This window comes from Grammomys surdaster, unplaced genomic scaffold, assembly GCF_004785775.1.
Source record: "Grammomys surdaster isolate TR1022 unplaced genomic scaffold, NIH_TR_1.0 796, whole genome shotgun sequence".
In the NCBI taxonomy this organism is placed as follows: Eukaryota; Metazoa; Chordata; class Mammalia; order Rodentia; family Muridae; genus Grammomys; species Grammomys surdaster.
This window is the reverse complement of record NW_021605215.1, coordinates 155,909-210,375: the sequence shown is the minus strand read 5'-3', so window position 1 is coordinate 210,375 and position 54,467 is coordinate 155,909. Positions and strand designations below refer to the sequence as shown.

Here is a 54,467-nt window from a genome sequence, read left to right as displayed (position 1 = left end):
CTGTGAGCCTGTGAGCCTGTGAGCCTGTGAGCCTGTGAGCCTGTGAGCCTGTGAGCCTGTGAGCCTGTGAGCCTGTGAGCCTGTGAGCCTGTGAGCCTGTAATCTTAGGTGTGTCAGCACTCCTGTGACACTAGCTGTTTCAGGACAGGATTTGTGTCCTGAGAGCTTTGCCACAGGGTTATCTCTAGAGTGCAAAAGGAGACTGGAAGGATCCTGTCCTCATTTGCTATGTGGTTCCTGTGCTCTATGGTTTACTGGCAGGTCCCTCTTTGGCTAGTTATTGGAGTAAAATTGTTCTTCTCATCTATTAACTTAGGAGTGACAGCACTCCTAGGATACCAGCTCTCTTTGGATGTGATTTGGGACTGAAAAGCTATGTTACAGGATTAACTCATGGGCACTGAGGGAGACTGAAAGGATATCTTTTGTGCTTTCTTCTCTCCCATTCTAGCATGTTGTTCAACCTGATTTATAATTTTTCATATCTTCTACCCTAAGGCCTGTTTACATGTCTCAGTTCTCTCTTGTGTTATTCATCTTGATGTATAAAATTTTGAACTTTCTATTCTGAGACTTGTTTCTATGTTTTAAAGTTTTCTTATCACTGATAATTTAACATCTTTTTTTTTGTTCCAATGTAGCTGTGTTTTCACCTTTCAATTTTCTCTTCCTGCACTTCATTCTGATCTATAAATGTCTCGAAATTTTCCTTCAAGGATTGTCTTATTTCCCTATATTTTTCCTTTTCTTCTTTACTTTTAATTGTAATTTTTTTCTGATTTTCTTAAGGCCCTTTGTTTTAGAAGGTATGGAGAATCATTATTGCTATCAAGATATGAGTTAGCCACTTGGAAATATTCTCCATTTTTAAGCTATCTGAAATAGCATTTTTAAAGTCCAAAGGGACTGAATCATTGTGGTCTTTATTATATTTGTTTATTTCTCATTAAAATTTTAATTTATTATATTTATATATCTAACTATGTTTTATATTTAACCACTTTTGTATTTCACATAAGAGTGTGATTTTTTTAAAACAGATTTTACCTGACCAGAGGCCGTGTTCTTTGTCTGTGTCTGGGTTCTGCTTCTCCTGCTATGAATAGCTCCATTCCTGTTTTTCAGATCACAGAGAAAAGGGACTTCCATCTTCCATCTGCAACTTGAGATAGAATCACCTTACCACTTCCACTTTCTGGGAAATTTTATGGTATTAGTTCCTTAGGTTGGAATGTGTCTGACCAGCAAGAGGCCCTAGAATTTGGATCTAGCAAGCTGGCTTTGCACTTTAGGTAGACATTTTGGCCAGAGACAGCAGCTCCATTAGACTACTGCCTAACTAGGATTTGCTTTTCTCTCTCTCTCTCTCTCTCTCTCTGTCTCTCTCTCTCTCATTTATTATTATTATTATTATTATTATTATTATTATTATTTTACCTTACTTATCAGATGCCTGGGAATTTTCACTTTGTACCTTGTGCCATTACTGATGCTATGGTGTGCTTAAAGACCAGAGCTTAGCATGGAGGTCCTTTGAGAAATCGAACAGTTTACAGGTATAAATGCAGACACTTAAACCAACCTTTGTACTGAAGTCAGGAAGCACTGTGATTAAATTAGGGAAAGGCTGGAAGAAGCCCAGGAGGAAGGTGACCCCATAGGAAGTCCAGCAGTCTCAACTAATCCAGCCCCTGAGGTTGTTCAGACACTGAGCCACCAACCAGGAAGCAAGAGCTGATCTGAGGCCCTGGACACATATATAGCAGACGACTGACAGGTCTGGCCTCAAGGGGAGAAGATGTGCCTAACCCTTGAGAGACTTGAAGCCCCAGGGTATGGGGTGGCCCGGTGGTAGTGGAGAGAACATCCTCTTGGAGGTGCGAGGGGGGGAGAAGAATGGCATCAGGCACTGTAGGAAGGAGGACCTGGAGGGAGTCAATGACTAGACTGTAAAATAAATACAAGTAATAATAATGCCAATAATAATAATGATAAAGGAAAGTGCTTGATTTGCAAGTACAGTGTAGAGCTTAAGACCCCATTTTAAATAACATAAAAATTTCATCTGTTATGTTTTTGCTTTGAAACTCAGCAATAGGGAGTCAGGAGAAGGCTGATCTCTAGAACTCTTTAGCCAACATAGCCTAGCCTATTCATCTTGTCTCAGAACATATGGTGGATGATATATAAGGATCTAAAAGGGCACCACAGGATTGTTCTCTGTCCACCTCATGAGTCTAAACATATCTGTACACATGCACACACACACACACACACACAGAAACATGTACTTCCACAGGCATACATATGCACACTAGTACAAACATGCATACCAACACCAAACAAAACAATTATTTTTAGGTATGGGGTGGATAATTCTAATTCATTATTCAGTAGGCTATGGCAAGAGGACTTTACAAATTAGATAATTCTGGTTTCAGTAGCAATAATTTTTGACTCATAAAAACTACTGAGACTTGTTATTACAAAGTAACACTCTCTTTATTCTCTGATTACATAAATATGAACTTCCAAGTCTAGCTATTTAACATGTATAATGTCAACTACAGTTACTTTGTTTTAACTCCTATATATTATTTTAACAACCAGATATTTCTGAATAAACTTTGATTAGAAATCCATTTTAGCTACTTCACATTATTATTTATCATTATACTCAGAAATATATATATATATATATCTTACAATTTACATACTTCGAGCAACTTAGTCAGAACTCACTTAATTATTCTGTCTTCATACACACACCCTTACTTATTAAGATATTTTCTGTGTTTATATCCTCTTGGTCACATGTTTTAACATTTTCTTTTATAATATTAAGAAATGTATTTTGCATTTTTGTGAGAAATTTTTACCTGGGGATATAGATTTTTTAATGAAGTAACAATAGTGGGAAATGAATTACTTTCAAAGGGACTAAAATTGTAGCATTTGAAGTCATCATTACTGGAGTTCATTTAGTATCATAGAATCTATAACAGTTCTCTCTTAGTCCCCCTTATCTCTGGATATTGCCATTCACCAAATATAATTTCCTGAGATAAAATATGCTAGATATCAGAGGTCAGTAGCTCAATAGCTCTAAAGTACAAATGAAAAAACTTTTCTGTTTCACAGTGTGTTATTTGATACAATGTTATTGGTAAATATTTTCCCCAGCAGCATCTTGGACACCTTTAGCTATTAATATATGAAGACAAATTATGATAATTATTCGTAGAGTATATAGTTCTATAATATGTAATTTAGCACAGATAGTTTCATTGTCCATTGCAACATAATAATATTTTTATTGAATGATAGAAAATATTGTTTAGTGTATCACTATCTGTTAAGTGCATCAGTAAAGTGATACATTTTTAAAATTAATTTAAATGTTAAGATGTGACATTGTATGCAATGTCTGTGAAATGGAGATAAACAAACATGATAATAACAGGGAGCAGTATAATCATGCCCCAGGAGTCAGGATGTAAACCGTCTTTATTTTACTTTATCCCTTGTGTTTAATGAAGTGAACTCATCTGGCAGAGATAGGTTAATAAGGACTTCGGATATTACACACTGGAAATATTGAAACTATAGGTGTTAGACTTTAAAAACTGATGTAACATCTCTGACCCTGGTGGACACCAAAACATATGAATTCTCCTTGAGATGAGTCTCTCTAGCAAAGAAGAAATGACTCAGTCTCTTTTCTTCACAGGAATATACTTTCTGTCTTCAATATCAAGGTAATTTTTGAGTCCTGTTGCTGTTTAGACTATATAATGTAAAGTTCGTTAGTTAAGGTTGAAAAGGTGAGATTGTATGATTCATTAAATAATTCATGCTTAGATTCATGTTGATCCCTTTATATTTATTATAAACTCTTGGCATAAAATATCATTTTCAAGGTTGATCCCTTGTTATAATTCTTATTACTATTATTCTGAAAGATGAGTTTAGTCTTTAGCATCTCTCAGATATTTAAAATTGTCATGATAGGGATAGTCCCTTCCTACTACATTTCTAAAATCACTCAATAACTTTTTTCCTTCAAATTAATGAATGAAACTTTGTATGGTAATCTATGGTTTTAATAAATAATAAAATTTGAGTAAAGCTTATGTGAGAATATCAATTTCTGAACAGAGATCTAAGAGATTTTCTATTTGTGCGTATTGAGTACAACACAATACACATTCTAGACAAGAACTGCTATCTTCAAAGTTAATCATTGTAACTGATTCTCAGCATAAAATATTCTTACAGGTTATTTTCCAAGTTTTTGAAATATTATTTAATAAATTTGCATGTATGTGAGTAATACAATGGGACTATGAAACATATACATACATGACAAATTGATTAATTCAAAGTAGTATACCTGTTCATTCCATAAGTCTGGTATTCAATCACATAATATATGCTAAGCCTATTTTATCCTTGTTTACTGTAAGGGACTGTTCTGGAAAGAAGCATTCATATTATCTAAACAACTTTCTTTAAAAAGTTCACATAATCCTACAATCTAGAAAATGATGACTTTTAAAGACTATAATACTGTAGTTAGTTTAATATTTTTCATTTTCTTTATGTTTATCTTTTTATTTCATCCATTTATTTTAAGAGCAAAATGCAACAAATTAGCTTATCAGAATACCTTAATATGTAACAGAGAATCTTTTAGTTAACATTTCCCAGTTTGTATTTAAATTAACTTGTAAAGGACAAGGGTTTTATTTCTTTGGCTCTTGTAATAAAGATGAACTCTAATTCCAATTCTAATCTTTACATAAGCCTATCTAGGTAGTAGATACAATCTACCTATTGTACCTTAATTTAGAGTGAATTGAGTATGTTTATAAAGAAATGTTTTGTTTAGGAGGAAAATACCAAAGCTGTAAGAGCAAGTCAGGGGTCTTAGTCTAATATGACAATACTGGATGGTTCAGATATATGAATAATATTTAGTCAGAAAATTCAACACTTCAGTCAGAAAAACATTGTGACCCAAATTTTTCCAGAAACTGCTTATTTTATAACAAGAAAAATCTTCCTCTTTCCAAAATATTTTCATGGGTAAATATAGTAATTAAATTAAATTAAATAATTCATCCACAATGTGATGAGTTATTCTCATTTTACACAGTATCAACCCTTTATGAAGAACTACAAACATCAAAGTAATACTGAGAATGAAAAAATATTTCCAGGAAAGAGTATGTAATTTGTTAACCAATACCAAATGGTTAGCCCTGAAAGCATACAAAAGAGTAACATTACATTTACTGATAGGATCATATTATTAATATATATGTTTATATATATGGTGCAAAATAATTGCTAAAAAAAGGCTATGATTTAAAAATGACAAAGTAGGAGTATATCAAAGGGTTTGAAATGAGAAAAGTAAGGTAAATATTATGTAACTATATTGTAATCTCAGAAAATGTAAACAGGCGGTTTGATATTTGGCAACATTTTTATAAGAAAGTTTACATATTGTTTGCTCATATTTTTGTTGGTATAATCCCTGCTTTAAAGCCATATATTATAATACATTTAGTTTTATAGACTTTTGACAATACACAAAACCATATTGCTTTTTGTTTTTAAATCAGTAACAGATGTAATAGGAAATTCTGTGGAACAAAAAACAACCAAAATAAACTATTTGAATGCTATCCATTTGCTATACTAGGCATGGTTATTATATAAGCTACATATTTTATCAAAATTAAACATATTACAAAGTGATCTAGATGGCTTATTAGAACATAGTCTACTGGCCCTAATATTAAGAGTTTATTAGGAATAAATATGATTCAGCCAAATAACTTATAATTCTAACATCTTTCAATACTTGATTGTTGTTACATTTTATTTCACTCTGTATTTAAAATAGATTGCCAAAGACATGGGAGGTAAAAACCAGACAGATGTTTCTCACTTCTTTCTTCTGGGACTAACAGATGATCCAACTATGAAGCCTATGATCTTTTGTCTCTTCTTGTTCATGTACTTGGTCACCATCTTGGGAAATCTGCTTATTATTCTTGCTGTAAGTTTTTATTCCCATTTGCAAACACCTATGTACTTTTTTATTTCAAATTTATCCTTTAATGATATCTGTTTAACCACAACTGTCATCCCAAATATGTTACTGACTATCCAAACACAGGATCAGAGCATCAGTTATGTAGGCTGCCTTACTCAGCTTTGCTTTGTCTTGCTTTTTGCTGGGTTTGAAAGCTGTCTTCTTGCAGCAATGGCGTATGACCGATATGTAGCCATTTGTTTTCCACTGAGTTATACAGTCATCATGAATTTTCACTCATTTGCTATACTAATTCTCTTCTCTGTTTTCATTAGCGTTTTGAACATGGTACTTCTTGGTCTTATGGTATTAAGACTATCCTTCTGCACAAATCTAGAAATTCCCTTATTCTTCTGTGAACTTTCTCAGGTCATGAAGCTAGCCTGCTCTGACACCCTCATTAATGATATTCTCATATATCTTGCAACATTTATATTTGGTGGGATCCCAATATCTGGTATTATTTTCTCTTATGTCCAAATTGCCTCTTCAGTTTTGAGAATACCATCAGTAAAAGGAAGATATAAAGTCTTTTCCACTTGTGGTTCTCACTTGTCAGTGACTTCTTTGTCCTATGGTTCAGGATTATGGGTTTATATAACCTCTTCAATTGCTATTTTACCCAAGAAGACTTCAGTCGCCTGCATTATGTACACTGTAGTCCCACAAATGTTGAACCCATTTATCTTTAGCCTTAGAAATAAAGACATGAAAGAAACTATGAAAAAAATCATCAGTAGAGTATCTTCTTTTTAATAGGAATAATTTCCTTAAACTTCTATTTGGTTAAGGAATATGTATATTCCTATATATAAATATAATATAAAATAAATGAATTCAAATAACTTAAAAAACGTACTGAAAGCAATTCAACTCAAAAACAGAGTTTCCTCTGAAAAAATGGAGTTTCGTAAGAATTTAAATTTCTATTGTTTTGATATGAACAATTTTTCAGTTATATGCACTTGGATGGAAAATTATCAACATTGATGAATTTAGAAATCACAGCATAATTTTTGTAATTTATGATATGTAGCTTTTTTGAGATTCATTTTGTTTTTAATTATGTTTATATATTTTGTATCTATATGTGAGTATGTATATAGGAATATGAGCACCAGCGGTGGGCAAAAGAAGATGTCAGAACTAAGAAAGAATTATGAATAATTGTGTGTCAGCTGATATAGGTGCTGACAACTGAACTCCAGATTTGTATAAAAGCATTAAGAGCTCATAACTTTGAGATATATCTCTTTAGCATATATTTTTGACATAATATTCTTTAGATATTGTTCAGAAGCTAGTTCCGTTTTTCATCACCTACTATCTTTCTGAATATTCATAAATGAAAAGTTCCAGGACTAAATATTTGACTAACAAAGGATTTTCTAAGGCAGAGGGAGAACAGTAAGTATAATTTGGCCATTTACTTGTACACATTTGCTCATTTTCAAATAAAGAAAAATTTAGGGAAACTTTTTCAGAACTGACCCTGAATACAATGTTACTTATGATAGAAGGCAACACTGGTACATAAAAAACCTGAGTATAACCACTTCTCAAATATAGAAGAAAACATGTGAATTAGAAAGACACTTCACATATGGTGTGATCCTATTCATTCCCCTAATGTTTTCACTACAGTTTTTCAAAACAGATTGATAGACATGTACCTATGACTAGTGACATGGGATAAAGTAGGAGGTATCAGATGACTATGGTGTCAACACTGAAGAATGGAAAAGAAAGTCAATCATCTGGTTCCCTTGCCAGAGTGACGAGCCCTAAAATTTAATATTGGGATACTACATATTGACTTGGATAAAGCTGTTGAGTTCTATCATATGAATAATATGATAATTTAATCTGTTAAATCACCATAGTACTGACGTTTCAAAATCCACAGCTTTTCATTATTCAGATTACTCCTTGAGGAATACCAATGATCATTAAATAAGTATTCATGGGATTGTTTGGTCATTAAGAGTTCAAGAATATTTCTTAATTCTGATGCACATTTATTTCACTACTGTTTCAACTCCAAAATCTGGTTTACATTTTATTTATTTATTTATTTATTTATTTATTTATTTATTTATTTACTTAGTGTATGTGGGTATACTGTTGCTCTCTTCCGACATACCAGAAGATGGCATTGGATGCTCATTGCAGATAGTTGTGAACCACCATGTGGTTGCTGAGAATTGATCTCAGGACCTCTGGAAATGCAATCAGTGCTCTTAACTGCTAAGCCATCTCTCCAGCCATCCATTTTAATTATACTTCTTTTTTATATACATAGAGAATACTCTACTAATACTAGTATAACATAGATATTTTGAGTCAGTGAAAAATTCTTTATGCACTTAGGTAGATTTATTAACTGCAAAAAGAAACATGCTAAAAATGAGATGCTGAAGATTAATACTATGTCAGTTTAGTAATACATTGTTATTGCCTATTCTATTTAAGTGTTACCAATAGTTTTTGTGTGCATATCAAAAGTAATATTTTCATTGCTAACAATCTGTTTCATGACAATAAACTTTGTATTTTTCATCTGTGAAAATCTGTGTATTGTGATATGTATAAAGATATTTTTATTTATCTATATTTGAAAACTCATCAACACAGTAGTAATAGATTACCCATAACAACTTTCTTTTTTCAAGTATTAATATTTTGTTCTATAATCACTCAACCTTTATAAAAATTTTCAGATTCATTCTTTGTCTCAATAAATATTTTTTGAAAAATTTCATCCTGTGCATAGTGTCTTTTGATTAGATCAATTTCATATTTCCTCTTTTCTTTTCAGCTCCTCTCAAGATGCTTCAAAGCATCTTCCTCCCCAACTATATGCTCTTTTGTTTAAATTAATAATTCACTGAATCTAATTAGTTTTTCTGTATATCTGTGAATGAGGAGATAGTTTTCAGACAATGAGCCATTTATTAGTAGGCATATTCCTAAGAATAATTATTATCTATCCATAAAGCATCATCATCTACCAGTTGTTTTTTAGCTAAGAGTGGGGCCTGTGGAATTCCTTCCTCCTTCATCAATTTTAAAATCTAGACTGCTTTGATCTAATACAGATGCAGGTAATTCAGTGGCTGTAACTAATTATATTTATTAATTATTTATTACCTTATGATCTGTAGAGAATTCTGTTTTGGATCTACCCATTATTGGCATCTTGTGTCAATTATTTATATGTATCTCAATGTTTTAACAAATTTTCCCATGATAAATAAAGTTCCTAATGTGAGCATTTTGTATGGATATATTTATATAAATTAGTTTTCTGTATAGTTACTGGGGATAAAAATGGGTAAATCATGCAGAAGGTTATGGTAAAATAATGTAGAAAGCTTTTATATACTTTTCACCAGCGAAATATCATTAAAAGTTCTAATAAACTAGGTGAAAAATTTTGTTGCTCATAATTGTCACTAAATTGATATTAGTTGTTTTAATTACAGCCATTCTAAATATATGCATTTATATTTATATTTCAAAAATTATAATTACATTGAAATAGTATATGGTACTTCAATAAAATGTTTAATTTGTGCTCATGTTAAAAAGATGTACCCACAAAATAGAAAATGTTTATTTCTGACTTTTTAATCAAAATTCATGTTTCTATACATGTGTTAATTTATCTCTGATATTTCAACTTGATTCCCTTGATCAAGTGGTCTATTTTTATGCCAATACATTACAGGTATTATAACTAGAATGCTGTAATGCACCTTGTAAAATGGAATAGTGAATCTTCCATAAATTCTTTTATTGTTCAGGATTATTTAAGCTATCCTGGTTTTTATTTTTTGTTTGTTTGTTTGTTTGTTTGTTTTTGTTTCTACATGCAGTTGAGAATTTTCCTTTAATGTCTGTGAAGAATTGTGTTGGATTTTGTGTGGGCATTAATGTAAATTTGTAGAATATTTCTGGTAGTTTATTTTACTATGCTTATGCTACAAATCCCTGAGAATGGGAAAAATTTATATCTTCTGACATCTTTTTAAAAATTTCTCTCTTAAAAGACATCACATATTCAGTAACACAAGCTTTTCATTTGTTTTTAGAGCTACCTCTATATATTTATATGAAATGAATTTATAGTTAAAGTAATTATTCTTTGATATCTGTCTAGTTTACTTGTCATTTGTATATAGTAAAGTTACTGATTTTTGTGAGTTAAATTTTTATTACCTTTAATTTTTTTTTACCATCCAGTCATTATGCCCCTCTCGACAATTTCTCATCCCATTCCTTCTTCTCAGTCTCCATGAAAATGTCTCCACCTTCCTCGTCCCACCCCAACCTGCCAGGCCTCCTTACTTCCTGGGCCCTCAAGTCTCTCAAGGGTTAAGTGGTGCTTCTTTCACTGAGGTGAGAACATATATACATGTTGGCAGCCTCTCAGGCTATTGCATCCTACCTGGCTAGTAGCTCAGTGTCTGAGAGATCTTGGAAGTCCAGATTAGTTGAGACTACTGGTCTTCCTATGGGGTCCACCTCCTCCACAACTTTTTCAAGCCTTTCACTAATTCAACCACACGGAACATGACTTTAGTTCGTGGTGTAAATATCTACATCTGTCTCACTCAGCTGGTTGTGGATCCTCTTGGAAGGCAGCCATTTTAGACTACTGTCCATAAGCACACCATATCACCAGTAATAGCATCAGGTCTTGAGATGGACCCCAATTCGGGCTGTTCACTGGACCTACTTTCCTTCAGTCTGTTTTGCATTTTTGTCCCTGAAGTTCTTTTATACAAACAATTCTAGGTCAGAGTTTTTACTGTGGGATGGCAACCTCATCCCAGCTCCTACCTCCCAAAGTTCTCTGTTTCTGTTCATTCTGCTGTCCCTCAGGGCTTCTGTTTTCCCCTGCCAAATACCTGATCATGTTCCCTTTTTTCCCTCTCTCACTCATTTCCCTCCTCTTGCTTCCCCCCATGATGGTTTTCCTCTCCAACCCAAGTGGCATTGAAGCATCCTTACTTGGGCCCTTCTGCGTGTTAAATCTATTGAATTGTGTGGATTGAATCTTGGGTATTCTATACTATTTGGATATTATTACTGAGGACATACCATGAATGCCCTTCGGGGTTTGAGTAGCCTCACTTAGGATGATATTTTCTAGTTCCACCCATTTGCCTGCAAAACTTACCATGTCTTCATTCTTAGTAACTGAATAGTATTCCTTTGTGTAAATGGGCCACATTTTCTGTATCCATTCTTCTGTTGTGGGACATCTGGATTGTTTCCATCTTCTGACTATCACAAATAAGGCTGCTATGAACATAGTGGAGCACATGCCCCTGTGGCATAGTAGAGAAAATAAAGCATCTTCAATAAATGGTGATGGATGAACTGGCAGTTGGTATGTAGAAAAATGAAAATAGACCCATATTGATCACCTTCCAAAAAACTAAATTCCAAGTGTATTACTGAACATAACATAAAATCAGATACACTGAATCTAATAGAAGAGAAAATAGGAAAGAGCCTTGAACTCATTGGCATGGGGTGGTGATGGTGTTCCTAAACAGAATTCCAATGGTTCAAGCTCTAAGATCAAGAGTTGATAAATGGGTCCCCATGAAACTGAAAAGCTTGTGTAAGGCAAAAAACAATAGGACAAATTGGCCACCTACAGATAGAAAAAAAATCTTCATTAACCTTATATCTGATTAGAGGCTAATATCCAAAATATACAAATATTTCAATACACTAACTTCCAGAAAGCCAAAAAACTAAATAAAAAACATGATATATAGAACTAATCAGAGAATTTGCAACAACGGATTCTTGAATGGTGGAGAGGCACTTAAAGAAATGTTCAGCATCCTTAGTGATTAGAGAAATGCAAATCTCTGGTACTCTGTTGGTGATACGTATATCTGTAATTCCTGACTTCTTGTCTAGTTTTTCCCTTTTGAGGTTTGCCTCCATTTGTGTTTTGTTTATTGTTTCTACTTCCCTGTTTGAGTCTTGGACTGCTTTGTTCAATTCCTTCACCTTTGTGATTGTGTTTTCCTGTATATCTTTAATGGATTTATCTGCTTCCTCTTTAAATGCTTCTAACTGTTTACCTGTGTTTTCCTGTATTTCTTTCAGTGAGTTATTTATATCCTCCTTAAAAGACTCTATTATCTTCATGAGATAGGATTTTAGGTCAGCTTCCTGATTTTCAGGTGTATTGGTGTATTCATGGCTTGCTGTGGTGAAAGAGTTGAGTTTTGTTCATGCCAACATATATTGGCTTCTGATACTTATGGTCTTGTGCTTGCCTTTCACCATCTGGTTATCCCTAGTGTTTGGTGCTCTGGGTGACTCTGTCTGGGGTCTGCCTCTTTTGTCCCTATGTTGCTTCAGGTCTCCAGGTAGGCCTGTGGCCCTGGCTGTAGCAGACCATCTGTGTAGCCTTCCAACTAGAGGCTCTTCAGAGGGGAAGAAAAGCTGCTGATCTGTTGCCCTGGCTGCTGTAGATCTCCTGGGAGGCCTTCAAACTGTTGGGTCTTTGGAGGAGTAGTCAGGATGTTGTCTTCTGTGAAATGTTCTCCAGGGTCCCTGTGGACTGTGGTTTCTGTTTCCCTGTGTGAAGTACAACTCCAGGGAAGCTTCGTGTCTGTCATGTCAATTACCCTGTATACCACAGAGTCCCCAGGGGGTCTTCAGACTGTGGTGTTGTTGCCCAGTTGCCCTGTGAACAGAGGAGCTCCTACCTTTAAGCTCTGGTGTCTTCAGGGGAGGACACAAGTTGGTGATAAGTTGCTCAGTTACCCTGTCTACAGCAGATCTGCCATGCCTCAAGCTATGTTGTCAGTTGCCTGACTGCTCTGAGTGCAGAGGATTTTCTGGGATGGTTCAGGATATGGTGACAACTGCTCTTAGTGCAGCAGGTCCTCTAGGATGGCTCTTTATGAGAGCAGACCAGCTAGGAGTCTGTCCTACTAGAAAGGACAGGGCAGAAGGGACAGAAGGGGAGTGATATTCAAGGAGCAGGGGGTTTGGTGGGTGATGGGTTCTGAGTCCACCAGACTCCCAGCGAGTATCTCTGGATCTTTGGTAGAGAGTTTCGTACCAACTGCTCTGAGTGCAGTGGATCCTCTAGGATAGGTCAAGATATGGTTTCTTCATGGGAGCAGACCACCTAGAGTCTGCACCAGCAGAAAGGACCAGGCCAATATTTAATTTCTTGTACCATTAGTTTCATGCTCTTGTAATGTGATCCTCCAGATGTAGCTAAGTTTATGTATGGGAAATTATTTCATTGTATTAAAATCTGGACACATTTATAGTTTAAAATACTTGGTGGATATATGAATTTTCCTGCCTGTACAGATTATTTTTGGAATGTTATAAAAAGCCAAACACCATATTATAATTACTAGGTATGTGTAGAAACTTTGTGTCTTTGACTCAATATCCCAGCATAAAAATAAAAGTGATTTGCTTGTAATCAAACAAATCACTTCAAATAAGAATGTGACCTAAACTAAAGACAATGATACTTATATTTCCTATTGTACTTTTCTTTTTCATTAATTAAATCACATTGGAAAAATTTCATCCCCCTAAAGCACTGGAAATGTTTTATTGTAGATATGGAAGAAATAACAAATGGGGACATGACATATATATATGAATATACAAAATGTGCTGAAATTAGTATGGAGAAACTCCATGAAGAAAAATGAAGAAATATTGATCTCAATATTAATTTGGTTGGTATATGTGATTACATGCAGTGAGTAAAAGAACATTTTGATAAATTAATGACAAACATGAACTCTCCTTAGTACCTTAAAAGGAAGTAGGATTACCTGGATGCTACCAAAAGTAATGTTTAACATCTTCTCTTGTTATTAAAGATATATGTTCTGGGTATGTAAAAGAGAAACACTTGTTTCCATAAAGAGGCTGTGGTGCTGCCTCAGCATACAACCCACTTGTGTGTCAAGAATCTCACAAGCTTACCTTCTACACGTTTCATAAGCTTGAAAGCTCCGTGTTGAATGCACACTTTTACTACCATAGTCATTTCAAGAAACTATATCTTTAAAGAAGATAAATGCAAAAGAAATATTCACAGTGGCCATTCCCTGACTCAGATACTGACAATTATTCTTTTACTCTCTTGCAACTTATTCACACAGGTTGTCACTAGCTGTGGCCATCAGCAAAGGAATCACTTTCTGCTGTGCTGATGTGAGCAGTTCCATCTCAAGTTGATGAGGTATGAAAGATGGATACATTCCTGGCTTATTACAAAGTAGTAGTACCCCTGACAAAGATAAAGTAGAAATACTTTATGGGGGACAGTTTATTATTCTTCTGGGTGCCTATGAATTTGAGTTATCCATGGACAACTTTGCCCTCCAGGAAGAATTATTTAACAGGAAAAGAGATGCTATGTGGGGAGTCTATTAGATGTACATCAGCAGAATTGCGAAGGACATCAGGAGGCTGGGTAGAGGCTCAGCTTTCTTCCTCATTTTTAGTTCATTTTGAGAATGTCCATTTCCAGAGTCAGGTGTGGACAAGTTCTCTAGGTCCACTCCTGACTTGTATCCACAGCAGACATAGTGTGAATATAGTGTATTCACATCCTGAAACCTGCAAATTTAAATGCCGAGGGACTGGTGAACATTTGTCAAATTTCTGTACGGTGTCAGTCAGCTTTTTCAAGAATGACTGGACACAAATGCATCCATATTCTAGGTCATAGAGTCTAATATGTACACAAATTCTTTTGAAAGAAGTGGAAATTAGTGGCTAAATATGATCTGAATAAAAGAGTAACCATAAATACAGGGTGTAAAACATACTCAAGATAGTACAAGCAGGAGATATTTTGCTGACCATGGATTTCTGTTTCAGGGCGATGCTTCATCAGTGCCATTTTTAAATTCTTTATTTTCTCCACTTCTTCTGAATATTGAGATGGCACACTGCAAGATCCAGGTAAATTTTCTGTATTTTAGGAAAAGCCTCTACCCACTCTAAAATGTACACATCATAACCATAAAGTATCAGGATACCATACTGGGTTGAATGTCCACTTATAGATTGATAGAACCCATGTTTTTGTGCCACTATGGAACTCTTATGTTCCTTCTTGCAATTGTTCCCAGCACAGTGAAAACTGGATTTTGTTCCTTGTTGGTTCAGTGTAAGTAACCTCGACACCAGTACATATTTTTGTAGCAATTCTTGTTGGGCAGTTTATTTACAGATGAATTGCTTCATTACTTGTGGTTGTAGGATGGAAGCTGTTATCTGGGGAATTATTTTTCTACCTATGGTATAAGTCTGCCCTCCTGATTTTAATTATCCTCTTGATAAGTTTTTATTTTTCTTTCTTTTGAATTATATGAGGGAGCTCTGGGAAGATAAAACATATATTTGTGGGAGATAATGGCTGGAAACCATGGGATTATGTCTTCACAGAGGGCAGCATTTTTGGGTGCCTCATCTGCAATTGGTATTTTGAATTTAGTAAAATTGCCTCTTTGTATGACCATGTCAGTGCCCATTGCTTGGCATAGCTTGGAAACATAGGCATCTTCTAGGAATTGATGTATTTATTCTCTGGCTTTAATTTCTTTAGAGTTGGAGGCAAGCAGTACCTCTTCTTTGTATATTATTGTCTTATATCTCTTCCTGTAATGAATTATTCCCATTCCTGTAGTCTTCGGTACTTATCTGTCAGTACTACCATATCTGAGTTGTTTTGTGGCTTCTTCTCTAAGTGCATCAGTAAAGAAAAATATATTTTATTTATTTTTTCTCCCAAAGCACTGGCTGGACTTTTCTCTTGTTCAAGCAAGTAAGTAATGTGATAACATAGCTGACATCTTCAATATGGAGAGGGTCTGACATTTGACTCTGGACACATTGCAACAGGTCTGTCAGAAATCTGGCCACTAGAATCTGTCTGACCTGATCATCCAGCCACAATTATGAAGCACAGCAACAAGGTTGATGCCACTGGAAGCCATTTGAGGAATGGGATCAGGTAGTTTTTCAACTGGTTAAACTTGAAAATTAAATCAGGTAGGGAGGAAGGATGAATGCAACAGAAGAAATGGAATCTGGTGGTAGCCAGTAGAGAGCCAGCATTGCATCAGGGTAGATTCCATTTAGGAGGACTCCCTGGGGACTCATGCTGTTGTTAGTTGGAGTGGGTAAGATAAATAACACTGAAGGGGTAGAATTAGATTGTAGCCAGTGGAAAAGCAACATCAAGAGAAAAGCTTCAATCTTCAAATTAGGTACTTGGAATGATTATTTGTGGTTTTCCATGCTTTTGTTAATAACCCCTATAAACTCATTGGTTTAGTATATTGAAATTTGGTTTAATCGGTATTTGGCCTTTATTTAGTTCCCTATCTGGGTTGAAGAGATTTTTTTTGCTTCTTCCTGGGAAAAGTTAACACAAATCTTCCCATTTATATCTATAGTGACTATTTTACTCAGAGAAGCCTCTTGGAAACAACCTTAGGGGCATATTGAGAGGTTTGTATTCTATGATAATCTAAATCATCATGTCAGATGAGCAGTCAAGATTTACCATTATTATTATTATTATTATTATTATTATTATTATTATTATTATTTTGGTTTTCTTCGAGACAGGGTTTATCTGTATAGCCCTGGCTGTCCTGGAAATCACTCTGTAGACCAGGCCAGCCTCGAACTCAGAAATCTACCTGCCTCTGCCTTCCAAGTGCTAGGATTAAAGGGATGCACCACCACTTCCCCACAATTTACCCTTACTTTTATACCTTACAGATTTCTATGCTTTATTCTTTTATTTACAAAGGCAAATATACACTCACTTGACTTTTATCAATGCTATCTATAAAGGACTTACATATAAATGTGTAACTTTTGTAAATGCTTGTGTCTTAACTACAGAATATGCATGTGATTCTTCTAAACTCCTTTTTATCCTATCCACTACTAGTTTTTTTTTTCCCCTCTAATGGCAGGAATTCTACTCAAGTTACTGTGCAAGCACATGGTCCACATATACAATATACTGAGTCAAAAAGAATTTGCTCAAGTCATCTCTTACTGCATATTCAATATGAAAATATGGACATCTGTCTTGGCCTTTTAGGCTTTACCTGATCAGGGTGGCATACCCAAAGAAACTCATCAGGGAAACTCCTGTAAACAGATCATGCTTTACTCAAGTCTTCATAGTTGATGTTAGAAAAGTTTTAAAAAGCCAGTTTCTCATTTTTACCTTCCTTGCAGCATCAATCTAGGATATACCTAAGAACTTCTCTGGGGAATAATGCCAGTTACTGAATGCTACAGAGGAGGACTCAATCCATGACTGACACTGTGGAACAGGTTTTCCAATCTGTGGGGCATAATGGAAATATGATTATCTTACTGTTGGTTTGTATAAATCAGAATAACAAATATCAACATTTACAATACAATCAAACAAACAAGAACAACTACCTACACAGAATACAATGAGAAATACAAGAAAGAAAAAAAAACAATCAAAAGTGCTTTCCAATTTCAAATGAAAAACATGTACTATATTTTTAAAATTTCTTAAAATAGAGATATTGTCGAGGCAAGTACTCTATGACTTTAAATCATATGAAGAAAAATTTACATTAATTTTGTGTGCAGTTTATATGAGTTAATGCCTACTATTCTGTAAAGTGATGGAATGATAGCAGCTTGTAAAAATTAATGGTAGTTTTAAAAATATGTTCTTGACAGTCTTGATCAAAAGCAAGCTATATGTGTTAAGTATTGAAATATCATTTTTACCACAAATTATAATAATATATTTTATGAAAACTTTAAAGATCAAATTAACTCTTTTAATATGCTTCAGTGCTATGTATCAATACATTTCTATTCCTGTGTCTAAGTCCATGTTTCATTCTAGGACATAGCCAAACAAATTGTTTTCAGATAACCAAATGAATTATTCAAACAGGAGATATTTAAAGAGCTCTACAAAATAAATAAAACTGAGAATATAGTCTTAGAATACATATCATTTGTAAATTTTACAACTTTAAAATAATAGAAAGGCAAGTGTTTGCTCTCATTAAGAATCGTCCCCCACACTGATTTAACTCAGAAAACCAAGTCCAAATTAAATGTCACACCAGAGAAAACATACTACCCTACTTATTTGCTTCCTCAAGGCTACTACCATGTCACTATTCCTCAAGCTATATATAAATGGATTCAACATTTGAGGGACCAATGTACACATCACATAAGCAACTGCAGTATTTGTGACTGAGGTAGTGAATGCAGAGCTGATGTAAACACCCAATGCTGTCCCATAGAACAAGGAAATAACTAAGAGGTGAGACCCACAGGTAGAAATTGCTTTATACTTTCCTTTCACTGAGGTCATTCTCAAAACAGAAGAAGCAATTTGAGTATAAGAGAAAATTATTCCAGAGATTGGAATGCCATTAAGTATGATTGTTGCAAGATATATCAGAATGTAGTTGACCAGGGTGTCAGAACAAGCTAGCTTGATGACTTGAGCAAGTTCACAGAAAAATAAGGGAATTTCTAGGTTTGTGCAGAAGGACAACCGTAACACTGTCAGACCAAGTAATCCACTGTTCACAAGACTAATGATTAGAGATAATAGAATTAGCAAACCACAGGTTTGAGGATTCATGATCATTGTGTAGTTCAGGGGATGACATATGGCAATGTAGCGGTCATATGCCATTACTGAAAGAAGACAGCTTTCCAAACTACCAAAAAGCAAGGTAAAGCAGATTTGTGTGAGACAGCCAGTATATGTGATGCTCTGATCCTGTGCATGAATGTTCACCAATGTCTTTGGAATGATGGTTGTACTTAAGCAGATGTCATTAAAAGATAGATTCGAGAGAAATAAGTACATGGGTGTGTGGAGATAGGAGTCAGAACTGACAGTTAGAATGATGAGCAGATTTCCCAATAGTGTGATCAAGTACATGGAAGTAAACATGCTGAAGATGAGGGGCTTCAGTGCTAGATCCTCTGTTACTCCCATGAGAAAGAATTCTGAAACTTCTGTTCGGTTTTTAGATTCCATTTTATGGGTGAATCTGATAGAAATATGGAGAGAAATCACATGTAATGGCAAAGAGCAGCGCATATGAAAATGTTAGAAATATAAGTCCATTCTCTATTATATTCCTTATAAACTATTAATATTATGTTGTTTATTCAATGATTAAAAACATATTCCAGATATTATTGATATATAATCAATGTTGAGAAAATATTCATTCATGAAAAATCTTTCTCCTTGGTTTTAAAATGTCATTAATGTTTATAATGATTTCCCTTTCTAGTTGCTCTCTCTCTATTCTCCTTCACACTTGTTTTTATTTTGTTTCATTTATTAATTTTCTTAAATTAACTTGATTTTGTGAATTGTTCTCTGCACTAGGTTTCAACATTATAGAATAATACAGATTTTAAATGAAAAAATATCCAATAACATATTATTAAGAAGGAAAGGTAAAATGTCATAAAATCTTAATTTTAAAATATTTATCAAATATTGGAATGCTTCTCAGAAATGATGCTGTCGTGCCTATCTATTCTTTCATGTATTCATCCCATTTACCCTGTAACACATTTAGAAAATCTAAGACTTTCTTGTTAATATGACAGAAATAGACAGTGTTTGGAAGAGGTGGAGTCATAATATTTCTTATATGAGTGCACAGTTGGTTTTTTAATCAATATCACACACAATCAATATTCTTGATTTATAACTAAGAATTGCAAATTATATATGTAATTTTAAAGATTATACTGAGAAAACTATAGCCTTTTCATTTAAGACAGCCCAGGTTCATCATTAAATTGAGTTTGACAGTAGAAATATTTCTTCCAGTTTGATCTGAACAATGATTAGAAAATTAAATATACATACATACATACACACACACACACACACACACACACACACACACACACACACACACAGACACATTAGACTACCCATAAACATGCAACTATCACTTTTAGAAATTAAGTTTAGGAGAAATTAGTAATGTTACTACCAGATTATCTGTTAGGCTACATGAAAATCTTCCCATAAGTTAAGGGAATATATGGCATTTCAGTTTTAAGAAGAATGCAGGAAGATAAAGGATGGAATAAAGAGTATACTATAGATCTTTAAATAGGAGATTAAAGTATTGAAATTCTATAGTCTTTAGGAAATATAAACCTTCTAGATAATAGTTAAATATTATATTAACCACACAATCAAGTCTACTTAAATGACAACCACTGTGCTAATATAGTGTCCACCATATAGCCGTGGATGCTAGCTTTATGGAGAAACAAAGAGATTACAAGATATACTATGTAATATAACATTTGACTTATAAAATCTCAATATACTCCATAGTCAAGAATATTGCTTGTGAATGAAGGAAATCATTGCTGGGAGAAACCTACCTGTGCAGTAGGGAATTCATGCTTGTAATTGTTTCTTACTTTATCAGTTAAAATTATAAAATGTTAATCAATTATATTTAAATTATTCTGAAACATACAATGAGAATACAACATAAGAAAAACTGAATAAAATAAAATGACATATGTCAATTCTAATTGTTTATTATTCTCACACTGTCATTTTGTAAAGGTTTTATTTTTGTTTTTATTTTATTTCTTACCAGGAATGCAAGTCACTATAAAGTCATCAGAATTAAGTAATGTATTTGGAGATGTGAGGACAGTAGACAAAAATGGAACATTGCTATGTAGATTATTGTAAACAGAGATATGTTCAAAAGCAGAAAATATCTTTAAGAATTATGGTCTAAGTTTACAATTAACATATAGAAATTAACATGAATTTAAACATAAGTAAATAACAGATGATACCTAATGTAGGTAGGTAATCATACCTAATGTTACTACCTACACTTTAACTAATGGACTTCATGTGATGTGCTGACAGCAAAACACAACTATACTTATTGACTTACTTGGATATTGAAGTTGGAAGATTTGTCATCATAAAAGGTAGATAGTCTGAGTCCTTTCTCCTTTTTCAGGTAGGAGCCTTTCTAGGAGGACTCATAGGTGTCTGTTTCTGACTCTGGCAGGTGTGTGGCAGGAGGCTTCCACAGGCTGAAGTCTATAGTCTCTTCATCTCCAGGGACCAAATTTCCAAATGTCTTCATTAGACCCATTATATTACTTTGTTTCTGATCCCAGAAGCACATGTCCTTAAAGACTATGAATAAAATAAGTTCAAAAAGCCTGTCTCTCAGCTTCTAGAAGTTTCATTGTATTTATTGCACCAGTTTTTGTATTCTATCAACCAATAACTATTTCAAATACCTTGCATGTCTGACACATATTATCTCACTAATCCATTAAAATATTTCTTAATTATTACCAAAATGTCACTACATATTTAAAGCTATCAGAATATTTTATTTCTATTTTATCAATAAAACATGGCCTAGGTATGTGGGTATCAGAGATATAATTACAAACAATGTTTGTCATCAATGAGTTATATTTGAGAAAAATATTTTCTCTGAAAATCCTTTTAAGTTTTCTTTGTTGAGTGGTGGCTTCAGAAAATACAACTAAATTTGTTTGCATTATAATTTTTACTTTTGTATGTAATTTGAATATTTGTGACAAAATCTTCTGTAAACAAACTTTTTGACTCTCATGTAGCCAAAGGTAAAATTGAATTCATCTCTCAATTCTACTTTTCAAGTGTAGGTTAATAGCTATGTACCATATATCCATCGTCAAAGTTTAAAAGTATTGCTTTCAATGAGATCTTATCTAATTCAGTGTCTATTTTTCTTAACATGATGGCATTATTATTTGAAAACATAATCTTAATTACAATTATTTCATATATTCTGCATGATTTTTGCCAGGGCATAAACAATAAATTGTATACATTGTAAAAGTTTATAAAACATACTATAAAAGTTGAAAAGTTACTAGTCAATTACATCATAGTGAATGATAGTTCAACAATTGTGTTCTGCATAGCTGTAGTTGGTGGTTTACAAATCCCAGTAGCTGAATAATTTAGGGATTGGGATGGCTCAGCATTTCTAATCTGGTGTTGAAAGACTGATATACTTGGAGATTTATAAATTATCAGTTTCTAAGTGAAAGCAGAAAATAAAAACCTGGAGTCTGACATGAGTGGAGAATGACAGCAGTGATGGACAAACTTACTCAGAATAGTCTAACATTAAAAACACAATGAAATTGGAATTTAAATCAAGTCATACATATATCATTGCATAGAGTCAAATTTTTAGTAATTTGATAATAATGTCTTCCGAACTAAGAAGAAACAATGGAACATGAATGTGTCATACATATGTATTGCATAGAAGAAAATAATTGAACCTATATGTAATGTGATTTACCAGAAATCATTGATTTAAGTAAATGGTATCTTTTAAATTTTTATTAATTATTGCACTCATTTACATTCCAGTTACTGCCCCCCCCCATTTTCTCTCACAGAATTCCTCCTTACATTCCTCTTCCCCTTGCCTCTGAGAGGGTGCTCCACCCTACTAGACCTCCTCCTTCTCTGGGGCTTCAGGTGTCTTGAGGATTAAGCCCGTCATCTCACACTGAAGCCAAACCAACAGACTTCTGCTGTGTATATGCCATGGGCTTCAGACAGGCCTTTGTAAGCTCCTGGTTGGTGGTTCAGTCTCTGGGAACTCCCTTGGGTCTGCATTAGTTGAGACAGCTGATCTTTCTATGTGGTCGCTCTCCCCTTTAGCTTTGTCAGTCCTTCTAATTCAACCACAGGGGTCCCCGACTTCAGATCAGTGGCAGGGGATATATGTCTGAATCTGTTTCAGTCAGCTGTTGTTAAGACCTATCAGAGGACAGCCATGCCAGGCCCTTGTCTATAAACACATCATAGAATCAGTAATACTGTCAAACCTTTATGCACCCTGTCGAGATGGATCCCAAGTTGAGCCAGTTATTGGACTGCCTTTCCTTTAGTCTCTTCTGCAGTTTGTCCCTGCTGCTCTATTAGACAGTAACTACTCTGGGTCAGATATTTTCAATGTGGTTTAGTAACTCTGTCCCCCTTCCCCATTGAGTCCCTGTCTATCTAATGGAGGTGAACTCTTTGATTTCCCTCTCCCCATTGTTGGGCATTTTAGCTAAGGTCAACCCTTTTGAGCCTTAAGAGTCTCTTACCACTCAGGTCTCTGATACTTTCTAGAGGATCTCCCATCACCCACCCACAAAGCTACATATTCCCATTCATTCTCCTGGTCCCCTGCACTTATCTCCTGGCCTCCCCATCCCTGACCCTGCTCCCCCTTTTCCCACCTACTTCCTTCTCTCACTCAAATTCCTCTCTCCATCTGCTTCCAGTGATTATTTTGTTCCCCATTCTATGTGGAATTGAAGCATCTTCACTTGGGACTTTTTGCTTGTTACGCTTCTTATGGTCTGTGAGTTGTGTTCTAAGTATTCTGTACATTTTGACTAATATCCACTTATCAGTGAGTAGATACCATGCATGTCCTTCTGGTTCTGAGTTATCTCATTTAGGATATTTTCTAGTTCCATTTATTTGCCTGAAAAATTCATGATATCCTAGTTTTTTTTTTACATGAATGTTGTTTATTAAAACAAAGTATGAGATCTCATTATAGCATTTTAAATCCTTATTTTATTTATTTACATTTCAAATGTTATTCCCCTTCCCCACTTCCCCTTCGCAAACCTCCTATCCCATCCCCAGTAGACCTAGAAACTGCAGTACAGCCAGGGACAGGATCCTTCCAGTTTCCACCTGTGCTCCTGAAGCTGACTCTGTGCAGAAGCTCTCTGTAACCCAATCCCTTCCAGAGAAAACTTTTCTTTAAGAGTGTTTACACACCCAAACACACAAGCTTAAAGGCTCACAGGCTCATAGGCTTATAGGGTATCCTAGTTGTAAATAGTTGAATAATATTACATTGTGTAAATGAACCATATTTTCTGTATTCATTCTTTGGTTGAGGGACACCTGGGTTGTTTCCAGCTTCTAGCTATTAGAAATAAGGCTGTTACAAATACAGTGGAGAATATGTTCTTATAGTGTGGTGGGGGATCTTTTTGGTATATGCCCAAGAGTTGTATAGCTGGATCTTCAGGTAGAACTATTTCCAATTTTCTGAGGAACCTCTAGATTGATTTCCAGAGTGGTTGCTCTAGTATGCAATCCCACCAGAAATGGAGGACCTTTCCTCTTTCTCCACATCCTTGCCAGAGTTTGCTACCACATGAATTTTTGACCTTATCCATTTTTTTTGTTGTTGTGAAGTAGAACCCTAACGATGTTTTGATTTGCATTTTTCTGATGACTAAGGACTTTGGATATTTCTTATGTGCTTCCTGGCCATTCAAAATTCTTCTGCTGTGAATTCTCTGTTTAGGTCTGTACCCCATTTTTAAGCTGGGTTATTTGGTTTTCTGGAGGTTAAATTCTTGTGTTCTTTATATATTTTGGATACTAGCCCTCTATCAGATGTAGGGCTATTGAAGATTTTTCAGTCTGTAGGTTGCCAATTTGTCCTATTAAAGGTATCTTTTGACTTTTAGAAGCTTTTCAGTTTCATGAGGTTCCATTTTTCAATTGTTGATTTTAGAACCTAAGCCACTAGTGTTCTGTTCAGAAAATTTCCTACTGTGCCAATGAGTTCAAGGCTCTTTTTCCCTTTCTCTTCTCTTAGATTCAGTGTATCTGGTTTTATGTTGAGGCTCTTGATCCACTTGGACTTAAACTTTGTACAAGTTGATAAATATTGATTAAAAGTCAGAAGTTAGACCAGCACCATTTCCTGAAGATGCATTTTTTTCACCTTTTTTGGCTTCTTTTTCAAAGATCAAATATCTTTTTAATGTGGGTTTACTGGGTCCTCAGTTCTATTCCACTGATTGACCTGTCTGTCTCTGTACCAATACCATGCAGTTTTTATCACTATTGCTTTATAGTACAGCTTAAGGTCAGGGATGGTGATTCCCCTGGAATTTCTTTTATTGCTGAGAACTGTTTTGGACATCCTGTGTTTCGTGTTTTTGAATATGAAGTTGAGAATTGCTCTTTCCAAGACTTGGAAGAATTCTGTTGGAATTTTGATGGAGATTGCATTGCATCTGTAGATTGCTTTTGGTAAGATGGCCATTTTTACTATGTTAATCCTACCTGTTGATGAGTTTGGGAGACCTGTGGAGTTTTTGAGGTCTTATTTGATTATTTCAGGGATTTGAAGTTCTTGTCATGCAGATTTTGCTTGCTTTATTAGAATTTCATTAAGAATTTCATTTATATTAATAATATAAATAATTTTATATTATTTATGGGTATTGCAAAAGTTGCTTTTTCCCTAATTTATTTCTCAGTCTATGTGTCATTTCTATAAAGGAAGACTACTGATTTGTTTTGGTTAATTTCATACCCTGCCACTTTGCTGAAGTTGTTTATCAGCTGTTGGAGTTCTCTAGTGGAATTTTGGGCATGGCTTGTATATACTCTCATTTAATCAACAAATGGTAATACTTTGATATCTTCCTTTCCAATTTGTATCCCCTTGATCTTCCTCTTCTTTGCAATTCTTTAACTAGAACTTCAAATGTTTTATTGACTAGAGAGTAAGATAATGTGTAGCCTTGTCTTGTCCCTGATTTTAATGGGATTGCTTCAAGTTTCTCTCCTTTTAATTTGATGTTGGATGTTGGTTTGCTGTATATTGGTTTTAATATGTTTAGGTATGTGCCCTGAATTCCTGATTTACCAAGACTTTTAACAAGAAGGGGTATTGTATGTATGTTGTTGTAGGCTCATCCTGGTATCTGTTTAGAAAATTATTCACTTCATCTAGATTTTCCAGTTTTGTTGAGTATAGGCAGTAAGTTCTAAAGATTTTTTGAATTTTCTCAGTTTCAGTTGTTATGTTTCCTTTTTCATTTATGACAGTATTAATTTTGATACTCACTTAGTGCCCTTTATTTAGTTAGGTTAAGTTTGTGTATGCTATATATTCACTTTTGTTGAGTTGCATAAAGTCTTTTTATTTCTTTCCTGATGAAGTTATCATTGAGCAGAGAGTTGTTCAGTTTCCATGAGTATGCAGACATTCTGTTGTTTTTGTTTTTATTGCTATCTAGCCTTCGTCTGTGGTGATTTGATAGAATGCATGGTATTAGTTCCATCTTCATGTATATGTTGAAGCTTGTTTTGTGTGTGATTAAATGTTCAATTTTGGAGAAGGTTCCATGAGGTGTTGAGAAGGTTATATTCTCTTGTTTCTGTAGATTTCTGTTAAAACCATTTGGTTCATAACTTCTGTTAGGTTCACTGTGTGTCTGTTTAGTTTCTGTTTCAATGACACATCTGCCAGTGAGAAAGGGGTGCTGAAGATTCCCAGTATCATTGGGTGAGGTTCAGTGTATGTGTTGAGCTTTAGAAAAGTTTCCTTTACAAAAGTAGGTGACCCTGCATTTAGTGCATAGATGTTCAGAATTAATACTCATGGTGGATTTTTCTTTTGATGAATATGAAGTATCCTTCCCAATCTCATTTGGTAACTTTGGGTTGAAAGCCTATTTTATTGGATATTAAAATGGAAAATCCAACTTGCTTCCTGATATTACTTGCTTGGAAAACTGTTCTTCCATCCTTTTGCCTCTGAGGTAGTGTCTGTCTTTGTCACTGTGGTATGTTTCTTGTATCAAGCAAATTGTGAGACCCAGTCTGCTAGCCTGTTATCTTTTTGTTGGGAAATTGAGTACATTGTTGTTCAGAGATATTAAAGACAAATTGTTGCTATTTCCTGTTATTTTTGCTGCTGGAGGTGGTATCATAGGTGGTGTTATCATAGGTTGCTGGAGGTGATATCATAGTCTTTTAGGTTTGTTTTAAAATGTTTAATTTCTTCTGTTTCTTTGGTGTAGATTCCTTCCTTGTGTTGGAGAATTCCTTCCAGTATCTTCTGTCAGGCTGGATTAATAGATATATATTGTTTAAAGTTGATTTTGTCATCATGTATCTTGGTTTGTCCATCTATGGTTATTGAGTATTTTGCTCTGTGTAATACCCTGGGCTGGCATTTGTGTTCTCTTAGGTTCTGTAAGACATCTGTCTCAGATATTTTTGCTTTTTAATGACTGTTGAGAAACCTGATGTAATTCTGATAGTGCTGGCTTTATATATTCTTGGCCTTTTTCCCTTACATCTCTTAATATCTTCTCTTAGTTGTTTGCATTTAGTGTTGTGAATAATATGTGATGAAAGAATTTTCATTTCTATTCCAATCTATTAGCTGTTCCATAGAATTCTTGTACATTTATGGACATCTCTTACTTTAGATTAGGGACATTTTCTTCTATGATATTGCTGAAGGTATTTTCTGACCCTTTGAGCTGGCATTCTTCAAAATCTTCTCTTCCTATTATTCTTAAGTTTTACCTTTTCATTGAGTCTGCATTTCCTGGATGTTTTGGGTTAGGAGATTTTTTACACTTTCTATTTTCTTTGACTGATGTGTCAATATTTTCTATGGCATTTTCTACATCTGAGATTCTTTCTGCTATTTCTTGTATTCTGTTGGTGATGATTGCCTCTGTAGCTTCTGATCTGTTTCCTAAGTTGTCTATCTTTAGGATTTCCTCCTTTTGTGTTTTCTTCATTATTTCTATTTTCATTTTCACATCTTAGACTCTTTTGTTCACTTCCTTCACCTGCTTGATTATATTTTCCTGTATTTCTTTAAGGGATTTATTTGTTTTTGTTGGTGTGGGGGGGACTTCTACCTTTATTCCTGTATTTTTTAAAGGGAGTTATTTATACCCTCCTTAAAGGCCTCTATCATTTTCATGAGATAGGATTTAGTTTTTTATCTTGCTTTTCAAACTTTTTAGGGTATCCAGGGCTTGCTCTGGTGGGACAACTGGGTTCCGATGGTGCTGAATTGCATTGGGTTCCGTAGCTTATGATCCTGCACTTCCCTTTGGTCATCTGGTAATCTCTGGTATTAGCTGGACTGGGTGTGTCTGATTGGAGCAGACCACCTTGGAGGCAGGTAGAACTCTGTGATTAGGTTAGGGTTGGTCTCCATGGAGGCTGGCAGCACTGTTTCTGGTTAAAATGGGCCTCCCGTGTCTCTGTTTAGAGCAGGTCTCCTGTGTCCCTGATTACTGCAGAACTCCTGAGAAACAGGCAGGCTGTGTCCCTGATTACTGCAGACTTCCTGAGAGGCAGACAGGCTGTAGAGTATGGGAAGTTATCAGTCCTGGTGATCTGGCCCAGGTGGCAATGTGGACCAGAAGAAATGTGGAGCTCTGCAGGTCAGGTAGGTGCCATGCAGCTGGGCTCTGTGGGTGTCCCAGCTAATGTGGGCATTCTCACCTGTGTGGTTACTAAGGATCTCCTGGGAGCCATGTGTGCTATAACGTGGTGTTGTCTGGTATCAGACCACTGATCTGGCCCAGGGGGTAGGGGAGCAAACATAAATGGTAGTTTAAACCTTCTATGTTATAAATAAGTGTGAATATTAAAAAAAATACCATAACTATTTATAGTTTCTCCCATTGAGGAAACATTTTGATGTTACTTATCCAAATACTTGAAAGTTTTAATTATATTCCATACCTAGTGGTTATCTCTGAAAGCATATTCACACAATCAAGAATAAATAGATTTAACATTTTATTTATATATTTACATGTGTGTATACAGCAAGAAAACTACATGACTTCTAAATGCCAATAAAGGTGAGGTTCACAAGTGGAAAAAATGTGTATTTGTTCTCCAATGGCCACATAACACATATTACATGACATATAGTTTCCTATCCTGTTTGAATCATAGACATTGATAAAAATATATACATACAAGCAATAGTAACTTGACTTATCAAGCTTTGAAAATGTATTTTTTATGCACATATTCCTGTAACATTAGTAATTTTGGAGGTCTTTTGGAGTTCATGAACATTTTAGTACAACATTTTGATGTGTTGGGCTGTAACTCCAAGGTCTCCAGGACCTACCCAGAGGGAATTAATACTGGGAATATCTTTCTAAATCTGTGAATCTGTCCACACATTCCATATGTGTTTGTAGTACTATGATAAATTTCCTGTTTCCTGTCTGATCACACACTAAATCTGTCCTTGTAGTCTTCATGCTGTGTAGCCATTTGTTTCCATATATGAGAGATTTCTGTACTGAATGGCTAAGCAACACCATGGTATATGCCATTCTTTGATCATAAATTCTGATTTATGATCTGAAATTTATAATTCTGTTCTAGAAAAAGGTCTTGAATCTGTATCCATGGCTGGATGCAGTTAAGATATATCATGGGACCATGGCCACAAGGGTCCAGCAGATATCTTGAGCCCTGATCTGGGGTGGGTATGGGCTCAAAGAGATAAAGAGGCCTCACCTATCTGATTATGTCTGTGTCTTTCTGACAAGAAGAAAAGGGTGAGTTTCTTCTCTTGTGTGTGAATGCCACCTTCTAGTTATTTCTCATTTCTGCCTGATAAAGAGGAAAGGTCAGAGAGAAAAGGTGGAACTTCTGTTTTTGTTTTTTACTTGACAGAGAGGAAGGAAGAGTTTACCTTTTTTTTTTTTTTTGTATGAGTTTCACTTTCTGGATGGTTTTCATTTCTGTCTGATAGGAATGGTCAAATGTGTGTGTGTGTGTGTGTGTGTGTGTGTGATTTATTCTGATGAATAATGGCATTTATTAATATTTTCTTTTGTTAATTGGTTATTTTCTTGATTTACATTTCAATGTTATCCCAATTCCCAGTTTTACCCCCTGGAAATCCACTATCTCATTCCCTCAGCACCTGCTTCAAAGAAAGTGTTATCTGAATCCACACACCCAATTCTGCCTCCTTGCCCTCAATTCCCCTACAATGGGGCATTGAGCCTTCACAGGACCAAGAGCCTCTCCTCTCATTGGTGTCCAACAAGGCCATCCTCTGCTACATATGCAGGTCAAGCTATCAGTCCATCAATGTGTAATCCTTGGTTGGTGGTTTAGTCCCTGGGTGCTTTGAGGGGTATGGTTGGCTGATATTGTTGTTCTTCCTATGAGATTGCAAATCCAATCAGCTCCTCAGTCCTTTCTCTAACTCTTCCACTGGGGACCCTGTGCTAAGTCCAATGGTTGGCTTCGAGCATCCGACTCTGTATTTGTCAGGCTCTGGCAGAGCCTCTGATGAGACAGCTATATCAGGCTTCTGTCAGTATACACTTCTTGGCATTCACAATAGTGACTGGGTGTGGTGACTGTACACAGGATGAATACCCAGGTGGGGCAGTCACTGCATGGTCTCTCCTACAGAGTCTGATTCACACTTTGTCAATGTATTTGCTCCTGTGAGTATTTTGCTTCCCTTCAGAAGGACTGAAACACTGACACTTTGGTCTTCCTTCTTCTTGAGCTTTATATAGTCTGTGAATTGTATCTTGGGTATTCTGAGCTTTTGGGTTAATATCCACTTATCAATGAGTACATACTGTAGTGGAAGATATTTAAATCTCCAACCCAATCAGGACCAGTCAATGGAAAATTATTATGAAGGTAATCTGTAAGCCTAGATTTGGCATATACCCCTACAGTACACTGTTCCCCAGTTATCCTCTCTCTCTTCTCCCATGTCATCGTTGTCGTCTTTGTCATCTTCCTCCTCCATTGTCTTCCTCCAGTCATCCTCTAGTCATCCCTCACTCTCTTCCCCCAAACTTTTATTTCTCCACCTCCCCTTCCTCTGCCCAATCACTGGCTCCAGCCTTTATTTTACAAATTAAGATGGGCACAAGGCTCACTAGAAATCACCTGTGTAAGACTCACACCACTTCTGCAGCCTTTCAGAGGAAAAGGGAATTAGTATCAAAATACAAGGCCGGGGCTATCCATACAGCATACCATGTGTGTTCTTTTGTGGTTGATTTGCTGCATTGCTGTTTTCTAGTTCCATCCATTTGCCTAAGAATTTCATGAATTCATTGTTTTTAATAGTTGAATAATACTCCATTATATAAATGTACCATATTTTCTGTATCCATTCTTTTGTTGAAGGACATCTGGATTCTTTCCAGCCTCTGGCTATTATAAATAAGGCTGCTATGAACCTAGTGAAGCATGTGTCCTTGTTATATGTTGGAGAATATTTTTGGGATATGCCCAGGAGTGGTAGGGCTGGGTCCTCAGGTAATACTATGTCCAATTTTCTGAGGAACCACCAGATTGATTTTCAGAGTGGTTGTACCAGCTTACAATCCCACCAATGATGGAGGAGTGTTGCTCTTTTTTCACATCCTTGCCAGCATCTGCTATCACCTGAGATTTTGATCATAGCCATCCTGACCGATGTTGGTAGAATCTCAGTGTTGTTTTTATTTGTATTTCCCTGATGACTAAGGGTGCTGAATATTTCTTTAGGTGCTTCTTGGACATTTGATATTCCTTAGTTGAGAATTCTCTGTTTAGCTCTATACTCCATTTTTTACATAGGGTTATTTAGTTGTCTGGACTCCAACTTCTTGAGTTCTTTGTATATATTGGATATTAGCCCTATTTCAGGTGTAGGATTGGTAAAGATCTTTTCCCAATCTCATGGTTGCTTTTTTGTCCTATTGACAGTGTCCTTTGCCTTACAGAAACTTTGAAATTTTATGAGGTCCAATTTATCAATTCTTGATGTTAGAACATAAAAGATTGGTGCTCTGTTCAGGAAGTTTTCCTCTCTACCCGTGTTTTCAATGCTCTTCCAGATTTTCTCCTCTATTAGTTTCACTATATCTGGTTTTCTGTGGAGGTCCTTGATGCTCTTGCACTTGATCTTAGTACAAGCAGATAAGAATGTATCAATTTGCATTCTTCTAAATGCTGACCGTCTGTTGAACCAGCACCATTTGTTGAAAATGCTGTCTTTTTTTCCACTGGATGCTTTTAGCTCCTTTGTCAAAGGTCAAGTGGCCATAGGTGTGTGAGTTCATTTCTGGGTCTTCACTTCTGTTTTATTGATCTTCCTGTCTTTCTCTGTACCAATATCAAACATTTTTTATGATTATTGCTCTGTAATACAGCTTGAGGTCATGAATGGTGATTACTCCAGAAGTTCTTTTATTGTTGAGAATAGTTTCTACTATCCTGCTTTTTTTTTGTTATTCCAAATGAATTTGAAAATTTGTCTTTCTAACTCTATGAAGAATTGAGTTGGAATTTTGATGGGGATTACATTGAATTTGTAGATTACTTTAGGCAGTTGACCATTTTTTACTATATTAAATTTGCCAATCCAGGAGCATGGGAGATCTTTTCATCTTCTTAGATCTTCAATTCCTTTCTTCAGAGACTTGAAATACATGTCATACAGAACTTTCACTTGCTTGGTTAGAGACACACCAAGGAGTATATTATTTGTGACTACTATGAAGGGTGTCATTTCACTAATTTCTTTCTCAGCCTCTTTATTCTTTGAGTAGAGGAAGGCTACTGATTTGTTTGTTAATTTTATATCCAGCCACTTTGCTGAAGTTGTTTATCAGGTATAGGAGTTCTCAGGTAGAATATTGGTGTCACTTAAATACACTATCATATCATCTGCAAATCGTGATATTTTGACTTATTCCTTTCCAATTTGTATCCTTTTGACCTCTGTTTGTTATGTAATAGCTTTAGCTAGAATTTCAAGTACTATATTGAATAGATATGGAAAGAGTGGGCAACATTTTCTAGTCCCTAATTTTAGTGTGATTGTTTCAAGTTTCTCTTCATTTAGTTTGATGTTTTCTACTGATTTACTGTATATTGCTCTAATTGTGTTTAGATCTGGGCCTGGAATTCCTGACCTTTCAAAGACTTTTAACATGAATGGATGTTGAATTTTGTCAAAGGCTTTTTCAGCATCTAATGAAATGATCATGTGGTTTTTTTCTTTGAGTTTCTTTATGTGGTGGATTACATCGATAAATTTCTGCATATTGAACCATCTCTGCATTCCTGGGATGAATTCTACTTTATCTTGGTGAATGATCATTTTAATGTGTTCTTGGATTCAGTTCGCAAGAATTTCATTGAGTATTTTTGCATAGATATTCATAAAGGAAATTGATGTGAATTTCACTTTCTTTGTTGGGTCTTTGTCTGGTTTTGGTATTAGCATAACTGGATCTTCATAGAATGAATTGTGTAGTGGTCCTTCTGTTTATATTCTGTGGAATAGTTTGAAGAGTATTGGCATTATATCTTCTTTGAAGTCTAATGGCATTTTGCAGTAAGTCCATCTGACCCTGAGCTTTTTGTTGGGTGTGGGGGGAAATTTTTAGTGACTCCTTTTATTTCTTTAGGGATTATGGGACTCTTTAGATTGTTTAGCTGATTTTGATTTAAATTTGGCATTTTGTATTTATCTAGAAAATTGTCCAATTCTTCCAGAATATAAGCTATTGTAGTAGTATCTGATGATTTTTTCGATTTCCTCAATTTCAGTTGCTATATCTCCCCTTTAAGTTCTGATTTTATTTATTTGGATTCTGTCTTTGTGTTCACTGGTTAGTCTGGCTAAGGGTTTATCTATCTTGCTGATTTCTCAAAGGATCAGCTCTTAGTCTTGTTGATTCTTCGTATACTTCTCTTTGTTTCTACTTGGTTGATTTCAGCCCTGAGTTTGATTATTTCCTGCCTTCTACTCTTCTTCAATGTATTTGCTTATTTTTGGTCTAGAGCTTTCAGGTCTGCTATTAAACTGCTAGTGTATACTTTCTCCAGTTTTGGAAGCACTCAGAGCTATGAGTTTTCCTCTTAGTACTGCTTGCATTGTGTTCCATAAATTTGTGTATGTTGTGTCTTCATTTTCATTAAATTTTAAAAAGTCATTAATTTCTTTCTTTATTTCTTCCTTGACCAAGTTATCATAGCATAGGGCATGGTTCTCTTCCATGTGTATCTGGGCTTATATTGGTTTTGTGGTTATTGAAGACCAGCCTTAATCTGTGGCGATATGATAGGATGCATGGGATTACTTGAATCTTCTTGTATCTGTCGAAGCCTTTTTTTATGACTGATTATATGGTCACATTCACAGAAGGTACTATTTGTTGCTGAGAAGTAAATATATTCTTTTGTTTATGATGAAATGTTCCATAGATATCTATTTGATCCATTTGGTCCATAATTTCTGTTATTTTTACTGTGTCTCTGTTTCTATGATCTGTCTATTGATGAGAGAGGAGTGTTGAAGTCTTCCACTACTATTTTGTGAGGTGACATGTGTGCTTAGAGCTTTATCAAAGTTTCTTTAATGAATGTGGGGGCCCTTGCTTTTGGAGCATAGATCTCCAGAATAAGAGTTCATCTTAGTAGATGTTTCCTTTGATGAATATGAAGTGTCCTTCCTTATCTTATTTGATAACTTTTGGTTGAAAGTCGATTTTATTCGATATTAAATTGCTACTACAGCTTGTTTCTTGGGACCACATAATTGGAAAATTGTTTTACAGTCTTTTACTCTGAGGTAGTTAGTTGTCTGTCTTTGTTACTGAGGTACATTTCTACCATGCAGCAAAATGGTAGATACTGATTACATATCTAGTCTGTTAATCTATACCTTTTTATTGGGGAATTGAGTCCACTGATGTTAAGAGATATTAAGGAAAAGTGATTGTTGCTTCCTGTTATTTTTGTTAGAGGTGTAATTCTGTTTGTGTGGCTATCTTCTTTTGGGTTTGTTGAAAGAAGTTTACTTTCTTGCTTTTTCTAGGGTATAGTTTCCCTCCTTGTGTTGGAGTTTTCCATCTATTATTCTTAGTAGGGCTGGATTTGTGGAAAGATATTGCATAAATTTGACTTTGTCATGTAATTTCTTGGTTTCTTCATCTATGGTAATTGAGAATTTTGATCAGTATAGTAGCCTGAGGTGGCATTTGGGTATGGAGAGCTGTAGTATGGTGTCAGCTCTGAGGGCCAAACAGAAACCAGAAGGATTTTGTCCCAGGTTGTTCCTTGGTTCCTCTATCCTGATAGCTCTGTGGGGAGGTCCTTGTTGGGTCAGGAATTTGAGCAGAAGTGGTGGTCTTACCTGTACTTACAAGTGTGACAGGACTCTTGGGAGATCAGCTTTGTCCTGGAGGTATTTGGATATGGAGAGCTGTGTCACAGGGTTAGCTCTGGGTACAGATGGAAATCAGAAGGTCTTGTCGCAGACTACTCCTCAGTTCCTATGTTCTGAGGGCTCTGAGCGAATCCCTCAGAGCAGAAGTCGTGGTCTTTCCTGTGCTCACAGGTATTTCAGCACACCAGAGAGTCCTGTTTCTTTTTGAGCAGAGATTTGACCCTTTTCACACATGATGACTCTTCAGAGTCCCACAATGACACAGCAAACACTCATATCAAACAAGGAACAGTTAACAGACAATGATTCCAGCAAAGTTTAATGTGGTTAACCTGTGAGTTTATTGTAGTTACTTAAACAAGTATAGTTGAGGAGTTAATTACAGAGCAGGGAGATTCATATGCAACTGTATCATCAAAAAGTTCATTCCTACCTTGATAGCTCGGGAAGTCTGTATCTCTGGAAGGGTTCTCTGTATGGCTTGGAGACTCCAGAAGCTATAAAGTCACATGATTTTGGCAAGCTTATCTTCTCTTAGGTAGCTCTGGTAGTCTGCATTTCCTTGTACAATGACTTTTCAGTCTCATGGCCCTCTCCTTCCTTCCAGGAAGGAGTGACATAATGTCTATACAAGAGTGTTAAAATATGTCCCATTTACACTCAACATGTGTGTGTGTATGTATGTATATTGTATGTTGCATGTACATATGAATGTAGAGACCAAACGTCAAAGTCAAGTGTTATCTTTAAGATGCTTATGATTTACAAAATGTTTTTAATGATTAACTTTTATTTGTAATTGTATATATATATATATATATACAATTTATATATATATATATATATATGTGTGTGTGTGTGTGTGTGTTTGTGTGTATGTGTTGTGTGTACATACATGTGAGTGTAAGTGTTCTCTGGAGCCAGACATAGTTGAGTTGGGGTTAAGCCACCTGGAATGAATACTGGCAACTTAAATTTAATACTCTGCCTGAGATGTATGCACTCTGTCTCTCTAGTCCCTTCATTGTTTTTTGAAACAATAATTTCTTACTGGTCTTGAAATTACTAATTTAGTTAAACTGTCTGGCAAGAAACATGCATCTCTCTCTCTCTCTCTCTCTCTCTCTCTCTCTCTCTCTCTCTCAATTGTATGTATATTTCTATTTTTCATATTTACTTTTAGTATCAAACTTAAGCACTCATGCAGGCAGTGTAAGCATTTAACCACATGAAATGAGACATCTTTCCAGTTCCCATTAAATTCTCTCTCTCCCTCTCTCTCTCTCTCTCTCTCTCTCTCTCTCTCTCTCTCTCTCCAATACAGCATGTGCACATCAAAGTCTAGTGTTGATGCAAATAATCATCGTTTATGGTTTTCCACTTTATTCATTAAGGAATGACATTTACTCAAACCCAAATCTCATCATATATATGGGTAGTCTTTGTAGCTAGCTTGCTCTGGGGATCTCCTGTCTTGTCTTATTAGGAAGAGATTACATATGGGCATATATACCCTGATCTCATTTCTGTGGATTGTGACAGTTAGAGTACTGGTCCCTATGATTGTGTGGCATATAATTACTGCAATGAACCATCTGTCTCCCACCATTTAATTGTATTCTTGTACTCATGTTTGGCTAAATATTTGTGAACTATAATAAATACTACAAACTACAAAATGGAAAGGTTAATGTAAGAAATTGATTTTTTCATGGTTCTGAAGGTTAAAGGCCAATGTGAGGCTGTGAATAGAGGTAGTTGCCTAACGATATTGTGATATTGCTGGTGTTCATGTTTTTTTTTTCTTCTTCTACTCCATGCTTTGCATCAGGTTCACCATGAGCATGAATTCTGTAAATGAAATGATTATGTCAGGATTTATTCTCCTGGGACTAACAGATGATACCAAGCTGTAATTTATCATCTTCAGTTTATTTCTTTCAGTGAGCCTCATTATGATCCTAGGAAACCTGCTGATAATTCTGGCCACCACTTCTGACTCCCATCTCCACACTGATGGTCTTCACACTCTCTGGTCTTTCTTTTAGTGACATAATATTAGTCACATGCACAGTTCTAAAGATTCTGGTGAATATACAAATATAAGAACAGAACATCACTTATGGAGGATGTATGACTCAGGTCTCCTTTGTCTTGATGTCTGTTGTCATGGAGAGCTATCTTCTTGTACCAATACCCTATGACCACTGTGTTTCCATTTACCATTCTCTTAGGTATAGGATGATAATGAAACCCAGTCTTTTTATCCTAATGGTAGCATTTTCTATACTAGGGAGCATGATAAATGCCCTGGTGAATGGTCTAATAGTATCACATCTGTCCTCTGTACAGAGCTTGTAATTCCACATTTCTTCTGTGAATTTACACAGATTACTAAGCTTAACTGTTTCAACAATCTTACTGACAAAATCCTTATAGACAGTTTATCTGCATATTTGATAATGTTCCTCTCTCTGGCACCATTTTGTCTTATAGTCAAATTGCAATCACTCTCTTGACAATGTCATCATCAGAAGGAAGATATAAAGTCTTTTACACCTGTGGGATTCACTTGACAGTTATGTTATTTTGTGGAACAGGTTTTTTGGTCCACATTAGCAGATTAGCTCAACAATTACAGAATCATCCAGGAAGAGTGCTTTAGATTCAGTATTGGACTCTTGGTCCCGCAAATGATTATTATTTTTATCTATAGTCTGAGAAACAGAGGCATTAGAGAAGCTTGAATAATCCTATCAGTAGAATATTCTTTTCCCTATGATATATCACGTCCATCTAGTAGAGTTCCTAGAGAAAGTCAAGGAAACATAAATCCTTCTCATCCATAACACCAGATTTTTTGTTTGTTGTTTAATTTATTCCTTCTCTTTACATCCCAGTCAATGCCCTAATCCTGGTCACCCCCTCAAGGGTCTAGGCACATTCTCTACCATTGATGTCAGACAAAGCAGCCCAGCTAGAATAACTTATTCCACCTAAAGGCAGAGGCTTTTAAGATAACTTCTTCTTCAGTTGCCCAGGACCCATATGAAGACTGAGGTGTATATCAGTTACATATATGTGGGCAGCTTAGGTCTAGCTGTATATGCTTTATGCTTGTTGATTTAGTCTCTGGGAACCCAAGGTGGTTCAGGATAGATGACTCTGTTGGTCTTCTAGTGGAGTTTCTATCCCCTTCAGGACTCCCAATCCTGCCCTCAACACTTCCAAATGAGACTGGGAAGTATTCATACCCTCTTTGGCTGTGGGTCTTTGCATTCATCTGAGTGAGCTGCTGGGTCATGAATCTCAGAGGACAACCATGTTAGACTCCTGTATGTAGTATAACAGTGAATACTTAATAGTGTCAGGAATTGATATGCCCCCTTGAGACTGGTTTCTAGTTGGTTCTGTTATTTCTTGCCATTTCCCTGAGTCTCTGCTCCATTTGCTATCTCTACATTTCTTGCAGACTGGGTAAATTATGGGTCTCCCTATCTTTCCATTGTGTTCCTTCCTGGATACGGGAGGTGGCCACTTCAGGTTCCATATCCTACATGTCATGAGTCATAGCTAAGACCACTTGCATTGACTCCTGGGTACCTCCTCTATCCCAGGTATATGGCCAGTCCTCAAGATGCTCACCTATCTACCTCTGCTAAATACAGATTTCCATTAATTTTCATGATCATCTGGCCATCTCCGTTGCTCTCTCAACATCTGATCCTCAACCTCTTTATTTCCTTTCATCCAATTTTGCACCCAGTTCCCTCCCTTAATCTGGCTCCTATGACTCTTTTATTCTCTCTTTTAAGTGAGAGTCAAGCATCCTCACTAGTGCCTTCCTCCTTGTTTAGCATGTTTTGGTCTGTAGAATATAAATTGAGTATCCTGTATTTTATGGCTTATACCCAATAAGTGAATATATAATCGTGCTTTTCTGTTTGGATCTGTGTTTCATTACTCAGTTTGACATTCTCAAGTTCCATTAGTTTGCCTGAAAAAATCATGTTATCTTCATTTTTAATAGCTGAATAGTACTCCACTGTATAGATATACCACATTTTCTTTAGCCATTTTTCATGTACTGTTTTCATGTATCCCAGAAATTTGGGTATTGTATGTTTATTTCATTGAATTCTAGCAAGGTTTCTCTCTTTATGTCTGTCTGTGTATCTCTGTCTCTCTCTTTCCCTTTCTTTCTTTATTGACCCAGAGATCACTGATCAGAGATTTTTCCATTCTCAAGAGTGTGTAGGTTTTTTGGTGTTTCTGTTTTTGAAGTTGAGCTTTAATCAATAGTCCTCTGATAAGATAAAAGGCTTTATTTCCATTTTCTTATATATGTACAGGCTTGCTTTCTGACCAGTCATATGGTTAATTTTGGAGATGAATCCATTTGGTACTGAACAGAATGTATACTCTTTTGTGTTTGTGTGAAACATTCTGTAACTGTCTGTTAGGTCCATTTGATTCATGATGTCAGTTTCATTTTTTCTTTGTTTATCTTTTTGTTTGGAAGATCTGCCAATTTGTAAGGGTAGGGTGTTGAAATCTCCCAGTGATGTTTGATGTGCAATTTTATTTTTAGCAATGTTTCTTTCAAAAAACATAGGTCCCCTTGTGTTTGGAGCAAAATTGAGATATCATCTTGGTAGATTTTTTTTCTTTTGATGACTATGAAGTATTCTTCTATGTCTCTTTTGATTAATTTTGGTTGAAAGTCTATTGGAATGGCTACTCCAGCTTGATTCTTTGTCTGTTTGCCTGGAAACCTTTTTTCCAACCCTTTATTCTGTGGTAATGTCTCTTTATTACTGAGGTATGTTTCTTGTATGGAGCATCCTTTCTGTTATCCTGTGTTTTTTATTGGGAAATTGAGTCCTTTAATGTGGACAGATATTAAAGACTACTGGTTGTTAATTCCTATTAGTTTGATGTTGCTGGTGTTAGTGTGTTTTTGGGGTTGCTGGTATAAAATTAGTTGTTTTCTGTATTTCCTTGGATGTATTTTTCCTCTTTGGTGTGCAGTCTTCTTTCTAGTATTTTTTTGTAGTGCTTGATCTCTGCATAGTAACTTTTAAGTATTGATCACTTGGATTTGTCTTGAAGTATCATGTTTTCTCCGTCTACATTAATTGTAAATTTTGCTGGTTATACTGGTTAGGTAGTCATTTTTTTTATTTTTTTAGGATGGAAGATCCAGGCCCTTCTAGGTTATACAGTCTCTATTGAGAAGCCAGGTATAATTCTGATAGGTTTACTTTTGTACGTTACCTGGTCTTTTCCCCTTGTTCCTTAGAATATTCATTATTGGTTATATAGATTTTGTGTATTTGTATTATGTGGTGGGAGAATTTCTTAGTCCAATCTACGTTTATAGGCATATCTTTCCTTTGGTTTTGAATGTTTTCTTCTATGACTTTGTTGAAAATACTTTCTGGCTCTTGGAGCTGTTGCTCCTCCCTGTCATGGTATTTCAGATTGCCTGGTTGTTTTGTGTCAGGAATTTTTTTATATTTAACATTTTCTTTGATTGCTATATCACTTTCCTTTATTGTGTCTTCAATGCCTGAGATTCACTCATCTATTTCATTCTGTTGGTGATGCTTGCATCTGTTGTTCCTATTCTCTTCATTAGGTTTTCCATCTCCAATATTCCCTCAGTTCATGTTTTATTTCTTCTATTTCCATTTCAGGTTTTGCACAGCTTTATTTCTTTCCTTCATCTATTTTATGACATTTTGAATTATTTCTTTAAGGGATTTTGTTGTTACTTCTTTCAGTATCTCTACTCGTTTTATTCTATTTTCCTCTTTTTCTTTAATGAATTTATTCATTTTCTCCATAAATGCCTCTATGATCCTTATATGATTAGATTTAAAGCAATTTTCTTGTGTTTTGTTTGGTTTTATTAGAATATCCAGGGCTTGCTGTAGTATGATAGCTGTGCTCTGAAGGTGTCATATTGTCATGGCTTTTGTTGATTGTATTCTTTCTAGGGACTTTAGCCATCTGGACAGCTTTGGTCCCTGATTATTCCAGTTATAGTAAGTATTGAGATGTGGCTTCAGCTCAACATTCCTGGTATGTTAGGCCTCTAATGGGTATCCTTAGGCTGTATGATTATAGATGAGTAAGTCTGATGAAGGTGGGTGGAGAGTCAGTGGGATAATGCAGGTAGCTCAGGGCATCTTGGGGTACCGCAGAGAACTCAGAAAGTTGGGCCATATGATTCATTTGTACTACATTTTTCTTAATATCTGAGTGATGAAATTACTCTTAATTCTTGGCATTCTCATTGCTTAGTCTACAAGACTGGGACACCTATTTAGCAGTGCTGATAGTAAAATTTCAGTTCTCAAAAAGGACTTTTCACAAAGTCTTTACTGGTTGAATGAACAGTCCTGTTTGGAGCAGTCACAGTTAAACTACATTGACTGTGGCAATTGGCACCTGAATGCTTTTATTCACAACTGATGCATCTCCAGTGTGCATATGGTAACCCACATTCCTGTATTTGAGCTGGCTCCTCCCCTGTTTTTCCCTATATACCAAACAAACATTTTAATATTGACACTGCTATTTATTTTCTAGGCAGTTTTTCTGTGGTCAGTGATATCTTGTTGCTCCTATTTACATTTGGTGCAGAGACCTGGCAGAGATTCTTAAATTTTTCTTTGGACATTTGATACTTTTAAATGAACCCAAACCTTCTGATTCAACCATCTTAGGCTATGGATACTTTGCCTGTGTTGACCTCTGTCACACAGCATAACTGATGCTAAATTTTAGAATCTATCTCTTCAACAGTTTCACTCCATGTACTCTATCCACCTTTTCCCCCTCAACTATTATGTAATAGCCATGACAGTTTAATCTATGTGGGTTTCCTACAAAGCTGTCTGGGCATGTTGTACTTTTCCACAAAGTCATGCTAATACTTCAGGCTGCCTTTCTTCATCCTCCTGGATACCAACACCTGGTTAGGGACACCCATCTCTCATGGTTTGGGAACTCTACTAAATAATCTCAATCCACTTGGAATACCTTCTTAATAGAGTTTCTGTCCTACTACACTTGTTCCTGAGTCTCACTGTAGTTCATTGCTCCATCCCTCTGTATCCTTATAATCTGCAAACCCTATCGTTTGATGTTCATATACAATGTCAATCTCCTTCTAGCAAGTTTCCTAGTCATAACACCTTATGATTGAATTTCGGGAGAAAGATATTTTTCTCATTGTTTTCAATCCAGTTTTTACTCTAATACTGGGATTTCTATTCTGTCAAGCCAAACTCAGAAATTTTCTGGTCAGCAGGTGAAATAAGAGGAACACATATTCACTGCTTCTGTGAATACAAACCAGTGCAGTCACTATGGTAATTGTGGTAATTCTTTAGAAAGCAAGGAATAGACTGAATTTAAGATTCAACTATATATTTTGTGGCGAATACCCAAACAATTTATATCTTACTAGATTTGTACTTGTTCTACTTTGCCTATTATTAATCTATTCATAATAATAAGAAATTGTAAACAGCCTACATATCTGTCTTTGGATGAATGGATACAGAACAATATGGTGCATGTACACAATGGACAATTATTCAGTTCTAACAAAAATTAACCATCAACTTTGCAAGTAAATAAATGGAGTTAGAAAAAATATCTTCAGTGTGATGACCCAGACAAAAAGACCAATATGATAAATATTTGTTTTGCATATGTGTGTGTGAGTGTGTGTGAATGTTATTTATTAAATCTTTGAAGAGCAGTGTACCATCAGTATAACCATAAAAGTTAAGTATAAAGTAAGGGATTAGGTAGCAGAAAAACATCACTAGAATGAGAAAGAAAAAACATATATGGATTCATGAGGAAGGAGGGTACTGGACTGGATACAGAGGATAAAATAATCACAAGGAGGAAAGGGATGAGTGAGGAAATACAGAGAGGGAGAGCTAACACTAACAGACATTGAGGTATCATATGGAAAACTAGTAGAGTAGAAACTTAAAAATCTAACATTTCTGAAAGAAATCTAAATGGAATCACCAAACAACAGGAGAGACAAAACATCAACTAGTTACCTCTCACCAAAACCAAACCTCCCGTGCCAGACATGACTTATATCTAATCAAGTTGATGGACAAAGGGTTCACATGGAAGCACTCAAATAACCAGCATGTTACAAATGTTCTACATTTTATAGTTGTAATTATAATTATAAATTAGTTATAATAAAACTATAACACCAATAAAATGATGTTGGAAATCTTTTTTAAAACATTTTTTTAAAGATTTATTTTTATTTTATGTATGTGAATACAATGTCACTGTCGCTATCTTCAGATACACCAGTGAAGGTCATGGGATTACTTTACAGATGATTGTGAGCCACTATGTGGTTGCTGGGAATTGAACTCAGAACCCCTGGAAAATCAGTCAGTGCTCTTAACTGCTGAGTCATTTCTCCAGGCCCCAGTGTTGGAAACATTATAAGATATCAGTGCATAATTTATATGATTCTGATGGTTTACTTTTTAAGTTGCAATTTCAGATAGCCTTGGTGGTAAAGGCCTATAGTCATAGCTGCTTTATGTAATGAAACACTAGAGTGGTGTATTGAAAATAGACTAAGATATACTTGGTTTAGGCACATCAGTGTCAATTGTGTGTGTGTGTGTAACTGAGTGGTAAAATTTATGAGGTAGATTTTTGTGTGATATAATATAAATCTCCACTACCAGAATAGATTTACAATTGAATTTCCAATTTAATTAATAGCCTTCTTAAAGGATGAAAATTATTGTATGACATAGTCAGAAAATAAAGAAAGGACAACTGGAGGAGAGGTTGTCCCTAATCTGTTAGATGTATATGATTCCCATATTCCCTATTGGGCCTCTTTGTTTGGCCTTAGTTGATGTACTGTGTTCTGGAGTATCTTCATGTGTGGGTTATACCAGCTGAGGCCTCTCCCTTCTCAAAGAAAAAAGGTAGAGAAATTGGGGGTAAGAGCTATGTGCAGGTGTAGACTGGGAAAAAAAAGTGGAACTGATATTAGATTTTAAAGTGGATAAATAAATAAATAAATAAATAAATAAACCAAGTCTCTAAAATACAAAATAAAACAATTAAAAATGATATATAAAATTATTTACTCAGTGCCATGCATTTAATATAACAGGTAGTATTCCACAATGAAAATAGAGAGGTAGGAGAACATTCAAATTTCAGATTATGGGTGTGATTTTTTAAATATATATTTTAAAAAAGAATAATCATGTAGTAGTTATTACTAGCTTAGCACATATATGCTGGTAATGACTTGCTTTTTTGGCATACTGCTCTAGGACAAATGGTTCAAAGAACACAAGGTTGATAAATCAGACAATAACTAGACCTAACCTTTAATAATTGCATGGATATAGACAAGAAAAGAATGAGAGTATAATATTAAAGATGACAGAGGTAGGAGTGGAGGGAGACACATCACTAATCTTAGAAATGTCGCCCAATAAGAACAAGACTAAACTGTGGAATGTTTGATTGATACTGTTCCACTATTCCAGAAAGCCTACTAGTAGAGATGAGTTATAAGGCTGATTCATTTATTTGGTTTAAGCATATTCAACAAATGTCTTTTATTTTCTGAATAATGATCAGCTTTAAATCAAACAATGGAAAAAGAAAACCAGTTAAGTAAAATTTAATATATGTATGTGTATGTGTATATATATGTGTATATGTATGTGTATATGTATGTGTATGTGTATGTGTATATGTATACATGAAGGCAGTCCTAAATAAAACCCTAAATTAAACACTTTGGTTCATTTCATGAGAAAAGTGATTGCAAACCATTGTGAAAAAAAATGAAGTTTCAGAAATTCAATATGTGGAGTTATAGTACTTGAACACTGTTTTACTATCATTAGTGATCAAGAAAATTGACAAGAAATATACAGCAAAGAAAAAACAAAATTTAAGATTCAGTCAACAGAGATGGTGCACATGGATAATAACTTTGATTGATTTTTCATAATAATTGGAAACTTGAACAAATATAATTTTGTACACATATATAGAAGATATTCATAAAAAATAGAATTGGATCCAGGCTACAATATATCATGAAAAAATAAAGAACTCCTAGTTTGTAAAGAACCTTAAAAATATGTGTGAAGTTTATGAGGGCAGTGGTTTATTTTATGTATGCAATATTATGAAGTGTGGGAGTAAACTCACCTATGTTCAACTGGTTTCCAGTGTCAGAGAATCAAATATTTAAAACTTTGCACTACTAGTAGTACTGGTCTTTAAGGATATGAACTCAGGGGTTTAGACTAATAATCATGTAGTTGGTATAATGAGAAGCTTTAATCATCAAGTCTCCTGAGAATAAGAAATAAAGCATTCAGATTGTGACCTACTCAACAGCATTTCAAAAATCTTGAAATATCTTGGACATATTTCAGAGGTAATTCATCTTTAACCAGGAATCTCTTCTTTACTGTTGTCTGTTTGCATTTCTAAGGGGGATTTCTTCCATTTGCAAAGTACGGGTGATGGTGAGATACTTACATTATTCTGGTGGACAGACAAAAAAATCAAGACTCTATTACTAATTTTTAGAAATGAAGGAGGGATTACTATATTATCAACATGGTGAATCAGAAGAGCATGCTTAAAGAGATTGGAAAAAATTCCACATATTTGTACTCCTATTATCAACTTAGCACAGAATTCATTTCATTACCATTAACTTTTCTACTGAAACTCAATCTGAATCATTCCTTAATTGTCATCTTGTTATAATTGTAGGTAACATGGTAACATTTCATGAAAAGCAAAAAAAAAGTCTTTTCTCAAATACAATGACTTTACATATTTATCCAGGCATTTTTAATCATTCTTGTACTGATATTAAAAGTAAGTTCACTATTAGTATTAATTACTAGATAGTCATAGCTACATAGGACAAACTAGATGGCATTGCTTTCCAACCAATTTCTGCACATCCCATTTCTAAAATGGAAATAGAAAGATAAATTTGAAACACTGAGGCATATGTCAGATTCATTTCTAACAAATCTCATTTTATAATTCTACTTGTATTTCCTGTATTTCAATAGCTTCTTGTTCTCTTTCCTTAAGATTCACGTGTAACATGGAAGTTAAAAACAGATCAGTTGTTTTGGATATTTTTCTTCATGGTCTCACAGACGATACAGAACTTCAGCCTGTCATCTTTGGTCTTTTTCTATGCATATACTTGATTACCATCTTTGGAAATCTTCTTATAATGTTGGCCATCAACTATGACTCCCACCTCCATACACCCATGTATTTCTTTCTCTGTAATCTTTCTTTTAATGACATGTATTTAATCACTATCACAGTCCCAAAGATGTTGGTGAATATACAAACACAGGATCAGAGGATTACTTTTGCTGGCTGCCTCAGCCAGGGCTGCTTTGTTGCAGTTTGTACCATCTTTGAGTGTTTTCTCCTTGGAGTAATGGCCTATGACTGCTATATAGCCATTTGTTATCCTCTAAGATACACTGTCCTCATGAATTCCTGTTCCTGTGTTATTCTGGTTCTTATCTCTTTAGTTGTTAGTATTGTAAATGGTCTGCTGCATAGTCTATTGGTGCTACACTTGTCATTCTGCATAGATCTGGAAATCTTCCACTTCTTCTGTGAAATTGCACAAATCATCAAGCTTGCCTGTTCTGACAGCCTCATCAACAACATTTTGATATTTGTTACAGCTTCTGTTTTTGCTGGTGTTCCTCTATTTGGAATAATTTTCTCTTATGTTCACATTGTTTCTACAGTACTGAAAATGCCATCATCAGAAGGAAAGTACAAAGCTTTTTCCACTTGTGGGTCTCACTTGTCAGTTGTTTCCTTGTTCTATGGGACAGGTTTTGGTGTATACATTACCTCCAGAGTAATTGATTCACCAAAGAAGATTGCTGTGGCTTCAGTGATGTACTCAATAATTCCTCCAATGATGAATCCCTTTATTTATAGTATGAGGAACAGGGATATAAAGGAGGCACTGAAGAAGGTAATTGGTAGGAGAGCTTCTTTTCCCTGATGTGTGGTGAAGCTTTGGCTTGGCTGTCTAGTGTAAGTCAAAGTTATAGGATTTGTCTTGAGCCAGCTTCATCTGTCTTGATTTGATTTTACTTCCTTGAATCTGAAGACAGAAATTTATTTTTAATATAATTCTACTTTATTATTTTTGTTTGGGTGTTTTGCCTATATGTATATAAGAATACCATGAATATGCCTAGTTCCCATATAGGCCAGGAGAAGGTGTCATATACCCTGAACCCAGAGCTGCAAATGGTTGGTAGCTGCCAAGTAGGAGGTTGGAATTGAATCCAGGTCCTCTAGTGGAGCATGTACTTCTTTAACCACTGAACAATTTCTCTATCCCACTATAGTTTTGCTTTTAGTAACATTTATATGTGCATATATGTGCGCATATATATGTATGCCACATATATTTTAATAAATACTGAGTCCAGGAGAGTGATTTAGACTCCTTTGAGTAGAACCTCTGATGGTTGTAAGCTGTTCCACCATAATGGTAAGAAGATAAGCTCTGGAAAAACAGCAAGTACTCTTAAGAACTGAACCACTTCTTTAGCCTTAATTTACACATGGTTTGAAACCTGGAAGTAGATTTTTTTTCAAGTCCCAGGAAAGGGGCCGTTATGAGGACTTTTAATATTACATGTGTGTGTGTATGTGTGTGCGTGTGCGTGTGTGTGTGTCTATGTGTGTCTGTGTGTGTATGCACCCTTTTTCTTGGACTTGGGAAACTCCTACCCCGTCTCAGAGTTAGTTCTCCTGTTATGGAAAGAAGTAGACATGAGCAATCTGTGAAGATATCACTGCTACAAAATTACTGGCTAGGATTGTCACTACTTTCCCTTTTTATTGGTAAGTTTTTATTATCTGATGAACAAAATAGTTTGGGATGACTGTGAAATATTTGAATTTCCTTGATGCATATTAATGTTTTTAAATATTTTTAAGAATTTCATACCCACTTCCCATATGTTTCTATTAATTCCACCAACACTTCTTCCTGAAATTTTTTACAAATCCTCTCAACATTATGTACAAATTTTAAATATTTATTTATTTTATGTATATGAGTATACCATCTTCCAGTACACCAGAAGACTGCATTAGATCCCACTATAAATGGTTGTGAGCCACCCTGTGGTTTCTGGGACTTGGACTCAGGCCTCTGAAAGAGCAGTTGGTGTTTATAACTGCTGAGCCATCTCTCCAGCCAGTGCATTTTTTCTTAAAGTTACTGAGTATGTTGTGTATTTGAAGAATATCCATGATTGTAAGCCTACTTATGGGAACACAGGCAATTCAAAAAAGGTTACATCCTTGAAGAAAATTGACTCTACATTAGAATTTACACATTGAAGCAATTAGTACATTTTACTTAACCCATACCTGACTTAAGAATACTATGCAACAAAGAATAAGGCTCCATTATCCTCATATAGTGAACACATACTTTGACTGTGTTCTTTTTCATTTTCCAGGTGAGGGAGAAAATGCAACTTACATATAGTGATAATGGCAGATTCAAAGAAGCACAGGCTATCTCCTGCCCGCTGATAATTTTTTTTTTATGGTTAAACTATATTTTATTTTCCATTAGACTAAATATGATACCTGAAAGAAAGTCAAATTCTATTCCAACTAACATTTGTCTTTTTAATATAAGAGTTGGTTATTACTTTATGATAAATGAAAAAAATGTCTACCTAGAGAAGATGGAGTTATCAATGTGATCTCAATGTAAATTATGTGTTTTATTATAATATAAAAGTAGAGAATACACAAAAAAGTAAGAAGTATGTCAATGACAGAGAAAGTAGTAGTATTGCTATATTTGGTATTATCAGTATCAGAAGATTAATTCACTGAAAAGTGATATTTGTGCAAGGTGCAGTACATTCGATCAACTCAGGTATGCGCTTTATTGTCAACCTGATTACATCTGGAAACAGTAGGATAAATTTTGTGGATATTCCTATTAGGGAAAACTCAGAGGGTTTTATCTGAGCAGGGAAGATGCACCCTGAATGTAGAGGATACTATTCTAGGGGCTTATGTCTCAGATTCAATAAAGTAATAGAAAGGAGAAAGCACTTTCACCAATGCCAGCTCCCCTTTTCTGCTTACTTATGTGCAAATGTGGGAGATCTCTATTGCCATACATATTCATTATGTTAGACTAAACCCTAAAATATGAACCTCAAATAATTTCCTTTCTTCAAATGATTTGTATTATATATTTAGTCTCAATAAGAAGAAAAGTAACTTACACAGAGTTCCTGTGAATGTGTAATGAATTTTATGATATATAGTTATGTAAGCTTGGTTGTTTGACTTTGACAAACATTTGCTGAATTTGTCAAAGCTAGATAGGCTTAGATTCTCTGATAGCCAAGGAAGTAAATCATGTTTACAAAATGAAAATGTTCAAGATACTAACCTTGTTATTTAATGAATGCATTAAATGTGCTTCTATGACTACTATTGTATAAAGTTTAACAGTTGTCCATTTATTTGTTATGCCTTTGGCTACTAGTAAACATAAAATTAGTGACATCAAAATTAAGAACCAATTTTTTTATGTTGGTATGAATTTTGTATCTACTTTTTCTGGTTTGGTATGTGAATCTATTTTAATATTTTCCTATATATATTCTGAAAGAAAGAGAAGATAGTTTTATATATGGAACTTCTTACCTCTAGGTAAGAAAAAATATGATAAAATGATTCACTCAATTATCTTCTTATTAACTAATTTAATTACATCAATCATCATATGAATGTATACCTTTCTTTTAGCAACCTTATGGGTGTATTATATCTAAGTATTAATTAAAATTCCATGTATCATAAAGTTGTTTGCCTGTCTGTCTGTGTGAGCTGGCATGCATGCATGCATGTGCAAGGTATGGTGTGGTGATGGTGGTGGTGATGGTGGTGGTGGTCGTAATGGTGTGTGTGTGTGTGCATATGTGTATGTGTGTTTGTCTTTTCCTGTGTGTCTATTTGCCTGTCTGATGATATGTCTACAGAGGTTATTAGAGTATAATGGATTATCTGTAGCTGGACTTTCATTTCTGAGCAATGCAAAGTTGTTTAGAACTGAACTCCAGTTCACAAAAAAAGCAGAAATTGCACTTTACTTTAAAGCAATCTTTCCAGACCACATGATCCTTTTGATTAAACAGTGTAGAATATGTCCATAATTTTTTTTCTTTATTTTTGTTCTAGAAATTAAGTATAGCATTTAGTATATACAAGTCAGGCACTCTATCACTGATCTTCAACTCTGGGACTACAGACAGTCAGGTTTTCTATGAATATCTCATATGTCCTTTGTATTCATAATGAACTAAGCTTTCAAAAAGGTACTTTCATTGGGCAGAGATTTACTTCATTTCCAAGTCTGGCTAGGAACCTACTGTGAAGTCTAGGCTAGCTATGTTTTCGTGTGTTCCCTAAGGATGAAATGAAAATATGGTGTAAATATTCTCAATGAATTTTGTGATAATTGTGACTCAAAAAAACATTTATTGAAAGAAAAATAAAAACCTAAGTACAGAAAGAAAATTAGCTCTTATGTGAGTAATGCTTGTAATGAACACTGGCGGAATATAGTGTTATATGGTTTGTGACACTAATCTTAGGGAGACATGAACAATAATGTAACTGATAACATTTTATTTCATGCTTTACACTCAAAAAGTCTCAGTGATGAGCATTTTACCTTCTTAATATAGTATTTGTAGTTTTGCCTTTTATTTTAGTGACTAGAATTATCTAGAAATTTTTCTCTTGACTTGTAAAGTGAATCCAACTTTACTCTAAATATTAAGTAGATGATCCATTAAGTGAAATAGAAAACATTTAAATACATAGAAATTTAACAACTTATCAGGAATATATTAAAATCCAGTAATTCAAAATTGAAAAATTGTAAATAGATGACATATTGGATACACACAGGCAGTCAAAATTAAAGGATGAAATTATAACTAGACCAAGCATATCGATGAACAAACAATGGTATTGAAGCAAGAGTAAACAGTCTCATTCAGAAGGCTAAATAATGTGTAGAAGACAATGAAAGTCACTCTACTAGTTCAATATAGTTCTCATCGGGAATATGACACTTAATTGTTATATAAAAATAAACTTGCATATAAATTAAAAATAAAACTATGGTAAGGTAGAGACCAGAGAAGTATATACTTTAGTTAATTTTTATTGTTTTCAGAAGTCTAAGTAAATTTTTATATTGATTCATATTTGGGTTTCAACATAGTACCTACAAGTCAGCCTCTTGTAATTCTCAAATTGTAAACATTAGAAAGAATATGTGAGGAATATGGAGATATCTCTTCATAAAGCATTTCCTTTGCAAACATGAGAATAAACTTTATATCCCAAGAATCCACAAAAAATATACTAATGAAAAAATGGGAAATCTTAGCCAAAGAACTACACCAAATAAAGACAGCTAAAAGAGGAAGAATTATTCATCCCTAGAGATGAACCAACTAATTGGTCATCTAATAACAAATGGGGATTTCTGAAATCATATATATATATGTGTGTGTGTGTGTGTGTGTGTCTGTGTTTGTGTGTGTGTATATGTGTATGTATATGTACATGTAACATTAAATGGATTCAGTTTTCAGTTGATACATGTATTACACAGTACATACAATGCTATATGGTTGCTTTCAGAACTTAACCTTTTGGTACTATGTGAACAATTGTTTTCCTTTTTCCTGGGAAAGACCATGTCTCAACTCCCAGATTTCCTCAGTTGCCTATATTTGTTTTTATAGGGTTGAAGTCTTGTGAACTTTTCCCTGTCAACACTGGCATTTTAGCAAGCTTTCTTTAAGGATGAGATTTTCCAGCTTGGATGTTATTGCAACACAACAGTTTGATATCATCAAAGCCGAGGTGGAAAACATACGGAGGCAGAAGCTTACCCACATATGCACACAGGAGCATAGAAAGGAATGTTATTTTTCATACTTTTGTCTTTTCTTTATCTTTACTCAGTGTGGGACAGAAGTTCCCGGGATCTTATTCTAAAATTTCTTGTTAGATCATTTCTCCTCATATACACATATCTGGAAATGTTCAAAGACATCTGCTGAGGTAGCTATTAAATACTATCAAGTGTGGGCAAGTTGACAACGAAAAATGTTTATCACATGTGGTAAATGGCATTACTAACACATACAACTGACACTGGTAAAGAATACCAACTTAGGTGATTTGAATATACTTGGTTGCCTTCTGGTCTGGTTCTGAGCACTGAGCAGATCTTAGGCAGCTGCTCTGCACCCAATCTCACAAAACCTAGAGGAAGGAGGCCTCCCAGGAGTTCTAACCTGGGCAGTATCTTAGGTAAGGAGACAGCAACCCCCACCCCCAAACAGGGAATAACTGGGACCCACTGGGACCCAGGAATTCACTCCTGGCCCAGAGCACTGGTTCCTTTTGGTCTGGGCCCCAGCACTGAGCAGATCTTGGGCCCCAGCTCTAACCCTAGTAGTAACAGCCACCCCACACAGTTCTGAAACAACCAAGATAATAGGAAAGACAGGCTCCAGTAAGAGACAGGGCAGGTAGCACTAAGGTGATCCAGATGGCAAAAGGCAAGCACAAGAACATACGCATCAGCAATCCAGGGCGCTTGGCATCATTAGAACCTAGTTCTCCCACACTAGAAAGTCCAGAATTACCCATATCACCAGGGAAGCAAGATTCAGATTTAAAATCACTTTTAATGATGATGATAGAGGACTTTAAGAAGAACATAAATAACACTCTCAAAGAAATTGAGGAAACACAGGTAAACAGGTAGAAGTCCTTAAAGAGGAAACACAAAAATCCCTTAAAGAATTACAAAAGAACACAATGAAACAGGTGAAGGAATTGAACAAATCCATCCAGTACATAAAAATGGAAGTAGAAGCAATAAAGAAATCACAAGGGGAGACTACCTTGGAGATAGAAAACCTAGGGAAAAAATCAGGAGTCATAGATGCAAGCATGATCAACCGAATACAAGAGACAGAAGAAAGAATCTCAGGTGCAGAAGATACCATAGAAAATATTGACACAGCTGTCAAAGAAAACGCAAAATGCAAAAAGTTTTTAACACAAAAGATCCAGGAAATCCAGGACACAATGAGAAGACCAAACCTAATGATAATAGGTATAGATGAGAGTGAAGATTCACAACTTAACGGGCCAGTAAATATCTTGAACAAAATTATAGAAGAAAACTTCCTTAACCTAAAGAATGAGAAGCCCATAAACATACAAGAAGCCTAGAGAACGCCAAATAGACTAGATCTGAAAAGAAACACCTTTCGTCACATAACAATCAAAACACCAAACACACAAAAGAAAGTAAGAATATTAAAAGCAGTAAGGGAAAAAGGCCAAGTAACATATAAACACAGACCTATAAGAATTACACTAGATTTCTCAACAGAGACTATAAAAGCCAGAAGATCCTGAACTGACATCATATAGACTCTAAGAGAACACAAATGCCAGCCCAGGCTACTATACTCAGCAAAACTCTCAATTACCATAGGTGGAGAAACCAAAATATTCCATGACAAAACCAAATTTACACAATATCTTTCCTCAATCCCAGCATTACAAAGGATATTAGTGGGAAAGCTCCAGTACAAGGAGGGAAATTATACCCTAGACAGATCATGAAAGTAATCCTCTTCCAAAACAATCAAAAAGAAGATAGCCACACAAAGATAATTCCACCTTTAATAACAAAACTAACAGGAAGCAACAATCACTGTTCCTTAATACCTCTTAACACCAATGGACTCAATTTCTTAATAAAAAGACATAGGCTAATGGACTGGATACATAAACAGGACCCAGCAATTTGCTGCATACAGGAAACCCACCTCAGTGACAAAGACAGACACTACCTTAGAGTAAACGGCTGGAAAACAAATTTTCAAGCAAATGGTCCTAAGAAACAAGCTGGAGTAACCATTTTAAAATCTCCATCCCGAGAACACAAAGGGAGGGACACATTTCTCTAC

General features: G+C 35.2%; 3 protein-coding genes and 1 pseudogene across 3 annotated transcripts; 3 read left to right on the top strand and 1 right to left on the bottom strand.

Annotated features, from left to right (window-relative positions):
- The first annotated feature begins 5,926 nt into the window (after window positions 1-5,926).
- Window positions 5,927-6,862, top strand: LOC114633913 (olfactory receptor 7G2-like). Its single transcript, XM_028782505.1, has one exon. The coding sequence runs from the start codon at window positions 5,927-5,929 to the stop codon at window positions 6,860-6,862; it is 936 nt and encodes a 311-aa protein (XP_028638338.1).
- Window positions 6,863-18,263: 11,401 nt separating this feature from the next.
- LOC114633907 (olfactory receptor 7G2-like) lies at window positions 18,264-19,229 on the bottom strand. Its single transcript, XM_028782501.1, has one exon. It carries the CDS (start codon window positions 19,212-19,214, stop codon window positions 18,264-18,266), a length of 951 nt encoding a protein of 316 aa, XP_028638334.1. The 5' UTR covers window positions 19,215-19,229.
- Window positions 19,230-37,103: 17,874 nt separating this feature from the next.
- On the top strand, window positions 37,104-38,033 carry LOC114633908 (annotated as a pseudogene).
- Window positions 38,034-46,416: 8,383 nt separating this feature from the next.
- Window positions 46,417-47,428, top strand: LOC114633912 (olfactory receptor 7G2-like). The gene has a single exon (XM_028782504.1). The coding sequence runs from the start codon at window positions 46,463-46,465 to the stop codon at window positions 47,399-47,401; it is 939 nt and encodes a 312-aa protein (XP_028638337.1). The 5' UTR covers window positions 46,417-46,462; the 3' UTR covers window positions 47,402-47,428.
- Window positions 47,429-54,467: the final 7,039 nt, after the last annotated feature.

Bases quoted from the DNA above. Each gene is read 5' to 3' on its own strand.
- LOC114633913 (XM_028782505.1), top strand. From the start codon at position 5,927: ATGGGAGGTAAAAACCAGACAGATGTTTCTCACTTCTTTCTTCTGGGA.
- LOC114633912 (XM_028782504.1), top strand. From the start codon at position 46,463: ATGGAAGTTAAAAACAGATCAGTTGTTTTGGATATTTTTCTTCATGGT.
- LOC114633907 (XM_028782501.1), bottom strand. From the start codon at position 19,214: ATGGAATCTAAAAACCGAACAGAAGTTTCAGAATTCTTTCTCATGGGA.